The 72,089-nt window shown below is 41.0% G+C and overlaps 1 protein-coding gene across 1 annotated transcript; it reads right to left on the reverse strand.

Moving 5' to 3' along the window:
- Positions 1-45,503: 45,503 nt before the first annotated feature.
- Positions 45,504-53,816, reverse strand: LOC115176857 (protein rapunzel). The gene is made up of 2 exons (XM_029737201.1): positions 53,742-53,816; positions 45,504-46,423 (listed from the first exon to the last, which is right to left on the reverse strand). The coding sequence occupies exon 2, from the start codon at positions 46,337-46,339 to the stop codon at positions 45,656-45,658; it is 684 nt and encodes a 227-aa protein (XP_029593061.1). The 5' UTR covers positions 46,340-46,423; positions 53,742-53,816; the 3' UTR covers positions 45,504-45,655.
- Between the last annotated feature and the right edge of the window lie 18,273 nt (positions 53,817-72,089).

Raw genomic sequence — 72,089 nt, forward strand, 5'->3', positions numbered from 1 at the left:
TTTATCTCCCGAGCCCTTTGAGGAGTTGCAGCGATACCAAAGGACAGATTTTCCACCCGAAATTGGGGGGAAAAAAAACAAAACACTTTACCTCTTCAACACCTCCAAGATGGACTCCCCAAGGCTGTTGGTGCCCATCAGAGCATCATACAGCACATGCAGATCCTTCTCCCCTCCGGTCTTGGATAGGTATTCCAGAAACAGCCTCGTCTTTACCTCCCGAAACTGTGGCTTGGCATCCAGAATGTCCATGTACTTCCAAAACTGGATCCTGATGTTCTCCTCCACCGAGAAGTACTGGGAATCCATCTGGCCCTTCTTAATCTCACAGTCAATGTCCTCAAGCTGGGTCCTCATTATCCAGGAACTGCTCTTTGACATACAGCACCAGTCAAAAGTTTAGACACACCGACTCATTCTTTATTTCTTTATTTTTACTATTTTTTACATTCAAGAAGACATCAAACTATGAAATAACAGATATGGAATCATGTAGTAACTAAAATAGTGTTAAATAAATCAAAATATAATTTATATTTGAGATTCTTCAAAGTAACCCCTCTTTGCCTTGATGACTGCTTTGCATTTTATTGGCATTCTCTCAACTAGCTTCACCTGGAATGCTTTTCTAAAAGTATTGAAAGAGTTCCCACATGCTGAGCATGCTTTTCCTTCACTCTGCAGTCCAACTCATCCCAAACCATCTAAATTGGGTTGAGGTTGGGTTATTGTGGAGGCCAGGTCATCTGATGCAGCACTCATCACTCTCCTTCTTGGTGAAATAGCCCTTACACAGCCTGGAGGTGTGTTGGGTCATTGTTCTGTAGAAAAACAAATGATAGTCCCACTAAGCGCAAACCAGATGAGATGGCTTGTCGCTGCAGAATGCTGAGGTAACCATGCTGGTAAAGTGTGCCATGAATCACTGACAGTGTCATCAGCAAAGCACCTTCACACCATCACACCTTCTCCTTCATGCTTTACGATGGGAACCACACATGCAGAGATAATCTGTTCACCTACTCTGCGTCTCACAAAGACATGGCGGTTGGAACTAAAAATCTACATTTTGGACTCATCAGACCAAAGGACAGATTTCCACCGGTCTAATGTCCATCTCTTGTGTTTCTTGGCCCAAGCAAGTCTCTTCTTATTATTGGTGTCCTTTAGTAGTGGTTTCTTTGCAGCAATTCGACCATAAAGACCTGGTTCACACAGTCTCCTCTGAATATATTGAGATGTGTCTGTTACTTGAACTCTGAGAAGCATTTATTTGGGCTGCAATTTCTGATGCTGGAACTTATCCTCTGCAGCAGAGGTAACTCTGGGTCTTCCTTTCCTATGGCAGTCCTCATGAGAGCCAGTTTCATCATAGCGCTTGAGGGTTTTTGCAACTGCACTTGAAGAAACTTTAAAAGTTCTTGAAATGGACTGTTGTTTCTCTTTGTTTATTTGAGCTGTAGAAAATAGAACAAATAAAGAAAAACCCTTGAATGAGTAGGTGTGTCCAAACGTTTGACTAGTACTGTAAATCTATGTAATTTCAAGATTTTCAAACGTCATTAGAATCTAAGACATTTTTCTGTAATTTTTCATTTGGCACCCTGTCCTACCATGCTTTTGACTGTTTTATGTTTGGTTTTATGTACAGTGAGGGAAAAAAAGTATTTGATCCCCTGCTGATTTTGTATGTTTGCCCACTGACAAAGAAATGATCAGTCTATAATTTTAATGGTGGGTTTATTTGAACAGTAAGAGACAGAATAACAACAAAAAAATTCAGAAAAACGCATGTCAAAAATGTTATAAATTGATTTGCATTTTAATGAGGGAAATAAGTATTTGACCCCTCTCAATCAGAAAGATTTCTGGCTCCCAGGTGTCTTTTATACAGGTAAGGAGCTGAGATTAGGAGCACACTCTTAAAGGGAGTGCTCCTAATCTCAGCTTGTTACCTGTATAAAAGACACCTGTCCACAGAAGCAATCAATCAATCAGATTCCAAACTCTCCACCATGGCCAAGACCAAAGAGCTCTCCAAGGATGTCAGGGACAGGATTGTAGACCTACACAAGGCTGGAATGGGCTACAAGACCATCGCCAAGCAGCTTGGTGAGAAGGTGACAACAGTTGGTGCGATTATTCGCAAATGGAAGAAACACAAAAGAACTGTCAATCTCCCTCGGCCTGGGGCTCCATGCAAGATCTCACCTCGTGGAGTTGCAATGATCATGAGAACGGTGAGGAAAGCCCAGAACTACACGGGAGGATCTTGTCAATGATCTCAAGGCAGCTGGGACCATAGTCACAAAGAAAACAATTGGTGACACAATACGCCGTGAAGGACTGAAATCCTGCAGTGCCCACAAGGTCCCCCTGCTCAAGAAAGCACATATACATGCCCGTCTGAAGTTTGCCAATGAACATCTGAATGATTCAGAGGACAACTGGGTGAAAGTGTTGTGGTCAGATGAGACCAAAATTGAGCTCTTTGGCATCAACTCAACTCGCCGTGTTTGGAGGAGGAGGAATGCTGCCTATGACCCCAAGAACACCATCCCCACCGTCAAACATGGAGGTGGAAACATTATGCTTTGGGGGTGTTTTTCTGCTAAGGGGACAGGACAACTTCACCGCATCAAAGGGACGATAAACGGGGCCATGTACCATCAAATCTTGGGTGAGAACCTCCTTCCCTCAGCCAGGGCATTAAAAATGGGTCGTGGATGGGTATTCCAGCATGACAATGACCCAAAACACATGGCCAAGGCAACAAAGGAGGGGCTCAAGAAGAAGCACATTAAGGTCCTTGAGTGGCCTAGCCAGCCTCCAGAACTTAATCCCATAGAAAATCTGTGGAGGGAGTTGAAGGTTCGAGTCAGCCTCAAAACCTTAATGACTTGGAGAAGATCTGCAAAGAGGAGTGGGACAAAATCCCTCCTGAGATGTGTGCAAACCTGGTGGCCAACTACAAGAAACGTCTGACCTCTGTGATTGCCAACAAGGGTTTTGCCACCAAGTACTAAGTCATGTTTTGCAGAGGGGTCAAATACTTATTTCCCTCATTAAAATACAAATTAATTTATAATATTTTTGACATGCTTTTTTCTGGATTTTTTTGTTGTTATTCTGTCTCTCACTGTTCAAATAAACCTACCATTCAAATAATAGACTGATCATTTCTTTGTCAGTGGGCAAACTTACAAAATCAGCAGGGGATCAAATACTTTTTTCCCCCTCACTGTTTGTTTACAATATTGTCCTGTAATATTCTAGATTCTAAACACACATTTTCAATTCAAGTAGGTGTTTAGATGTAAACTGAATAGCAAATAGAGAAAATGTATTCAAAATATTGCTTTAAAAAGTTCTGTGTGTATTTAGAGTATTCAAAACTCATTGTACAGGATCAACAGATCATTCACACAAAATGGTTGATTTAAATTATTGTTCTCAAAATATTAACCAGAATCAGAAGCTGATGGAAAATCTCAGTCACATTTAAATGCTGTCGTAAGAGCCCTTTGTTCCTGTGCAATAATATATTCTATAGGGAAAATTGATCACTCCACTCCACAATTTTGTCCAAATTATAGCGCCTCAATTTCACAAACTCATGCTACCCTGCTTTTATCACACGCATAACAGCTTCACAGAGAAATAAAATCAGATTGCACAATCTTGTTATTCACAATCCTAGCCATTCAGTGCCTATTGAAGCTCTACACACCCATTGCCAGTCTTTACATTTTGATGCCTTATAATTTAGGGGATTCAATTCGATTTTTTGCCCTACAGGTCTACACAACATACTCCACATTTTCAAAGTGGAAGTTATAGAAAACAACTGTAGATGAACCTTTGGCAGCCATTACAGCTGTAAATCATTTTCAAGAAGATTCTACCACCTTTGCACAACTCTTAGGGCAACATACAATGAGTGTACAAAACATTAAGGACACATATTGTTTCAATGACAGACTGACCTGGTAAATCCAGGTAGAAGCTATGATCCCTTATTGATGTCACTTGTTAAATCCATTTCAATAAGTGTAGATGAAGGGGAGGAGACAGGTTAAAAAATGATTTTTAAGCCTTGATACGAATGAGATATTGTTTGTGTATGTGTACCATTCAGAGGGTGAATCGGCAAGACAAAATATTGAAGTGCCTTTGAACAGGGTATGATAGTAGGTGCCAGGCTCATTGGTTTGTGTCAAGAACTGCAACACTGCTGGGCTTCATGCTCAAAAGTTTCCTGTGTTATCAAGAATGGTCCAACACCCAAAGGACATCCAGCCAACTTATCAACTGTGGGAAGCATGTCCACCCAAAATGTTGTCTCCAATGATACTCTGGGCACTGGGTATGTAGACAATGTAGGGCTGTCCCGAGCCATACCATTAACCAGCATCCAAGTGGACACTTCAACACGGCTTGAAGACAAAGCAAATGGAAGAGTGGGACACATCCAAAAACATGCTCCTGAATGCGGAAAAAGTCTGGAAATTCGGATATGTTTTTATAGATACCATCCACAACCTGCCCCACTTATCCTAGGAGGACAGAAAGTACCAGTGGTAACAACATCCAAGTATCTTGGTCGTCTAGATTCTAAATTCAGTGGTGACACACATGTGGAGCAGTCAGTGAGGAAGGCCTCAAAACACATGCACTTTTTGACTGTTCTTGACAGAAATGGCCTACCCACTGAAGATCTGGTCAAAGCATACACTACACTGGTCAGGCCCTGTATGGAATACGGTGTAGTGCCGGTAATTGGATGCAGTAAAAAGCAGCAGGCCCAACTAGACAGGGTGAATAGGACGGCCTTGAGGATCATCTCCAGAGGTGGAGAAGTCCAACCACAGGTCCCGTCACTGCAGAGCAGGCTGCAGTCCACCTGGTGAAGCACACTCTTGACCATCCCCTGAACAACCTGCTCCCTCCAAAAAGAGGTAATTGCACCAACAGGCTCCTGAGAAACAGCCACAAACTGTCCTGTATAACTGCCTTTATGAACCGCCTGCGAAACAACCCTCTACCCACTGCGGTCAGACTGTAAAATAACTAGTTCTTAAATGGTTTTCCCAAAATTGTATTTTTTACAATCACATTTTAACATTTCAATAACCATCATGAAAAATGTCCTGTAATGTTTAGTGTCCTGTATTCTATTCATTTCACATATTATGCATTTTAAATTAGTATTTTGCAATTATTAGTAATGTAATTTCCGCTTTTCTTCAGTTTTATCTGTGAGAGAGAATAAATACTTCAATTTACCCAACCCCTTCGTGATTCATTGAAGATATTATCAGTTGAATAGCTTATGACATCCACTAACCTAACAATTGTTTAATTAAGATAGTAAAAACATGGAACATCAAGCTATTTGATTCTCTATTTAGGACACCTGGGGCATCAGAAACAAATGTGAAAAAAATATTTGATTAAACTTGAAGTTGACCTGACTGCTACCGTCTCAAACATAACACACAAACGTCTGCTTCACACAAAGTAGCTAAGTTAGTTAGCTAGTTTGGTTAACAGTTTTATTAATCCCTGGTAGTTAGCAAAATTATTCAGTTCTGCAACATTCAGAACGCATACAGCACTGAGCTGAAAACAAAATAAAATACATTCAGGGGTTATTTTCTCAGCTGACCAGGGATATCTCCAGTGTAAAGATCTGAAAAAGGAGGATGAAAGAATTGAAAGAATAAGGTTGTGTTGTAGTGTATTGTTGTATACCTTGCGTCTTCAATAAATATATAGGGTCCTCTCACATGAAGTACGGCAGGCCTCTCAGCACAGCCTCCCTATGAACTGAACTGACGACAAAAGCACAATTTACAACATTGTTATCAAAGTGGTTGTAATTACACAATGTTAAGACATCACCCATATTAGGACATTTATTGAAAAAAGTAATCACATTATCGATATACACAAAACGTATACTGGACTGTATAGAATACTTTAATTTCAATGAATATATTACAAATTACTTCTTTGTCAAGACTGTCCATCAAGTGTTTTAGCTCCTCAGTCCCTCCACTTCACTTGGTCCTGTAGAATTCATGGAGCTGGGGCAGATGACCATCCAGGCCTTCATAGACTGACTTCTTGAGGTCAACAGACACCAGTCTTGTGAACTCCAGAGCAACTTGTTTGAGAGAGCATAAAACAGACAACGTTCTTAATTAGTCCTTATGTAGCTCTGTGTACTCTGTCCTCACCTCTTGAAAATGTATTTAAGAAGGTTTGAAGGGAGGCCTAATGGAGTATGCATGAATTATTCTGAATGCATCATTAATAATACAAATCTAATGGCAGTAAATATTAGATTTCACTTGTTAACACTACTGGCAAACTGGATTTAATCTCAGGGACAAGGGGTTTATCTTCCACAATGTACTTTCTTCTTAATGAGAATGTACTCACAAAGTTGCATTGACAGTTACACAGCCAAGCAGTTACATACTGTAGGTGTAATGTGTGAGATTACAAATTAGCCACATAGCAAACTTATGCATGTTGATAGATGGATACCCAGCTAACAAGGAACGTAACTGAGACAATTGTAACATTCCCCTTAAGTCTTCTAGAGGTACTGAATGTCATAGCCCGTTTAGGACATTATAGGCACATTCATAACGTTTCTAATAAGTATTATAGAGGTTAGAAATATCCTGTCGCTATACAGACATCATGGGAACATTAAAAACGTTCCTTGGTCCATTAAAGTTTCTGAATATCATGTTATTTTGGAGATCTCTTAAGAACATTTCATTACGTTAGATTTAGAGCTATGGTTTGTCTTCATATAACGTTACAATCGGAATACATTTTGGAATGTTGTCTGTAAGTCAAGTGGTGGTACACTTGTAACTTTGAATTTCTAAGTGTGTAGGAACATATGTTACGTTCTAAATAAGTACTTTAGACATTCTGAAAGTCAGGACACTGTGGTGACATTGTAGTAGTATTTGTAACGTTCACAATAGGTTTCTGAAATGTACTGAATGTCTGGTCACTTTGGCAATATTTTACATAACGATTCCAATGAGTCTAGTAGATGTTGTGAATGTCAGATGGGATATCGTAGTAACCCAGCTAAGAAAATTACATTTGTGGACGTGACCACAAATTTATTTTAGTCCCCACATAAGTCATGATAACGTTATTGTGAAATGTGCTGTCACGTCCTGACCAGTAAAGGGGTTATTTGTTATTGTAGTTTGGTCAGGACGTGGCAGGGGGTGTTTGTTTTATGTGGTTCGGGCTATGTATTTAGGTAGAGGGTTGTTTTGTTTATGTGTCCCGGGGTTTGTTGGTCTATGTTCTATGTTAGTTATTTCTATGTTCTAGTCTAGTCCTTTTAGTTCTATGTTTAGGGTTTTGATGGACCTTCAATTGGAGGCAGCTGTTCCTCGTTGCCTCTGATTGAAGGTCCTATGTATAGGGGTGTTTTTGTATTGGGATTTGTGGGAAGTTGTCTCCTGTTTAGTGTATGTTCGCCTGACAGGTTTGTTAGTGTCATTCGTTACGTTTGTATATGTGTTTTGTTTGTTTTTTCCTTCTTTTATTTAATAAAGAAGATGTGCATACACGCTCCCGCTGCACCTTGGTCCAATTCTTACGACAGCTATGACATGTGCCTTGTACAGCTGACAAAAGTTACGTCCCAAGTCTTTTCATGACGTTGAAATGTAATGGATCTTAAATAGCTAAAATAAATTATTTAGTGTGAACGTTGTCCTTGAATCTTCTCTGAACGTGCACACTTACGTACCTTATTGCTACTGCAGGTACCCACTCACAAAAGTTACGTTCCCAGTGGATACCAGAAACTGCTTGTTGTGGGGCTCTCAATTTACTTTCTGACGTTTAGCAACGTTATGCGGGTAACGTAAAAATTATGTTTTCATGAAATGTCTCCTAGATGTACCTGTGGTGTCAGTTGACAAATGTTACGTCCCAAGTCTCTTCAGGACATTGAAATGTGGGGGACCCTGAATAGCTGAATATTGTTATTTAATAAAGTTACAAGAGATAGCCTTAAATCTTCCCTGAACATGGATACTGTTACGTACCTTACTGCTACTGCAGGTACCCACTGACGAATGTTATATTCCCAGTGGATATCAGAAACCGCATTTTGTGGGTCTCTCAATGTACTTTCTGATGTTTAGTAACGTTTGGAGGTTGACCTAAAAATGTTTTCATATAACGTCTACTTTCAGAATGTTTGCTAAAGAGCCGTGGATAGTTATCCAACGTTGCAATGACAATTATAAATAGACATTATGGATTATTGTCATTTAGTCAAGTGGCTAGGAAACACTGTTACCACCGATAAATCCACTGTAATTGAGAATTTCAATAAGCATTTCTCTACGGCTGGCCATGCTTTCCACCTGGCTACCCCTACCCCGGTCAACTGCCCGGCACCCTCCACAGCAACCCACCAAAGCCCCCAACATTTCTCCTTCACCCAAATCCAGATAGCTGATGTTCTGAAAGAGCTGCAATATCTGGACCCACACAAATCAGCCGGGCTAGACAATCTGGACCCTCTCTATCTAAAATGATCTGCCGAAATTGTTGCAAACCCTATTACTAGCCTGTTCAACCTCTCTCTCGTATCGTCTGAGATTCCCAAAGATTGGAAAGCTGCCGCGGTCATCCCCCTTTTCAAAGGGGGTGACACTCTAGACCCAAACTGCTACAGACCTATATCTATCCTACCCTGTCTTTCTAAGGTCTTCGAAAGCCAAGTTAACAAACAGATTACCGACCATTTAGAATCCCACCGTACCTTTTCCACTATGCAATCTGGTTTCAGAGCTGGTCATGGGCGCACCTCAGCCACGCTCAAGGTCCTAAACGTCATCATAACCGCCATCGATAAGAGACATTACTGTGCAGCCGTATTCATCGACCTGGCCAAGGCTTTCGACTCTGTCAATCACCACATTCTTATTGACAGACTCAACAGCCTTGGTTTCTCAAATGATTGCCTCGCCTGGTTCACCAACTACTTCTCTGATAGAGTTCAGTGTATCAAATCCGAGGGCCTGTTGTCCGGACCTCTGGCAGTCTCTATGGGTGTGCCACAGGGTTCAATTCTTGGGCCGACTCTCTTCTCTGTATACATCAATGATTTTGCTCTTGCTGCTGGTGATTCTCTGATCCACCTCTACGCAGACGACACCATTATGTATACTTCTGGCCCCTCTTTGGACACTGTGTTAACTAACCTCCAGACGAGCTTCAATGCCATACAACTCTCCTTCCGTGGCCTCCAACTGCTCTTAAACGCAAGTAAAACGAAATGCATGCTATTCAATCGATCACTGCCCGCACCTGCTCGCCCATCCAGCATCACTACTCTGGACGGCTCTGACTTAGAATACGTGGACAACTACAAATACCTGGGTGTCTGGTTAGACTGTAAACTCTCCTTCCAGACTCACTTTAAGCATCTCCAATCCAAAATTAAATCTAGAATCGGCTTCCTATTTCGCAACAAAGCATCCTTCACTCATGCTGCCAAACATACCCCCGTAAAACTGATCATCCTACCGATCCTCGACTTCGGTGATGTCATCTATAAAATAGCCTCCAACACTCTACTCAACAAACTGGATGCAGTCTATCACAGTGCCATCCGTTTTGTCACCAAAGCCCCATACACTACCCACCATTGCGACCTGTATGCTCTCGTTGGTTGGCCCTCACTTCATACTCATCGCCAAACCCACTGGCTACAGGTTATCTACAATTCTCTGCTAGGTAAAGCCCCGCCTTATCTCAGCTCACTGGTCACCATAGCAGCACCCACTCGTAGCATGCGCTCCAGCAGGTATATCTCACTGGTCACCCCAAAGCCAATTCCTCCTTTGGTCGTCTTTCCTTCCAGTTCTCTGCTGCCAATGACTGGAACGAACTGCAAAAATCTCTGAAGCTGGAGACTCATTTCTCCCTCACTAGCGTTAAGCACCAGCTGTCAGATCAGCTCACAGATCACTGTACCTGTACATAGCCCATCTGTAAACAGCCCATCTATCTACCTACCTCATCCCCATGCTGTACTTATTTATTTACCACCCCAGTATCTCTACTTGCACATTCATCTTCTGCACATCTACCATTCCAGTGTTTAATTGCTATATTGTAATTACTTCGCCACCATGGCCGATTTATTGCCTTAACTTACCTATTTTGCACTCACTGTATATAGACTTTTTGTTTTCTTTTGTTCTACTGTATTATTGACTGTATGTTTTGTTTATTCCATGTGTAACTGTGTTGTTGTATGTGTCGAATTGCTATGCTTTATGTTGGCCAGGACGCAGTTGCAAATGAGAACTTGTTCTCAACTAGCCTACCTGGTTAAATAAAGGTGAAATAAATAATAAAAAAGTGGTGGTGTTCTTGTAACGTTGTATTTCTGACTACATATGAGTTTCAGTTACATTCTCAGTAAGTACTTTGAAGGTTCTGAATTTCAGGACACTTTGGTGACCTTTTAGTATTATTTGTAACGTTTACAGAAGGTTCCTAAAATGTACTGATTGTCAGGTCACTTTGGCAATATTCTACATAACATTCCCAATGAGTCCAGTGAATGTCAGATCACTTTTGAGATATCCAAAGAACTTTTAGGAATGTTCCTTTGAGAGCCCTGGTGTGTCTACAAACAGCACTGCAGTTCTGTTACACAAAAGAGTTCGGATTTTTTTTTATTGTGCAGTATGTGCCTTAGTGATCTGTCACATTTTCTTTCTGAGCATAAGGGGACATTATACACGTTTTTTAAAGTCTAGGCAAGTTCTAAAATTACTTAACAATATGAGGATTTTGGTGACATTTTGGGAACCTTCATAACATTCTCAGTTAGTCCTTTCAATATTCTAAATGTCAGGTCAATGTTGGGATATAACAATTCAGTGCTTTTGGTATAGAGCCATGCATAGTTACATGTAAAGTTGCAATGAGAATTATACATAGACATTATAGAACATTGTCAGTATGTCAAGTGGTGGTATATCCTCTCTGGGGTAGGGGGCAGTATTTTGAAGTTTGGATGACAAACGTGCCCAAAGTAAACTGCCTGTTACTCAGCCCCAGATGCTAGGATAGGCATATGCATGGTAGTATTGGATAGAAAACACCCTGAAGTTTCTAATACTGTTAAAATAATGTCTGTGAGTATAACAGAACTGATATGGCAGGCGAAAATCCGAGGAAAATCCATCCAGGAAGTGGTATTTTTTTTATGTGAGTTGTTTTCCATTGCAGTTCCTATGGCTTCCACCAGATGTCAACAGTCTTTAGACATGCTTTCAGGCTTGTATTTTGAAAAACAACGAGTAAAAATACCTTTTGGTCAGAGGAGAGGGGAAGAATACAGAGCTAGTTTGAGAGCGTGACCGAGTGCACACCCTTCATTGTTATTCCTTTCTATTGAATATGCTATTGTCCGGTTGAAATATTATCAATTATTTAGACAATAGACAACCTGAGGATTAATTATAAACATCGTTTGACATGTTTCGATGAACTTTATCGGTACTATTAGAATGTTTTCGTGTGCATGTTTTGACCGCCTTGGAGCCACTGGATTATTGAACAAAACGCGCCAACAAAACAGAGTTTTTGGGATTAAAAGAGGGACTTTATCGAACAAAACAAACATTTATTGTTTAACCGGGACTCTTGTGAGTGCAACAATATGAAGATCACCAAAGGTAAGTGATTCATTTTATCCATATTTCTGACTTTCGTGACTCCTCTGCTTGGCTTGAAAATGTTTGTACGCTTTTGTAAGCGGGGCACTGTCCTCAGATAATCTAATAGTATGCTTTCGCCGTAAAGCCTTTTTGAAATCTGACACACAAGTTAATCTTTAAGCCGATGTACACTGCTCAAAAAATAAAGGGAACACTAAAATAACACATCCTAGATCTGAATGAATGAAACAATCTTATTAAATACTTTTTTCTTTACATAGTTGAATGTGCTGACAACAAAATCACACAAAAATAATCAATGGAAATCCAATTTATCAACCCATGGAGGTCTGGATTTGGAGTCACACTCAAAATTAAAGTGGAAAACCACAAAACAGGCTGATCCAACTTTGATGTAATGTCCATAAAACAAGTCAAAATGAGGCTCAGTAGTGTGTGTGGCCTCCACGTGCCTGTATGACCTCCCTACAACACCTGGGCATGCTCCTGATGAGGTGACGGATGGTCTCCTGAGGGATCTCCTCCCAGACCTGGACTAAAGCATCTGCCAACTCCTGGACAGTCTGTAGTGCAACGTGGCATTGGTGGATGGAGCGAGACATGATGTCCCAGATGTGCTCAATTGGATTCAGGTCTGGGGAACGGGCGGGCCAGTCCATAGCATCAATGCCTTCCTCTTGCAGGAACTGCTGACACACTCCAGCCACATGAAGTCTAGCATTGTCTTGCATTAGGAGGAACCCAGGGCCAACCGCACCAGCATATGGTCTCACAAGGGGTCTGAGGATCTCATCTCGGTACCTAATGGCAGTCAGGCTACCTCTGGTGAGCACATGGAGGGCTGTGCGGCCCCCCAAAGAAATGCCACCCCACACCATGACTGACCCACCGCCAAACCGGTCATGCTGGAGGATGTTGCAGGCAGCAGAACGTTCTCCATGGCGTCTCCAGACTCTGTCACGTCTGTCACATGTGCTCAGTGTGAACCTGCTTTCATCTGTGAAGAGCACAGGGCGCCAGTGGCGAATTTGCCAATCTTGGTGTTCTCTGGCAAATGCCAAACGTCCTGCACGGTGTTGGGCTGTAAGCACAACCCCCACCTGTGGACGTCGGGCCCTCATACCACCCTCATGGAGTCTGTTTCTGACCATTTGCACAACAGCATGTGAAATGTATTGTCAATCAGTGTTGCTTCCTATGATGACAGTTTGATTTCACAGAAGTGTCATTGACTTGGAGTTACATTGTGTTGTTTAAGTGTTCCCTTTATTTTTTGAGCAGTGTATAACACTTGTATCTTTTATGAATGTTTTTATGAGTATTTCTATATTTTCAATAGGGCGCTCTGCAATTTCACCGGATTTTTGGCCAGATATCCTCTCTAGGGTATCTGACTACATATGGATATCAGTTACGTTTTCAGTAAGTACTTTGGAGGTTCTGAATGTCAGGACACTTTGGTGACATTGTAGTAGTATTTGTAATGTTCACAAAAAGTTCCTCAAATGTACAGAATGTCAGACTTGTGATGTGTCTACAAACAACGTTGGAATTGTCTTACTAATGTTACGAACCGGCTCAGAGTTCGCAACAAAAGGGAGACAACGTGGAGACAAGGAGTATCAAAAATATATATTTATTAAATAAAGTAACTAAGTAGTTAACAATGGCATGTGTAATCAGTAGTGTAAGTGAGTGTTTTGCATACCTGAATGTAATAATGCAGAGTGTTGAAAGGTGCCAAAGCAAATAACCAAAAAAAAACCACAAAACTACACAACCAATATCAACAAGGTGTCTGCGTGGAGAGAGTCTCCCCAATGACTGTGGAAGAGGTCCATTTATCCTGGGACACACCCGAGCCCAGGTGTTTCCCATTTATCTGACGACCCTTCCAACTCCGCCCACCGGCCTCCTAATAAAGAAACAAGAACAAAGAGAGAGAATACGGCAGACAGAGTGGGAGGGTCGTCACACCCCCCCCCCATAAAACCGGGGACCAACAAGGACCCCGGAACAACGCACCAGCCTCTGCCTCCCAAATTGAAAAGGGGTTACGTGTTCACAGTTCCCTTTGCTACAACCAGCCTCCTCCTCCTCCCTAGACCTCAGCAACCTTTACACAGGAAGCAACTTTTAAGAGGAAAGAAGAAAACGAGACCAGGAGGGAACAGACAGGAACGACAGAACACGACAACACCAAACAACGGTCAGTCACATAAATATTCAGGAACAGGGCGCCCGAGAGAGCGCATCAGCAATCACGTTATCAGTTCCCCGGATATGCCTCCCATTGAGATGGAAGGATTGTAAAAATAAACACCATCTCATTATCCTCTGATTAGGACACATCATGGACCTGAAAAAGGTGAGAGGGTTATGGTCGGTGTAGACCACAATAGGTACTACTCCTGACCCAACATACACTTCAAAGTGTTGTAGCGCCCAAATGAGTGCTAGCGCTTCTTCCTCAATGACCGAGTAGTTCAACTGATAACGGTTAAACTTTTTGGAAAAGAAACTAACAGGGCTCTCAACCCCAAATTTACACAGACCTCTGCGTCTCAAATTTACAAGAGGTTACATGTTCACCTTCCACTTGCCCCAACCAACCTCCTTCTCCCCAGTCCTCAGCAACCTTTATGTACAGGAAGCAACATTTAAGAGGAAAGGAGAACACAAGACCAGGAGGGAACAGACAGGAAAGTTAGAACATGACAACCCAAACAATGATCACTCACATAACACTCAGGAACAGGGCACACAAGAGACTACATCATCTACAAACGCAAACAACATTTCCCAACGATTCATAGTCACGCCAACGATTCATAGTCACTAAACTCATAACGAATACGAGTACAGACTAGAGGGTGTAATAAAGGCAAAAATGTCATATGCCCTACTTGTCAGTGGCACCTGCCAATGGCACAATAACAGGTCAAATTTGCTCACAAACTTAGCTGCGCCGACTTGATCAACGCCATCCTCCATCTGAGGAAGAGGAAATTAATCCGGCTTAGTAACTCCGTTTACATTACGGTGGTCCGTTCCATCCGTTTTACTGACCAAGATACAGGGAGAAGCCCAACTAGAGAAAGAAGGCTCTGCTATCTTACTCTCCAGCATGTACCTGACCTCAGCATCCAGACAACGCAGTTTCTCTACAGAGACTCTATAGAACCGCTGACGAATGGGGTCAGCATTTCCAGTGTCAATATCATGCTCTATCAAGTTTGTACGTGTAGGTGTCACAGAAAACAAACCTGGAATTTTCCGAATCAGACCAACCAGCTCTTTCCGCCCATCAACAGGTAGCTGAGTAAAAGGGCTATCCAAAATATCCAGTGTCTCAGAATTCTTCAATCTACCCTGCAGTATGCAATCATCGGGACCAGGAACATTTTTTTCCTCATGCACAGACCTAGCATTAAAAGAACCAAGGGAAGCAACGTTATCAGCCAAACGAACAGGTTTACCGTCCTCTATAGACACCCACTTTCTCATCAGAACATCCTCTTGGGGAAAATAACCATGTGCGACATCTCCCAACTGTTCCACAGGCACAATTTGGTCACGCAACTCTTCTAATGTGGGGTCAGTCCGTGGAGCATTGTTTAGATCGGAGCGGAGTACAGACAACGGAATAACAGGGAAAACAGTGAGAGACTTCTTTGTGGTATTCTCATTTACCGGAGCAGGGACCAGGTCACCATGGCTCATAGACCGCGTCACTGTACCCGCAGAGAACACCGCTGGGAAACTCTGCTCACTCTCATCAGGAATCCCTACAAGTGACGGTTTAGTGGAAACCACTAGAGATGGAAACACGACAGGCCACACACACACTCGCCAGCCAAGTTATTCCCAAGGATAACGTCGATACCCTCAATAGGCAACGAAGGACGCACCCCCACAACAACCTCACCTTTCACCAGTCCACAATCCAACATTAGTCTATGCAATGGAACTGACAGATTGTTCAAACCTATTCCCCTAATTAGAACACTATTCCCAGAATCAGTCTCAGCAGAGAAGGGTAACACAGATTCCAACACAAACGATTCCGAGGCACCTGTGTCTCGTAGGATCTTCACTGGCACTAGGTTCTTACTTCCTAACATAGACACAAAACCCTCCGTAACAAAAGGTAAATAGCCTGGGTCAATATGAACTTTCACATGGCCCTGGGCCTGAGACAATGTTTCAGGAGTAAACTGATGTGAAACAGACGCCGCTAACGCCGTAGGCCTAGATTTAACGTTATCACACGTACTGAATTTACCCCTAGACCTGAGAACCGGACATTCATTTTTCCAATGACCTGAGCCGTGACAGTAGTGACACTCTTGACCAAAGTCAGTTTTACCACGGGAGTCAGGCTCAACCCTAGTTGAATAAAACTCTGCCCGTGAACCAGAGTATCTCTGTGAGCGAGGCCCAAATCTATCCGAACGCCCCCACTCACTCCAAGTACGGGGTTCTACGAAAACACTTTTGTGAGTCAAAACATATTCGTCTGCCAAAACCGCAGCTTCAGCGACAGTTTTAACTTTCCGTTCGTTAATGTACGTGGCTATATAATCAGGGATTGTGTCCTTAAATTGCTCTAGCATAATCAGATCACACAGCCCTTGAAAAGTCATAACCGCAGAGGCGGAACACCAGCGATAAAACTGTGAAGATAATTTTCGCGCAAACTCAACATGAGTCTGCTTATCATCCCTTTCTAAAGTTCTAAATCGTTGGCGGTAAGCCTCAGGAACCAATTCGTAAATCTGTAACACCGCCGTTTTAACCTTATCATAACTGACACTGTCGGCTACACTAAGAGCTGAATATGCTTCCTGCGCTTTACCAGTCAGCACACACTGCAACATCAAAGTGCGATCAGAATCAGGCCAACTCCTAGCGTTAGCAACACGCTCAAACAACAAAAAGAATGTCTCAGGGTCCCTTTCATTAAACTGAGGCAACAACCGTAAATTCCCAACAATGTCAAATGTGTCCGGGGCACGACCAAAAGAGGAACGATTCCTAAGTAAATCTGCGTCACCTTCCCAGAGCAAACTCTCTCCTGAGAGCTTTCCTTCCCTAACCAACTCTAGTCGCTCTTGTTGCAGCTTGATTTTAGCACGCTCGATATCCTGTTTAAATTCCAATTCCTTTTCATATTTCAACCGATCAGCACGCTCCATATCCTGTTTAAATTCCAATTCCTTCTCATATTTTACACGATCGTGCTCTATCTGTAACAGAAGCATTTCTTTCTGCTGTTCAAAAAGAAGACTACTAGGACTAACCGATGGAGCGATAATTGGGACATATCGGGGAGACGGCGAGTCCTCAGCAGAGGCTGCCCCAGTGGTAACGTCAAGAATACCACTCTCCATCAGATTGGCCTTCAATATTAACCAAATTTTTTTTAGACGTTTATCACTAATTTCAACCTTGTAGTATTCAGCAACCTTCAACAACTGTTCTTTAGTACATAATTCTGACAGTTCCTCTGATGGAAAGCGAATGAACTCGTCTACATTAGACGTCATAGTGAGAGAGAGAGAAAAAAAAAAATTCTCACTCAACCCCCCTGAGCACACCAGACCACAATAAGAGAAATAACAATCACACTGGCACCACAGAAAAGAGATGAGAAATGGAGCTTCCCCAAAACCTACAATAACTCAACCCTAGTCTTCATGCAGATTTGCGGTGGGTAATTATGCACTGTAGCCCGCTGGCGAGGAAGTAACCCCCCAGCACGCTGGTAGATTCCACCAAGCCACGGATGTGCTCCCGAGACAACTGCTCAGTCCACAGACACCACACAAAAATAACAAACTTTAACAATGCCCAACATATTCCAAAATGAAACACATCGCTAAGCCTATCAGGGGAAAAAGGCTATAGCTCCAGGTAGTAAGTTTCACTACCCTATCCAAATCTCCCACCGAGGTACACAGCTGATTGTACTCACCTCAGACCAATGTTACCACAGCGAGTAGAACAAGCGTTTTCAGGCTAGGCAGGACCTGGAAACTAACCAATGTCTCTCTCCAACGCAGCACAAACAAAACAACCAAAAGCAACCAATACTGAGCACCAAACTCAAACTAACAAACAAAACACCTCAAGTTACCATACCTCCACGTTTTCTCCCAAACACAAGTTCAAAATCCTGGACGAGCCCCCACTTGTTACGAACCGGCTCAGAGTTCGCAACAAAAGGGAGACAACATGGAGACAAGGAGTATCAAAAATATATATTTATTAAATAAAGTAACTAAGTAGTTAACAATGGCATGTGTAATCAGTAATCAGTAGTGTAAGTGAGTGTTTTGCATACCTGAATGTAATAATGCAGAGTGTTGAAAGGTGCCAAAGCAAATAACCAAAAAACCCACAAAACTACACAACCAATATCAACAAGGTGTCTGCGTGGAGAGAGTCTCCCCAATGACTGTGGAAGAGGTCCATTTATCCTGGGACACACCCGAGCCCAGGTGTTTCCCATTTATCTGACGACCCTTCCAACTCCGCCCACCGGCCTCCTAATAAAGAAACAAGAACAAAGAGAGAGAATACGGCAGACAGAGTGGGAGGGTCGTCACACTAAAGAAACATTTCAAAATGTTACTTAAAACTCCCTTGGTATCTAACATATTTCTATACTTAAAGTTACCATTAGAGTAATAAATAGACATTCTGGAATACATACACTTGAAGTAAATACAGTGTATATCACAATACATATATTAAAACAATGCCAAAATCAAATAAACATATAAAGTAAAATGTTGCTAGGCCTGTCCTTTCTCTATTCTCTAAAGAAGACATGAAGGAAAAGTCAGGAATTTAAGCCTCAACATTAACTTGAATGTGACACAATGCAGCTTTGCTTTCATGTCAGGGACCAGATTGCTAATGGCCATGGATGACAGCCTGCATGGAGCCTGGATAGTGCTGCTTGTGGTTGTGGATCCATGTGAAGTTGTTCCATATGTAACGGAGTAACCCTGTGTGTGAATAAACTTGCTTGATGCGAGCGAGGATAAATACCTGACTGCTCCCCAGTAGTCTTGTGGCAGCAGTGACTCGGGGGTAGAGCTGGTCTTGGAACCTATCCCCAAATATGACTGCCAAGGGTAGGAGGGCCTTTAGTGTAGGATAAAGTAAGAGCAGCAATGGAGGGAGAAAAGATATGTCAAATAGTGGGTATGAGGAAGCAAGGAGCCTGACAGTTGAGAGGAAAGTCTCATGGAAGTGGGGACACAGTGCATCAAGTCCCATATCCAGGAAGTTTGTGAGGTTCAACACAGCCTACCCAACCTGTTCAGTTGGAGTCTCTAGTATACCTGCTATGCTCCAGATGACGATTGCTGAAGCAAATTTTGAGATGTACCCCAAAGCCTGTGGGAGGGGGTTGGCGGCATGACCAGGTTCTCAAGACTATTGCAGATGCAATAAGTACAGGAATCGGCATGGCAAGCAAGTATATTGTGACTGAATGCCTTTTGTGCCTTTAAAGCAGAGTACCAGAACTGTTTAATCAATTGATAACCAAGCCTGTTTCCATCATCTGTTTTCATCATCCTGTATGCTGTGCTGCTGAAGAACGATGTGCCCTCGATGTCATTTTCCTTGCACACAGGGCCTAGCTTTCTTGACACAATGGCTCTCGGCTTCATGATATAACACGGGCTAAAATCATCATTCTGATCTAAGTGCTCTCATCAGCCTCAGGATCCTCTGTTTGGACCACCACGCAGGACAGTGGATCTAATCCCAGAAGCCGACCCCAAAAAACGGCGCCGCAGAAGTGGCAGACGGAGCAGCTTCCTGGTCAGGCTCCGTAGACATGCACATCGCCCACCGCTCCCGAGTATACTACTCATCAATGTCCAGTCTCTTGACAAAAAGGTAGACATAATTCGAGCAATGTTTGCCTTCCAGAGAGACATCAGAGATTTGTAACATGCTCTGTTTCACAGAAACATGGCTCTCTTGGGATATGTTGTCGGAATCGGTTCAGCCACCGGGCTTCTCCATGCATTGGAGATGTTGTACCCACTTTTATTATTAAAACCTACCTTAACCAGAAACCGTGGATGCATGGTAGCATTCGCGCAAAACTGAAAGCGCGAACCACCGCATTTAATCATGGAAAGAGGTCGGGGAATATGGCTGAATATAAACAGTGTAGTTATGCCCTCCACAAGGCAATCAAACAAGTGAAATGCCGGTACAGGGATAAAGTGGAGTCGCAATTCAATGGCTCAGACACGTGACATTTGTGGCAGGGTCTACAGGAAATCACGGACTACAAAGAGAAAACCAGCCATGTCACGGACACCGACATCACGCTTCCAGACAAACTAACACCTTCTTTGCCCGCTTTGAGGATAATACAGTGCCACCGTCGCGGCCCGCTAACAAGGACTGCACCCCCCTCTCCTTCTCTGTGGCCGACATGAGTAAAACATTTAAACGTGTTAACCCTCGCAAGGCTGCTGGCCCAGATGGCATCCTTAGCCGCGTCCTCAGAGCATGTGCAGACCAGCTGGCTAGTGTGTTTACGGACATATTCAATTGCTCACTATCCCAGTCTGCTGTCCCCACATGCTTCAAGATGCCCACCATTGTTCCTGTACCCAAGAAGGCAAAGATAACTGAAGTAAATGACTACCGCCCCGTAGCACTCACTTCTGTCATCATGAAGTGCTTTGAGAGACAGGTCAAGGATCATATCACCTCCAACTTACCGGCCACCCTAGACCCACTCCAGTTTTCATACCGCCACCACAGGTTCACAGACGATGCAATTGCCATCACACTGCACACTGCCCTATCCCATCTGGACAAGAGGAATACCTATGTAAGAATGCTGTTCATTGACAACAGCTCAGCATTCAACACCATAGTACCCTCCAAGCTCATCATCAAGCTGGAGGCCCTAGGTCTCAACCCAGCCCTGTGCAATTGGGTCCTAGACTTTCTGACTGGCACCTCCAGGTGGTGAAGGTAGGAAACAACCTCTCCACTTTGCTGACCCTCAACACTGAGGCCCCACAAGGGTGCGTGCTCAGCCCCCTCCTGTACTCCCTGTTCACCCACGAATGTGTGGCCATGCACGCCTCAATCATCATGTTTGCAGACGACACAACAGTAGTGGGCTTGATTACTAACAACGACGAGACGGCCTACAGGGAGGAGGTGAGGGCACTCGGAGTGTGGTGTCAGGAAAACAACCTCTCACTCAACGTCAACAAAACAAAGGAGATGATTGTGGACTTCAGGAAACAGCAGAGGGAGCACACCCCTATCCACATCGAAGGGACAGCAGTGGAGAAGTTGGAACGTTTTAAGTTCCTCTGCGTACACATCACAGACAAACTGAAATGGTCCACCCAGACAGACAATGTGGTGAAGAAGGCACAACGCATCACCGGGGGCAAACTACCTGCCCCCCCATGACACCTACATCACCCAATGTCACAGGAAGGCCATAAAGGTCATCAAGGACAGCAACCACTGTCACGTCCTGACCAGTAAAAGGATAATTTGTCATTGTAGGATGGTCAGGGCGTGGCAAGGGGTGTTGTTTTTGTGTGTTTTGGGGTTGGTTTATTTAGAGGGGATTTGTTCTAGTTTTCATTTTCTATGTTCGTTTTCTATGTGTGGCCGAGTGTGGTTTCCAATCAGAGGCAGGTGTATTTCGTTGTCTCTGATTGGAAGCCATACTTAGGCAGCCCTTTTTTCCTTTGGGTTTGTGGGTGGTTGTTTTCTGTATAGCCTGTGTGCCTTATGGAACTGTTTCGTCGTCTGTTTATTTTGTTTTGAGTGTTCTTTAGAAATAAAGAAGAAAGATGAGCACTATACCCGCTGCGCCTTGGTCTGTCCCTTACAACGCGTATGACAACCACCCAAGCCACTGCCTGTTCACACCTCTACCATCCAGAAGGTGAGGTCAGTACAGGTGCATAAACGCTGGGACCGAGAGACTGAAAAACAGCTTCTATCTCAAGGCCATCAGACTGCTAAACAGCAATCACTAACTCAGAGAGGCTGCTGCCTACATTGAGACCCAATCACTGGCCACTTTAATAAATGGATCACTTGTCACTTTAAACAATGCCACTTTAATCTCTACTACCCAAGACGTTATCCATAATATCAGAATCATAATATTGAATCATAACTTAGATGAGGAAAGAGGTGACGACAGCTTCTCAGGATATCGTGACACTGCAATGCGTTTGAATAATGTTGGTGTTATAGAACGGATAAATTGCACTTTTCATGATTTGGATTGTGCAAATTTAGACAGCCCTTTAGTAAAATGTATGTATCAAGCCATAGCTTGCATTATATATTTTTACGTGCTTATGCTAGTAAAAGACCAAGAACACTTGTCAATGTTGTTCATCAGAACCTAAGAACACAATTACTGAACCCTGTAACACAGGCTGTGATTACGTCGTGTAACAAAGCTGTGCAAGACACATCTTCCTCACAATAGCTTTTTCTTATTTTACACCATCAGTCACCTTGCTTTACTCCAAACACAAGTATGCTGGCCCCAATATCTTGGGATCTCTGTCGTGGAGTGATATTCAAAGCTCAGGGTAGATATCGTCTCTGAATAACCTCCGTTTGCCTTGAATGGCCTGTTCAACAGCATCGGCCAACGAACCTCCAGCCAGTTATTTCCCTATTGATGATTTAGATTTTGTACCTTACTGCTCTCTAACAAAGTTGATTTGCTCAGCATTGGGTCATGCTTGTGATAAAGTAAAATCGTTTTCACTAGGAAAATACGTAAAGGTTGAATCTGGATTTATTACAAGATAAATCAAATCAAATTTTATTGGTCACATACACATGGTTAGCAGATGTTAATGCGAGGGTAGTGAAATGCTTGTGCTTCTAGTTCTGACAGTGCAGTAATATCTAACAAGTCATCTAAAAATTCCCCAACAACTACCTAATACACACAAATCTAAAGGGGTGAATGAGAATATGTACATATAAAAATATGGCTGAGCGATGGCCGCGCGGCATAGGCAAGGTGCAATAGATGGTATAAAATACAGTATATACATATGATAAGAGTAATGTACGATATGTAAACATTATTAGTGTGGCATTATTTATTATTCATTTTCAATGGACATTAAGGTAGTCCAATTTCATATTCTACTGTATGTGTAGAGCCATCATCGTATCATTGTTTAATCATTTTCAGACCGTTAAAACCGCTGGTGTAACACGGATGTCAAGTACTTCAAGAAAGAGAGAATACAATAGAATCTGGACTATATTGTCAAGGGAGAAAACCACCCTTAAGAAAAAAAGGGTGGAGAAGGAAGACAGTGACAATGAAAGTGGATCTAGTCTCATCAGCCAGTCTGACACGAAGAGTGAAGATACCAGTCCTACTGAATCTGAGAGTAAAATTGAGTCAGATAGTGAAGTTGAGGCAGTGGAAGGTACTCCAAGACTGCCAACACTTGTAGACGAAGAGTCAGATGGTGAACTTGAGACAGTAGGTGGTACTCCTCCAAGACTGCCATCACACATTGACATAGATTCAGAGACTGAAGCCAATGCTGGTTGTGCAATTCAGAAAACAACTGACTCTGACAATGATGATGTTGAAAAAGATTGAGAGAGGACCTGGCAACCTGGATAAGTGATTTCCAAGTGAAACACAATGCTGTTCATGCACTTCTGAAGATGTTGCAGTCTAATGGTCACGCAGATTTGCCTTCCACTGCTATAACTCTCCTAGAAAAGACCAATGTTTGTGTTGAAGTCAAGTCTGATGTGGAGTTTGTCAGATTTAAAGTGAAGGTGGAGTTAGTGAAACATCTAAGCATCTATCCTCAATCTGTGGTTGGAGATTTGCATGTCTTAGAAATATCCCTTCATCTGGATGTCTCCCTTTGCTCAAAAGTACAAATATGTCATTATGGCCACTTATGTGCTCCATCAATCTATCACCACCCACAGTGATTCCTCTGTCACTTGCAATGGCATCATCGAAACCAAGCTCCCTGGAATTCCTCAATGACACTTTGCTGGAGCTTAAAGAGTTGATGCAGACCGGCTTGAAGTGGGGAGACAAAACACTGCAAGTGAAAGTTTGTTCTGTAACATGTGATGCACCTGCAAAAGCCATGGTAAAATGCATAAAGATGTATTCTGGCTACTATGGCTGTGACAGATGCACACAAAAAGGCAGGTATGATGGGAGGATGACGTACCCGCAGGTAAAAAAACCTGTTGCAGAACTGACAAATCCTTTAGGGAATTAGTACAGCCAGAACATCACCATGACGGGAAAACCTCTCCTTTTTGCATCCTCCCCATTGATATGGTGAAGTCATTCGCAATTGACTACATGCACCTTTGTTGCCTCGGAGTAACCCGGAAGCTCTTGATGATGTGGACTAGGGGAAGACTGGGGCCAGGTTGTCGTTGGTGCAAGTCAAGGTCAGTCAATGACTAAACCGACTAAAGGATTCAATTCCAGACTGCTTTGCTCAATAACCATGGGGATTGGATGACCTTGACCGTTGGAAGGCCACAGAATTCAGACAGTTTCTACTCTATACTGGGAAAGTAGTACTGAGAAGAATCTTGTCTAAAGAACAGTACACACACTTCATGGCCTTCAGTGTTGCCATGTGCATTTTGGTTTCTCCTCAACTTTCTTCAGTCCTCAGTGCCTATGCTCATGTATTCCTGAACTTCTTTGTGGAGCAGGGAAATGCCAGCGCAACAATGATTAAGAGAGGAGACCGGCCTGACAAAATATTATGGGAGAAGTACAGAATTTCCATCTTTTCATCCACTGGTAAAATAATATTTCACTGTATCCATCCACTCCCGTATATTGCCATGTATGCTTGGTTGTGTGGATCTGGAGCAGGTTGCATCGGATGAACATACGTAAGGCTAGTTCCAATGTAGAATATGTTCTAAGCCAGGCGTAAACCTGTGTCACCACCTGGTTGTAAGTAGTAGCTTTTGCTACGCCAGGGTGTAAAAATGAAGTGTAATTTGTGGTAGACGTATAGTATAAATCTATAACTAGTTTCCAAGGTAAGTGTTTCTAAATCATTACATTGGGCGTAGGTAGGACCAACTTATCTCTTACACCTTATTAGTGTCTAGTTCTGTTCTCACCAACTGTATGGGATGGACAGGAAAACATTTTAAGCGTGTATTGTAAATGTGGTAACAGTTTGACATCTGGGATATTCTTTGAAGTTGCAGATGCCGAGGACTTGAGGCCATGTGCCACCTCAAGCCAGAGTGACAGTAAGTGTCTGGTTGTAATTTGTTAGGGTAAACAATTGAATTGTATGAAGTATTATAGCTTTACAGACATTTCAAAGCCACTCAATAGAATACAATTATCATCACATTTTTGCATATTAGGTTATTTAAAGTCTTATTACTACTTTGTGCATGTTAGAACTTTCCAAATACTTGTGGTGCTGTGTATGGGTGAAACTTGTACTGACAACAGTAGTGAAATCAACATATTCTACTGGGGTAAAACACAAGTGTGATGCCATGTTTGTAAATATCCAAATGTATTTGTCATCAAACTAAAAGCATTATTTAAAACAAAAAATTATGCTTAGAATTTATTTTTGTTGGGATTCATTAACCTTCCCACTGAGCTCCTGACTGACATCCCTTCACTTTTGGTGCAGTGCCAGTTTCAAAAGCATGCAAAGTATGTCTTAATTTTTTTCTTCTGTTTTCTCAGTTAGTCCAAGTGGCAGCCATGAAGAAGCTGGCCAAGACAGAGCATCAGAATCTGTTTTTTTAGTCATTAAGATATTGATCTCAAAATCATAAATAACCTATATTTTACTAAATGTTGTTTCTCTTGTATTATCCATGTCAATTCCAAATGGTATGGCTGTCAGCAGCTACAGTTGAAGTCGGATGTTTACATACACCTCAGCCAAATACATTTAAACTCAGTTTTTCACAATTCCTGAGTTTTAATCCTAGTAGAAATTCCCTGTCTTAAGTCAATTAAAGATCACCACTTATTTTAAGAATGTGAAATGTCAGAATAATATTAGAGAGAATGATTTATTTCAGCTTTTATTTCTTTCATCACATTCCCAGTGGGTCAGAAGTTTACATACACTCAATTAGTATTTGGTAGCATTGCCTTTAAATTGTTTAACTTGGGTCAAACGTTTCGGATAGCCTTCCACAAGCTTCCTACAATAAGTTGGGTGAATTTTGGCCAATTCCTCCTGACAGAGCTGGTGTAACTGAGTCAGGTTGGTAGGCCTCTTTGCTCACACACGCTTTTTCAGTTCTGCCCACAAATCTTCTATAGGATTGAGGTCAGGGCTTTGACGGCCACTCCAATACCTTGACTTTGTTGTCCTTAAGCCATTTTACCACAACTTTGGAAGTATGCTTGGGGTCATTGTCCATTTGGAAGACCCATTTGCAACCAAGCTTTAACTTCCTGACTGATGTCTTGAGATGTTGCTTCAATATATCCACATAATTTTCCTGCCTCATGATGCCATCTATTTTGTGAAGTGAACCAGTCCCTCCTGCAGCAAAACACCCCCACAACACGAAGCTGCCACCCCCGTTCTTCACGGTTGGGATAGTGTCCTTCGGCTTGCAAGCCTCCCCCTTTTTCCTTCAAACATAACGATGATCATTATGGCCAAACAGTTCTATTTTTGTTTCATCAGACCAGAGGGCATTTCTCCAAAAAGTACAATCTTTGTCCCCATGTGCAGTTGCAAACGGTAGTCTGGCTTTTTTATGGCAGTTTTGGAGCAGTGGTTTTCCTTGCTGAGCGGCCTTTCAGGTTATGTCGATATAGGACTCGTTTTACTGTGGATATAGATACTTTTGTACCTGTTTCCTCCAGCATCTTCACAAGGTCCTTTGCTGTTGTACTGGGATTGATTTGCACTTTTCGCACCAAAGTACGTTTATCTCTAGGAGACAGAACATGTCTCCTTCCTGAGCGGTATGATGGCTGCATGTTATACTTGCGTACTATTGTTTATACAGATGAACGTGGTACCTTCAGGCATTTGGAAATTGCACCCAAGGATGAATCAGACTTGTGGAGGTATAAAAAAAAAATCTGAGGTCATGGCTGATTTCTTTAGATTTTCCCATGATGTCAAGCAAAGAGGCACTGAGTTTGAAGGTAGGCCTTGATATACATCCACAGGTACACCTCCAATTGACTCAAATTATGTCAATTAGCCTATCAGAAGCTTCTAAAGCCATGACATCATTTTCTGGAATTTTTCAAGCTGTTTAAAGGCACAGTCAACTTAGTGTATGTAAACGTCTGACCCACTGGAATTGCGATACAGTGAATTACAAGTGAAATAATCTGTCTGTAAACAATTGTTGGAAAAAATACTTGTGTCATGCACAAAGTAGATGTCCTAACCGACTTGACAAAACTATAGTTTGTTAACAAGAAATTTGTGGAGTGGTTGAAAAACAAGTTTTAATGACTCCAACCTAAGTGTATGTAAACTTCCGACTTCAACTGTATATGGTTATCAACACTACTAATATATATGAAGGGTGGATATTTTGATTGAGGTATTTCACATGGCTTTCATACATGTTCTGCCTGGTACTCATGGCTTGTATCATCACGCTGCTTGCTACTAAAGAGTTTATTATTTTGCAGATCTTCAAGCAGTGGAGATAAGGTTAATAATGGAACTGGAGATGATCCGTACAGAGTTCAAGAATCCTCTGAACCAAGTTATGAAGGCCATCGAGGCCCAGCAGCCAAAGGAGTCAGAGTCCTTGGGGCAACTTGAAATGCTGAAAAACACTGCAGAAACAAATGAGGAACTGAAGGATGTCTGTGAAACACTCCCACTATCGAAAGAAAATGGTAGGGATGCCCATTTAAAATGTATCTGTTTGTAAAAAAATATACATCTATATTACGTATTTGAACAGCAATTGACAAAAAAAGTTAGCTGTTTATCAAGAGCCACTTGAATGTGACCAAATTTGAGAGATTGCAACCTACAATATTATTGAATCCGAATATCTTAATGTTATTAATGTCAATGAAATGCAGTCATATATGCCATATGCCTATTTAGTGTTTGGATTCATTTCCCAATGCCTGTTTACACAAGTTTTAGCCCATGATTACCTGATACACTAACTAAATGTGAAATCCTACCACCTGTTAAGATCGTAGAGAGAGGACAAAGAAAAGGTGAAGGAGAGAGGTCTCATGGCCAAAACTGCCTATGAGGGAAGAGAGGGACAATATCCAACCTCTGTCTCAGCCAGCATAGGTGGAAAAGTAGTGATATGACATGGAATGTACCATTTCAAAACATTTTCACAACATAGGAGCGTCCCTGAAAGCACACCCCGAGGTTACCTACCAAGAGGTATATGACAAAATAGCAGACACTCTCAAACATGCACCAGCTCGGCACAAGAGTAATAGAAAGATAAATAACACTTTTTATTTTATTTTTAAAAAAATATTCACTTTAATCCAGTCGGTCAGTATAGCTAAATTATTGTGCTAGTACAAAGGGAATGTAGTAGGGTTTCAACGTTAAACTGGCATTTTGATCATTTTTATTATTGTGACTTCCAGGAGCGGGTTGAGGAAGTGACAGTGGATGAGGATCGAGCAGCAGCACCTGAACAACAATAACATAATTATTAACTTTTAGCTTTAAGCAGTTTTACAGTTCCTGATTGGAATGCAGTGTTCATCTTTTTACTGAACTGTTATTTTGTGAGTTTATTGCTGTGATTTTGTTTCCAAATCTATTGTGATACAGTGTAAGTTAAAAAAAAGATAATAAGAAGTTATCTGGATTTTTGCATATTTGGTCAGTGGACACCTACCGACAGGATACTGTGTATATGTTCAGAGTAGATTAAATTACGTGTCTTATAATGTCATTAGATATTCAGGGACCCCTCATTTCAACATCCTGAAGTGACTTGGGACGTAACTTGTGTCAACTGACACCACAGATACATCTACGAGACGTTATATAAAAACATTATTTTTAGGTCAACCTCATAACGTTGTGAAACGTCAGAAAGTACATTGAGAGCCCCACAAAATGCAGTTTCGGGTAACTACTGGGAAGGTAACTTTCGTCAGTGGGTACCTACAGTACCAATAAGGCACGTAACAGCGTGCACGTCCAGGGAAGATTCAAGGACATCTCTTATAACGTTACTGAATAACGTTATTTAGCTGTTTAAAATCCCCCACATTTCTTTGTCCTGAAAAGACTTGGGATGTAAGTTTTGTCAGCGGACACCACAGCTACGTAGAAGGCACGTTTCACAATAGCATTATCATGACTTATGTGGGGACTAAAATAACTTTGTGGTCACGTCCTGGAACGTAATTTTGTTAGCTGTGTAGGCCTAGTTTGAAAATGTGACATGTGCTCTAAAACTGATGTTAGTTAGCTAGCAAGAGATACATGGTAGCCACAACGTTTATCGGACTTAAATTTTATTAAACGATTTGAAAAATAAATGTGGGAAAAAATCCCACTATAGAAACCAATGTTAACTTTCTTGACTGAATGTGAAACCAGCCAAAGTTTCAAGTAGATTGAACTAGCTAACGTTAGCTAGATAACTACTGAACTGTAGCTAGCTAGGTATGACAGCAGTCAATTACATGGTTTTGTGGCACAAATCCAATGCAAGTCAATGGTATGTATATTAGAATTTTCACACAAATCAATGCTTTGGACATGATTTGGACAATTTTGCATTTGAGAAAGGGGCCAGGTAAAACATCCATGGTAGGCAACCAATATGCCATTTGGGTGAACTCTCTCTTTAAATTAGTAACAACCTGGGAACCTTAGCTAGCCTGCTGAACAGTAGGCAACAGGCCATATAATTGGTACAGTTCATATAGTGTTTGTCTTCCAAGCTATGTGGCTCCTATTACTTAAAATTCGCTGCACTCGTTTTAGAAATGAGATAACATGCCTTACCATAAGTTTAAAATAATCAGAGGTGGAGGTGCAAAGATGCAGTGTCTGATTCTAGTGCATTAAGACCAGGATTAAGAAACACTGCCTGGGGTATCTGGTTTTCATATCCATAGGTATTGGAGGCTGGTAAGTCCCACTTTAACTTTCATTCACTGTTCAGACTTTCCGTCAACATGTTACAAAAATGCTGCGGATCTCTGGCTAAAACACTGGGTGAAATGATGTTTGAAGTTGATTAAACTAAATTTCATAAGTTTAGAAACTTTGATATTGATAAATTGTAGATATCTTAATAAAAAAAATTGGCAACACAACTGTTACGTTGCTTCAGTTGATTTGCCTTCATGGTTGTGATTTTCTAAGTTCAGTAAAGACATAGATCTTAACTGATTCAGGACCTGTGCCCTAGGACCATTCTTCAGGACTACCTGGCCTGATGATTCCTGGCTGTCTCCAGTCCACCTGGTTGTTCTGCTGCTCCAGTTTCAACAGTTATGGAACCCTGATTTGTTCATCGGACGGGCTACCTTGTCCCCGACCTGTTGTTTTTAGAACAACCCCTCAGAGCCTGGTTCCACTCTAGGTTTCTTCCTAGGTTCCTGCCTTTCTAGGGAGTTTTTCCGAGCCACAGGGCTTCTACATCTACATCGCTTGCTGTTTGGGGTTTTAGGCTGCGTTTCTGTATAGCACTTTGTGACATCTGCTGATGTAAAAAGGGCTTTATAAATACATTTGATTGATAGGCTAATTTAAAAAAATGTATTTAACATTTATTTAACTAGGCAAGTCAGTTAAGAACACATTTTTATTTACAATGACATCCTACCAAAAGACAAAAAGCCTCCTGTCTTATAAAAATATAGGACAAAACACACATCATGACAAGAGAGACACCACAACACCACATAAAGAGAGATCTAAGACAACAATATAGCATGGCAGCAACACATGAAAACACAGCAAGGAAGCAACACAACAAGACAACAACATGGTAGCAACACAACATGGCACCAGCACAACATGGTGGCAGCACAAAACATGGAACAAACATTATTGGGCACAGACAACAGCACAAAGGGCTGGTAGAGATAGCAATACATCATGTGAAGCAGCCACAACTGTCAGTAAGACCATCCATGATAGTCTTTGAATGACAAGATAGAGATAAAACGGTCCAGTTTAGTGGTTTTTGCAGCTCGTTCCAGTCGCTAGCTGCAGCAAATTGAAAAGAGGGGCGACCCAGGGATATGTGTGCTTTGGGGACCTTTAACAGAATGTGACTGGCAGAATGGGTGTTGTATGTGGAGGATGAGGGCTGCAGTAGGTATCTCAGATAGGGGGAAGTGAGGCCTAAGAGGGTTTTATAAATAAGCATCAATCAGTGGGTCTTGCGACGGGTATACAGAGATGGCCAGTTTACAGAGTAGTATAGAGTGCAGTGATGTGTCTTTTAACTTCTCTAGGGTAGGGGGCAGCATTCGGAATTCTGGATGAAAAGCGTGCCCAAATTAAACTGCCTGCTACTCGGGCCCAGAAGGTAGGAAATGCATATTATTAGTAGATTTGGATAGAAAACACATAATGTCCTAGTAGTGTCATCTGATGAAGATTGTCAAAAGTTAGTGCATAATTTTAACTGGTTTTCTGCTTTTGGTGACGCTTGTCCTTGCATTGAAAATGGCAGTGTGTAATTTTTTGTCTATGTACTGTCCTAACATAATCTAACTTTATGCTTGTGAAAACACAAGAAAAACCACACAGAGATTTTCCAAGCAGGAGAGGGGTCATAAAAACCCTAAATTCAGCTAAAATTATGCACTAACCTTTGACGATCTTCATCAGATGACACTCCTAGGACTCAATGTTAGACAATACATGTATGTTTTGTTCGATAAAGTTCATATTTATATCCAAAAACAGCATTTTACATTGGCCCATGATGTTCAGAAAATATTTTGCCTCCAATACTGCAGGTGAATCAGCACAACAATTTACAAACATTCTCATCATAAACGTTGATAAAATATTAAACTGTTATTCAAAGAATTATAGATGAACATCTCCTTTATGCAACCGCTGTGACAGATTTCAAAAAAGCTTCACGGGGAAAGCACACTTTGCAATAATCTGAGTATGGCGCTCAGAAAAAGACATCAAGCAATACAGATACCCGCCATTTTGGAGTCATCTAAAATCATAAATAGCATTATAAATATTCACTTACCTTTGATGATCTTCATCAGAAGGCACTTCCAGGAATCCCAGGTCCACAATAAATGTTGTTTTGTTCGATAAAGTCCATAATTTATGTCCAAATACCTCCTTGTTGTTTGCGCGTTCAGTAAGCTACTCCAAATGTAGGAAGCGCGGCCAAAATGTCTCGACGAAAAGTCAAAAAAAAGTTATATTTACGTTCGTTCAAACATGTCAAACGTTGTATAGCATCAATCTTTAGGGCCTTTTTAACTTAAAACTTCAATAATATTCCAACCGGACGATTCCAATGTCTTGAAAAACGTTATGGAACACAGCTACCTCACGTGAACGCGCGCCACAAAACCCATGTCGTTTTCTGAGTCACTAACTTCCATGTCCTCTTGTTCGCTCTGTGTTCACCGCAAAAGCCTGAAACTAGGTTCTGTTTAGCAAAATGAACACTAAGTCACTGTGTGTTAGATAGGCAATGACTTGAAAAGACTACATGCATCAGATTTCCCACTTCCCGGTTGGATTTTTCTCAGGTTTTTGCCTGCCATATGAGCTCTGTTATACTCACAGACATCATTCAAACAGTTTTAGAAAGTTCAGAGTGTTTTCTATCCAAATCTACTAATAATATGCATATCCTACCTTCTGAGCCCGAGTAGCAGGCAGTTTAATTTGGGCATGCCTTTCATCCAAAATCAAAAATACTGCCCCCTATACCTTGACAGGTTAACACGAAATCCGGGGAGTGGCCAGCTGAGTATGAGACTGTATCATCTGCATATAAATGGATGAGAGAGCTTCCGACTGCTTGAGCTATGTTGTTGATGTAAATTGAGAAGAGCGTGGGACCTAGGATCGAGCCTTGGGGTACTGCCTTGGTGACAGGCAGTGGCTGAGGTAGCAGATGTTCTGACTTTATACACTGCACTCTTTGAGAGAGGTAGTTAGCAAACCAGGCCAAAGACCCCTCAAAGACACCAATACTCCTTAGCCGGCCCACAAGAATGGAATGGTCTACAGTATAAAAAGCTTTGGCCAAGTCAATAAAAATAGCAGCACAACATTGCTTAGAATCAAGGGCAATGGTGACATAATTTAGGACCTTTCAGGTTGCAGTGACACATCCATATCCTGAGTGGAAACCAGATTGCGTACCCGAGAGAATACTCTAGACGTCAAGAAAGCCAGTCAGTTGATTGTTGACAAGTTTTTCCAACACTTTGATAAACAGGGCAAAATAGAAATTGGCCTCTAACAGTTAGGATCCGCTAATGTTGAATGAATTTCAATGTCATTTTTTACAGTATTGGTAACTACTCATTATCCCTCAAATTCAGAGCTCTGGTTGCAAGGTCAACCATCTGTGTCATGAGGATAAATATTTGACCAAAACAGATTCATCTCTTGACTTTGGTTTATTGTTTGGGTGAGCAAGCACACAAGGTAGACAAGTAAGGATTGTGGCTTGGCAAGACAAAAGCAAAATGTTGAAGAGAAACTTCCCGTGAGCACCCAAGATAACACAAATATTTATTTTCTAAATTGTTAAATATATGTTTTATTTCCACTTTTTTCTAAGGCATTGTGGTGTATCTTTCTAATTTAGTTTTAAGCTTGAATGCATTATTTCAGTTATGTCATTAATCTTCGCTGCTGTCAGATGCAACTCCAAATTTGGTGATTTATTTGTATTTTTACAAGAATCAATACTATTGGTTTCCCTTTATGTCTGTATTAACATTTCACAATGTTTTGACCAATGAAATGTATTACAAATAGTTTGATGTCAAAACTCTTATGTCCGAAATGTCGACTGTGCTTGAATCTGAAAGTGTCCCAAGTGAAGTGTGTGACAATTCATGGAAAATACTGAAATCGAAGAACAGAACAAAACGAGTAAAAGTTGTAGTAGAACACAAGGACCGGTCCAATAATGCATTTCTTATTGGACTGCGTTTTTGGTAGGAGATTCATTTGGGAAATCCATTTGTAATATCAAGGACTGTGAAGAAAGCAGTGGGAAAGATGGATTCAATCAAGGTGACTAGAAGCGGCCTTGTTTTTGTTAATTGTGCTGATGAAGAACAGAAGAAATGTGCACTGGATCTGGAAAAGATGTCCACGTCAGAAATAACATGTCTCTTAGGAGCAGTGAGCCTTTTTCATGAGCCTGGCCTTATTTGTAGCATATTGGATGGCTGTCATTCATATTCCATTCATCCAGTTCAATGTAAAATCAATAGGTTTGGGCTGCTACATGACACTCAAATTGTCCTTATACCCATCATGAGGTTGCTACAACCTAGCCTATGAATGAAAGTTTACAACGTAGGTGCACACAGGTCCAGAGAAAAATTTGAGGTGAAAGAAAGTGACACATAGTCAGACAATGACACATTCAATACCGCCTTGCACACTCTTGGCTGCATCTATCTGATCTAAGGTGTAATCATTAGTCCAACAGTTGCAAATGAGAGTTTCTATTAGATAAATTTAGATGCAGTCAGGTCCATAAATATTTGGACATTGACCAAGTTATTATTATTTTAGCTGTCTACCACAGCATATTGGAGTTGAAAATAAATAATGAATATGTGCAGACTTTCAGCTTTAATTTTAGGGTATTTACATCCAAATCCGGTGAACGGTGTAGGAATTACAGTACTTTTTATATGTGACCCCCCCTTTTTGGGCTCCCGAGTGGTGCAGCGGTCTTAGGCACTGCATCTCAGTGCTAGAAGCGTCGTTGGGGTTAGGTTTTGGCCGGGGTAGGCCGTCATTGTAAATAAGAATTTGTTCTTAACCGACTTGCCTAGTTGAATAAAGATGAATAAAAAAATTAAGGGACCAAAAGTAATTCGACAATTGGCTGCTCAGCTGTTCCATGGCCAGGTGTGTGTTATTCCCTCATTAGTTAATTTGCAAGTAGGCAGATAAATGGTCTAGAGTTGATTTCAAGTGTTGCATTTGCATTTGGAATCTGTTGCTGTTAACCCACAATATGAAGTCCAAATACCTGTCACTGCCAGTGAAGCAAGCCATCATTAGGCTGAAAGTCTATACAAACCGATCAGAGAAATACCAAAAACATTAGGTGTGGCCAAATCAACTATTTGGTACATTCTTAAAAAGAAAGAATGCATTGGTGAGCTCAGGAACACCAAAAGGCATAGAAGACCATGGAAACAACTGTGGCGGATGACCGAATAATTATTTTCCTGGTGAAGAAAAACCCCTTCACAACAGTTGACCACATCAAGAACACCCTCCAGGAGGTAGGCGTATCTGTGTCAAAGTCAACAATCAAGAGAAAACTTCACCAGAGTAAATACAGACGTATTACCACAAGATGTAAACCATTGGTAAGCCTCAAACAGGAAGACCAGATTAGAGTTAGCCAAAAAAACATCTAAAAAAGCCTGTACAGTTCTCGAACAACATCCTATGGACAGATGAGACAAATATTAACTTGTTGCAGAATGATGGATAGAGAAGAGTATGGAGAAGGGAAGGAACTGCTCATGATCCGAAGCATACCACCTCATCTGTGAAACATGGTGGAGGTAGTGTTATGGTGTGGGAATTTATGGCTGCCAATGGAACTGGTTCCCTTGTATTTATTGATGATGTGACTGCTGACAAGATATTATCTGCTGAAATTCAGCCAAATGCTTCAAAACTCATTGGACAGCGCTTCACAGTGCAGATGGACAATGACCTGAAGCACACTGCAAAAGCAACCCAATACTTTTTTAAGGCAAAGAAGTGGAATGTTCTGCAATGGCCAAGTCAATCACCTGACCTGAATCCAATTGAGCATGTGTTTCCCTTACTGAAAGCAAAAAGGAAGGCAAAACTCCAAGAACAAGCAGGGACTGAAGACAGCTGGAGTAAAGGCCTGGCAGAGCGTCAGCAGGGGAAAAATCAAATCAAATCAAATGTATTCATATAGCCCTTCTTACATCAGCTGATATCTCAAAGTGCTGTACAGAAAGCCAGCCTAAAACCCCAAATAGCAAGCAATGCAGGTGTAGAAGCACGCTGGCTAGGAAAAACTCCCTAGAAAGGCCAAAACCTAGGAAGAAACCTAAAGCGGAACCAGGCTATGAGGGGTGGCCAGTCCTCTTCTGGCTGTGCCGGGTGGAGATTATAACAGCACATGGCCAAGATGTTCAAATGTTCATAAATGACCAGCATGGTCAAATAATAATAATCATAGTAGTTGTTGAGGGTGCAACAAGTCAGCAACTCAAGAGTAAGTGTCAGTTGGCTTTTTCATAGCCGATCTTTGAGAGTATCTATACCGCTCCTGCTGTCTCTAGAGAGTTGAAAACAGCAGGTCTGGGACAGGTAGCACGTCCGGTGAACAGGTCAGGGTTCCAGCAGGTCTGGGACAGCAGGTCTGGGACAGGTAGCACGTCTGGTGAACAGGTCAGGGTTCCAGCAGGTCTGGGACAGCAGGTCTGGGACAGGTAGCACGTCCGGTGAACAGGTCAGGGTTCCATAGCCGCAGGCAGAACAGTTGAAACTGGAGCAGCAGCACGGCCAGGTGGACTGGGGACAGCAAGGAATCATCATGCCAGGTAGTCCTGAGGCATGGTCCTAGGGCTCAGGTCCTCCGAGAGAGAGAAAGAAAGAAAGAGAGAAAGAGAATTAGAGAGAGCATATTTAAATTCACACAGGACACCGGATAAGACAAGAGAAATACTCCAGATGTAACAGACTGACCCTAGCCCCCCGACACATAAACTACTGCAGCATAAATACTGGAGGCTGAGACAGGAGGGGTCAGGAGACACTGTGGCCCCATCCGATGAAACCCCCAGACAGGGCCAAACAGGTAGGATATAACCCCACCCACTTTGCCAAAGCACAGCCCACACACCACAAAAAACACCGTGTCGTGATGTCTATGGGTTCCAGACTTCAGGCAGTCATTGACTGCAAAGGATTTGCAGCCAAGTATTAAATCTCACAATTTAATGTATGATTATGTTAGTTTGTCCAATTACTTTTGAGCCCCTAATGTTGGGGGGCTATGTATAAAAATGGTTGTAATTCCTACACGGTTCATACAATAATTTTGAGAAAACTCTTAAATTAAAGATAAAAGTCTACACTTGAAGTACATCTTGATTGTTTCCTTTCAAATCCATTGTGGTGGCGTACGGAGGCAAAATGAAGCAAATTGAGTCACTGTCCAAATATCTATGGACCTGACTGTATGTTTATTACCATTTTGTTCCTTCTCACATCTATCCGCTCTCCTCCTCTCACCTTTTCCCTTCATTTGTGGACTTCAACACATCAGCTGTATGTGACCAGGCAAAAAAATGTACACAGAGCTGAAATCATTGTCTCCAAATTAGCTAAAGTAACGTCACAGTAAACATAGCAAATAGAAATAACTCGTTAGTAAACCTGATACAATCATGCAGTAACGTTACAGTGTAGTCAATAAGCAGTTTAGCAGTTACACCGGCCCGTTGGCATTACATTTGTAAAACCAAAAGCTTACCTTGACTTGGAAGAGGTCCAGTGTTGTGTTGTCTAGCTAACATAGCATCCCTGTGTTTGAGAAGGGTGTTTGAGTAGGCTAAACTAGCTAGCTGCATTTGATAGTAAGTGAAACTGAAAGTTTTTAAAAATTACACGAAATTGCTCTCTCTCTCTAGCTTCTCCTTCATTTTTGAAGAAATTAATTTGTTCAAAACTGTTCAACTATTGACTTTCTTTTTGAGTCAACTACTCAACACATTTTCTGCACTGCAGTGCTAGCTAGCTGTAGCTTATGCTTTCCGTACTAGATTTATTCTCTGATCCTGTGATTGGGTGGACAACATGTCAGTTCATACTTTAAGAGCTCTGATAGGTCCGGAAGCTGTCATATTTACTGTGTAAAGTACTTTTTTTTTTAAATGTATGAAATGTATGCATTCACTACTGTAAGTCGCTCTGGATAAGAGCGTCTGCTAAATGACTGTAATGTAATGTAATGTATGGAAGGGGTTGAGAACCATGAGCTTCCTAGGTTTTGTATTGAAGTAATGGTTCCCAGAAGAGGACGGATGTTAGCTGTCCTCCAGCAACACCATGGTGCTACCCTACAGAGTGCTGTTGATGCTACTGTAGATCTTCATTGCGAAACAGTGTGTTTTCATCTATTATTTGTTGACATGTGAATACTTTAGTATAGTTTTATCTAAAAAGGATAACTTTTTAAATGTTTTACAATTTTTATTTTTATGAAATTGACTGAGGAGGATGGTCCTCCCCTTCCTCCTCTGAGGAGCCTACACTGCCGTATGGTGAAAGCCTATTGATATTATTGTTGTTTGAGGAGACTCTACCTGAATATGTGAAGTTTGGATATGTGGGGTACTGTATGCGGTGAGCGCATTTGTGTCCAAACCATTTCAGTGTGGGAATTGTAAAAAATATGGTCACATGTCAAATGTTTGCAGATGGGAGAGGTATAGTTTTGAAGAATCTGTCAATGGAAAATGTTGCAACTGTGGTGGGGATCATACTCCGGACTTCCTTGAGTGTCCTGTTAGGGTGAAGGAGGTCAAGGTGTCAAGGATCAGGGCTGTGCATCAGATCTCCTATGTGGAGGCGGTGAAGAGAATCGAAGGGGCAAGAGGCAACAGTGTTGAAGATATGGTGGTGGATGCAATGCAACCAGTTGCAAGTGAGTGATCTGGATACACTCATTGTGAAGAAAGTGGATTTTGTGGCATTCGTAGGCACAGTGATTGATTCTACAGCACAAGTGTCTAAGAAGTCAAAGAAGCTGGACATTATTATACAGTATCTGCAGCCAAGGAATGTTTGGGGCTCCAAGACTACACGGCAGAAGCACTGCAAGGACTATTGTCGCTAAGAAATGTCCCTCCATGACAGGAGTCTTTTGAGCCTGTGTAGGGACCTGATTATAATTGTTTTTTTTGTTTGTTTTGACAGAAAAGCAAGTTGATTTTGTTTAGTTAATTTTGTTTTGATTGAGGGTAAAAATAAGTAAAATATCATACAAACTTTGCTTCCTTTTTTGGGATTCTTATTATTCAACCGCACAGTAGGTGGTGGAATGCACATCAAATTGTTGTGAAAGCCATTACACCATAGAAGAAGGAAGAAGAAGAAGAAGGACTCCTTTGGCTCTCAAAGAGAACGGCTGAGATTCAGAATGGTGTCCCTTGAGAGGGCAAGAACAAGATGTAGGTCAGGAGAAGTGCAGTATTATCATAAGGAGACGTACAGTGGCTAGAAAAAGTATGTGAATCCTTTGGAATTACCTGGATTTCTGCATAAATTGTTAATCAAATTTGATCTGATCTTCATCTAAGTCACAACAATAGACAAACATAGTGTGCTTAAACTAATAACATACAAAGTATTGTATTTTTCTTTTCTATATTGAATACATCATTTAAATATCCACAGTGTAGGTTGTAAAAGTATGTGAACCCCTAGGCTAATGATTTCTCCAAAAGCTAATTGGAGTCAGGAGTCAGCTAACCTGAAGTCCAATCAATGAGACGAGATTGGAGATGTTGGTTAGAGCTGCCTTGCCCTATAAAACACACTCACAAAATTTGAGTTTGCTATTCACAAGAAGCATTGCTTGATGTGAACCATGCCTCGACCAAAAGAGATCTCAGAAGACCTAAGATTAACAATTGTTGACTTCCATAAAACTGGAATGGGTTACAAAAGTATCTCTAAAAGCCTTGATGTTCATCAGTCCACGGTAAGACAGAATTTCTGTAAGTTAGAAAGTTCAGCACTGTTGCTACCCTCCCTAGGAGTGGCTGTCCTGCAAAGATGACTGCAAGAGCACAGCGCAGAATGCTCAATGAGGTTAAGAAGAATCCTAGAGTGTCAGCTAAAGACTTACAGAAATCTCTGAAACATGCTAACATCTCGGTTGACGAGTCTACGATATGTAAAACACTAAACAAGAATGGTGTTAATGGGAGAACACCACAGAAGAAGCCACTGCTGTCCAAAAAAACATTGCTGCACGTCGGAAGTTTGCAAAAGTGCACCTGGATGTTCCACAGCGCTACTGGCAAAATATTCTGTGACAGATGAAACTACAGTTGAGTTGTATGGAAGGAACACACAACACTATGTGTAGAGCAAAAAAGGCACAGCACACCAACATCAAAACCTCATCCCAACTGTAAAGTATGGTGGAGGGAGCATCTTGGTTTGGGGCTGCTTTGCTGCCTCAAGGTCTGGACAGCTTGCTATCATCGATGGAAAAATGAATTCCCAAGTTTATGAAGACATTTTGCCAGAGAATGTTAGGCTATCCGTCTGTCAATTGAAGCTCAACAGAAGTTGGATGATGCAACAGGACAACGACCCAAAACGCAGAATTAAATCATCAACAGAATGGCTTCAACAGAAGAAAATACTTCTTCTGGAGTGGCCCAGTCAGAGTCCTGACCTCAAACCGATTGAGATGCTGTGGCATGACTTCAAGAGAGCAGTTCACACCAGACATCCCAACAATATTGCTGAACTGAAAAAGTTTTGTAAAGAGGAATGGTCCAAAATTCCTCCTGACTGTTGTGCAGGTCTGATCCACAACTTCAGAACATGTTTGTTTGAGGTGCCAAACAAACAGTTATTAAATCCAAGGTTTCACATACTTTTCCCACCCTGCACTGTGAATGTTTACATGGTGTGTTCAATAAAGACATGAAACCGTATAATTGTTTGTGTTATTCGTTTAAGCAGACTGTGTTTGTCTATTGTTGTGACCTAGATGAAGATCAGATCAATATTTATGACCAATTTATGCAGAAATCCTGGAATTTCCAAAGGGTTCACATTTTATTCTTGCCACAGTATACTTGGAATACGGAGGAAAAAGAGAGGCAGAGGAGGTCAAAGGGAGGAAGAGGGTGAGCTTGAGTTGGTTAAAGATGGTAGGGAAAAGGGAGATTAGTTAAAGAAGAATTGTAGAAAGTGCAAATGGAAGTGAATGAGGGTGAAGTATCGGAGGTGATAGGTGTGGTAAAGTTCTCGGAGCCCAAGGCTTGCACCGAGGATCAGAATAAAGATCTTAAAAGGATCTTAAAGGATAACGTGTATTTTACAGTAGCAAACAACTGACAACTCTGAGCCTGTTGTGTTTACATTTTGGGAAAAATTGGACCCTTTCCATTTGGCTGATCCATTTGTGGTTTCAGGGTGGGTGAAAACAAAGTTTGGTGATGTGAAATCGGTGAAGGTAACCAGAAGTGGTCTTGTGATAATTGGGGAGAATGGGGAGAAGAGCAGCGAATTGTTTTGCTCTCAAGGAAAGGGCGCCATTAAGAGGAGTGATTACTGGGGCAGGGGTAAAAGTGAGATGACCAACTGAAGGGGAAGATTCCCGGTGTTTGTGATGCTAGTCGTTTGGTGTGACACAGACAGGGTGTCGATGGTGTGCGTACTGGGAGCGGAGTCAGGTGCAGGAGAGCAGAGAGTTGTGAACAGGCGCACACTTTATTTAGGCAGGAGAAACCAACAGATGGACGCCACTGCGTCGAAACCTCCAGCCAATTGGCAAAATGCAAAAACACGCAAACAGTCACAATAATAAAGTACAAACAAATAAACATACCTCGTGAATATAAAACACGGAAATAAACGCACACCAGAGAATAGCGCGTCAAAAATGACACGTAACACGAAACAATCACACACAAAGACATGAGGGGAAACAGAGGAATAAATACATGTAGTGTGATTGGGGAATGAAAACCAGGTGTGCAGGGAACAAGACAAAATGAATAGATAAATGAAAAATGGAGCGGCGATGGCTACAAAGCCGGTGACGTCGACCGCCGAACGCCGCCCGAACAAGGAGAGAAGCCGACTTCGGCGGAAGTCGTGACACAGGGTGGCGTGAATGGTGAAACAGAAGAGTTGTTGTCTGTCCTTTCGAGTTTTGATGTTGATGTTTTCTCGATAAAGGGATGTTAGGATATATAAGTTATCCCGTGCAAGCTTTTGTGGCAGCAGTATGTAGGAGGGAGGTTCCTAGGTTTGAGAAGTGTCCAGAAGGGCATGAAACAAAGGAATGTGTAGCATTGGGGAAAGTAGTGGTATGTATTAATTGTAGGGGTGGCCATGGGGCTGGGGATCAGAAATGTCTAGTGCGAGAGAGGCAGGTTGAGGTTTCCAGGCTTAGAGTAGTGCATATGTTGTCGTATGCTGAGAAAGGTGAAGAAAGTAGAGGAAGATTGGTCAAGGGGGAGATTCCTGAGAGGAGTGGTGTGAGTAGTAGAGATGTACCAGTACAGAGGGATAGGTCAGCAAGAGATATACACTACCGGTCAAAAGTAAAAAATAATAAATGTAAAAAAAAAGTTTATCCACCTACTCATTCAAGGGTTTTTCTTTCTTTTTGGAGATTTTTGAGATTTTTATTTCCAATCGCTGTGACTTTGTGAGACACGTTGTGGGGGAAGAGTTGATCTCTGCATATGTATTTCCCATCGTAAAGCATAGAGGAGGAGGTGTTACAGTGTGGGGGTGCTTTGCTGGTTACAGTCTGTGATTTATTTAGAATTCAAGGTACACTTAACCAGCATGGCTACCACAGCATTCTGCAGCAATACGCCATCCCATCTGGTTTGGGCTTTTTGTTTTTCAAAAGGACAATGACCCAACACATCTCCAGGCTGTGTAAGGGCTATTTTACCAAGAAGGAGAGTGATGGAGTGCTGCATCAGATGACTTGGCCTCCACAATCCCCCAACCTGTCACGTCCTGACCTTAGAGAGATGTTTTATTTTCCTCTAGTTTGGTTAGGTCAGGGTGTGATATGGGGTGGGCAATCTAGGTTGTTGTATTTCTATGTGTTACATTCTATGTTTTCTATTTCTTTGTGTTGAGCTGAGTGTGGTTCCTAATCAGAGTCTATCGTTGTCTCTGATTAGGAATCATACTTAGGCAGCCCTTTTTCCCTCCTTCTGTGTGGGATCTTGTTTTTGTACAGCTTAGTGAGCCTGCAGAATGTGACGGTCGGTTTCCTTTGTTTGTTGTTTTTGATTTAGTGTTCTGAGTTAAAATACATTTTGAACATGAGCACTCACCACACTGCACCTTGGTCTGCTCCTTTCGACGATCGTCACACAACTTCAACCAAATTGAGATGATTTGGGAAAAATTGTAATTAAACTGCACTACTTTTAATGTTATTTAAAGGGGAACTCCACTCAGACTATATTTTGGTATTTTTTCATTTGTCCATTGTTGATACAGTCCTCAAAGGTTTTTACCGGTCAGCAGTCAAGTTATCAAGATATTGGACTTTCAAGAAACAAAGTGTCACAATCCACATCATCATGATATAAAACGCATCATCCTGATGATGTCGACGGTGACACTGCTTCTTGAAAGTCCAATATCTTGACTGCTGACATGCAAAACATTTCGGGACTATATAAACAGTGGACTAATGAAATAATAAAATTATGGTTTTTAAGCAGAGTTCCCCTACTCCTGCCCAGAAACTAGAATATGCATATAATTAGTAGATTTGGATAGAAAACACTCTAAAGTTTCTAAAACGGTTTGAATGGTGTCTGTGACTATAACAGAACTCATATGGCAGGCCAAAACCTGAGAAGATTCTATACAGGAAGTGCCCTGTCTGACAATTTGTTCTCCTTCTAGGGCATCTCTATCCAAAATACAGCATCTCTGCTGTAACGTGACACTTTCTAAGGCTTTCATTGGCTCTAGGAAGGCGCCAGAAAGTGGAATGAGAGCTCTCCAGTCTCTGGGCGAAAAACAGCAGGAGTTTTTGTGAGTGGTCCTGCTGAGAACAATGACACTGGAGCGCGCGTGCACGAGATGACTCCATGTTTTTCTTTCAGTGTTTGAATGAATACAACGTTGCCCGGTTGGAATATTATCGCTATTTTATGAGAAAAATAGCTTAAAAATTGATTTTAAACAGCGTTTGACATGCTTCGAAGTACGGTAATGGAATATTTTGAAATTTTTTGTCACGAAATGCGCCCGCGCGTCACCCTTCGGATAGTGACCTCAACGCATGAACAAAACTGAGCTATTTCAATATAACTATGGATTATTTCGAACCAAAACAACATTTGTTGTTGAAGTTGAAGTCCTGGGAGTGCATTCTGACGAAGAACAGCAAAGGTAATCCAATTTTTCTTATAGTAAATCTGAGTTTGGTGAGGGCCAAACTTGGTGGGTGTCAAATTAGCTAGCCATGATGGCCGGGCTATGTACTCAGAATATTGCAAAATGTGCTTTCACCGAAAAGCTATTTTAAAATCGGACATGGCGATTGCATAAAGGAGTTCTGTATCTATAATTCTTAAAATAATTGTTATGTTTTTTGTCAACGTTTATCGTGAGTAATTTAGTAAATTCACCGGAAGTTTGCGGTGGGTATGTTAGTTCTGAACATCACATGCTAATGTAAAAAGCAGTTTTTTTATATAAATATGAACTTGATTGAACAAAACATGCATGTATTGTATAACATAATGTCTTAGGAGTGTCATCTGATGAAGATCATCAAAGGTTAGTGCTGCATTTAGCTGTGGTTTTGGTTTTTGTGACATATATGCTTGCTTTGAAAATGGCTGTGTGATTATTTTTGGGAGGGTACTCTCCTGACATAATCTAATGTTTTGCTTTCGCTGTAGAGCCTTTTTGAAATCGGACAATGTGGTTAGATAAAGGAGAGTCTTGTCTTTAAAATGGTGTAAAATAGTCATATGTTTGAGAAATTGAAGTTATAGCATTTTTGAGGTATTTGTATTTCGCGCCACGCTGTACCATTGGATACTGGTGAGGCGTTCCGCTAGCGGAACGTCTGTCCCTAACTTAATGTTTAAACAATTAGCTAAACATAAAGTTCCTGATTTAAATTACTATATTGTTTTATAATATTGGCTTGTTAATTTACATCTGAAACGCCTTAATTTAATTGAAAATGTCTGTTTTTTGATAATGCAATCCTATGAAATTGCTGTGTAATACTGTAAATGTACATAGATTTACCCCAATGTGGCTATATAGGGTGTATTTCTTCCCTCTTCAAATTGTCAAATTGATTTACACCTATATTAATCAGAAATTAGAGAATTGTAATTTTTTTATTTCATAGAATTACTGTTACTGTAAATATACAGTAATTTACCCATAAAATTGGCTATTTAGAATGTATTTCCACAATGTTTAAGTTAATTTACATTAAAACAGCTACTTTAATCAGAAATTACTGCATTTTGAGTGTGTTTTTCCATACAATTACTGTTAAACTGTAAATATATTTAAGAAAATCTATGTACAGTGGGCTTAATGACTTTTGACTCTGATTTCCATAAAAGTAAATTTACTTATGTAAAATTAGAATGATTTCCCTTAAAAAAAGAATCCATAATTTGTTATAATAATTGACAAACCATTATTACTGTAATTTTACAATTGTTTTATTATTCAGAAAAAAATGAAATTACTTTTCGATTTTACAGTGAATTTTCTGTAAAATTACATTTTATTTTTTAGAGTGTAGGTCATAGAGGGAATGCAGAGAGAGTCCTACGTATGGAGGACAAGTAGAAGAGGAGCAGCCTCTACCTCTCCTTCTCCTCTTCTTCACTTGCACTTCTGGAGGGCCTCCTGCATCCTCTCCTCAACATGCTCCATTTTCTTGGTCCACTCATCAACGATGTCCTCCTCGTCGTCCCCGATGATGGCCGTGTAACCTATGAGGGCAATCAGGCCGATGCAGAATATGTAATTGAGGTGCGTGCAAAGCTTCACCATGGTGTCGTGGTCGCCCTGTGAGTGCTTCAGGTACACCCCAAGGATGGACTCGCTGAACACCTTAGATTCGCCCACCACGCCTTCGTAGAGCGTGTTCAGGTTTTGGTCATCCAGGTCGTTGGAGTAGCTCTCCTTGAAGTCATCCTTCTTGCGCTCACGGTGCTCGGGCCCCGCCTCCACCATCTCCATGAACTTGCGGAACTGGTTGCGCAGGTTGTTCTCCACAGGGAGGTACTGGCTGTCCAGCGTATTCTTCTTGATCTGTAGCAGGGTGCTGTTGTTCTGCTGGGACAGCTTATCCAGGGCAGTGTTGATGGAGGAAAACTCCTTCTTCAGATTCTGGATGTCCTCATTGTCCACCTTTTGAAGAACCAGTCGGATTAGAGAGCCAGCCAGGCCGAAAATGGGGTTGACCACAGCTGCAGCAGTGGAGATGGTGGCCACACAGCTTAGCACCTTCACTATGCCCTGTTTCAGCTTGGCCTGGTCCTCCATGATTTTAATCTCTGACATGATGGCAAGCAAGGCTCACGTCAAAATCAGGCAGTGCTTTGAAGGGTTGGGGAGGATGGTAGCTTCTTATACAGAGACAGGAGCCTGAGAGAAAAAGAGAGTAGAGCAATCTATTGACAAGTTCTTTCAAATATAACAATTTCATTGTGTGCAAGTGTTAAACTCTCTAATAGTGTTCAATGTAAAACTTAAAGTATTGATATTGTCCCACACTGCATAGAGTTAATGTTGCACCTTTGAAAGTGTTAACTTTTTAACACCTTCACAGTTTCTGCAACTCTAGTTGGAAATGAACCCTGGCCAACACTGTTGAAAAACAACTCCATAATACATTTTTAAATCTTATAGTTGACTGTCTTTCAAATCTGTATGGTGTACAGTTTGTGTTACACAGAGAAAGTTGACTTTGTATAACTGTTTTTACCCCAATAAAGTGGACTACATTTGAACACCATTGGTCTATTTACGTCCATCTAAGAGCATAAAAAATGTATTGCAATTACAAAAAAAACATTTATTTAGAAAAAGTCAAGAAGTAAAAGTACAAAATAAACCATGCATTGACTTAATACTGAAAATAAACATGACAGTGTAGGAATTGGGAAATAGAAAACACGAGGGCTGTGTGACGCAGCGGTCAAAAGCACTTCATCGCAGTGCTGAGGTGCAATTACTCCTTGGGGTTTGATCCCAATTTTATAATTGGCCCAGTGTCATCCAGGATAGGGGAGGGTTTGGCTGAAGGGGCTTTCCTTAGCTCATCGTGTTCTAGCGACACCTTGTGGCAGGGCCGGGCGCCTGCAAGCTGGCTTCGGTTGTTAGTCGTATGGTGTTTCTTCCGACACATTAGGATGGCTGACATCCGGGTTAGGCAAGCAGTTTGATAAGAAGTAGGCAGCCAGGAGGGTCATGTTTCGCAGGAGGTATGACTCGACCTTCACCTCTCCCGAGCCCATTGAGGAGTTGCAGAGATGAGCAAAGGTACTAATTTGGGGAGAAAATGGGGTAAAACTATGTGTCCAGTAAATAGGCACGGTGGGCTTATGGTTTCTTTCCCTCTAAAAAAAGAAATAATAAAAAAAAATTCAAACAAAGCGATTATTGTTAATTCATTTAGAATTATATAAAAGCCCCTTCAAAGTTCTCACAGATTAGATTTGCCCCTTAGAAAAATGCCCCTTAGATATTAATTTAGAATCCTCCAATCTTCTAAATCAAATTATTGGCATTGTCATGTCATTGAAAAAAATAGTTGTTGATATACTGTAGGCCTACTGTAGGCGACATGAGTCTTGCTAGTGTTGAGTAATGTGCTGTGTAGTGGTGGTGTAGGTCTTATTTAAACAGAAACATCTAAACATCAACTGTTCAGAGGAGACTGCATGAATCAGGCCTTCATGGTCGAATTGCAGCAAAATAACCATTACTAAAGGACACCAATAAGAAGAAGAGACTTGCTTGGGCCAAGAAACACGAGCAATAGACATTAAACCGGTGGAAATCTGTCCTTTGGTTCCAATCGCCATGTCATTGTGAGATGCAGAGTAGGTGAATGGATGATCTCTACATGTGTGGTTCCCACCATGAAGCATGGAGGAGAAGGTGTGATAGTGTGGGGGTGCTCTGCTGGTGACAATGGCAGTGATTTATTTAGAATTCAAGGCACACTTACACAGCATGGCTACCACAGCATCCTGTGGCAATATGCCATCCCACCTGGTTTGCGCTTAGTGGGACTATCATTAGTTTTAAACAGGACAATGACCCAACACACCTCCAAGCTGTCCAACACACCTCCAAGCTGTGTAAGGGCTATTTGACCAAGAAGGAGAATGATGGAGTGCTGCATCAGATGACCTGACCTCCACAATCACCCGACCTTAACTCAATTGAGATGGTTTGGGATGAGTTGGACCGCAGAGTGAATGAAAGCAGCCAACAAGTGCTCCAGCATATGTGGGAACTACTTCAAGACCGTTGGAAGAAGCATTCCTCATGAAGCTGGTTGAGAGAATGCCAAGAGTCTGCAAATCTGTCATCAAGGCATAGGGTGGCTACTACTACTAGGAGTGTCCAAACTTTTGACTGGTACTGTATAGTAATTTATCAAACCTACAAGCAATACAGGACTCTATTATTATGGTGGGAGATTATTATACGGTTTAAAATACCTCAATGGACCGTAAAGGAAATCACACTACAAACAATCAACGTCATGCACTTAAGGAAATCACGAATGTCATGGATATATTGGAACTAGTGGATATATGGAGGGTTAAATATCCTGACCTAGTTAGATCTACATTGCGGAGGCTCAATCAAGCTAGTCATCTTGATTACTTTCTTATGTCATTCTCGCTGGCACCAACAGTTTAAAAAAGTGTTGAAAGGGGACAGAATGAGATCAGACCATCAAATAATTGGAATATACATTAATCTTACAGAATTTCTACATGTGCGAGGATATTGGACATTTTATCAAAGCGAATTGGATGATAACGTGTTTTTAACTAGGACAGAAGAATTTATAACTGACTTTTTCCAACATAACATAGGTACAGCAGGTCTGCTTATTGTATGGGACACTTTTAAATGTGCCTTTAGAGGCCATGCAATTCAATACAACACTAAAACAATAGCAATTTAGATCAAAGTCTATATGTGACCCGATTCAGGAAACTAGGCGTATGTCGGTAGTCACGACTTCACAGGAGAGCTGTTGAACGTTAAAACAAATATTTAGCCAAAACACGTCTTTTGGCCAGAAATGCCTTCTCGAACATGTAAACTTTCATGTGTCTGAATAACAAACTTGTATGCCATCTGTAAATACGAATACAAGTGTTAAATTACGAGCCTTGTTGGTTAAGCCACAGAAAAAGACAGCAACCCCACTAACCATGATTGGCTGAGATAATGAGTGGGCTGGACAAGCCGAGAGATGAGTTTGGATTGGTCTGTCAAATGCGGCTTTTTAGAAAATGTATTGTGTAGTGGAGCTGCATAAGTGTTGCTCTCCCCTTTCTGGAGGATCAAATTTTGAAATCAGTGGAATTAGAGTATGATCGCTAAAGAGATGGATAAACACCTGTCTCCGGATTACATCTTCAAACTATGGACAAAGGTGGTATGGCTTTACTGACAGGGAGATGCGTCCATCATGCATAATGATGTATACAGGTAAGATTGTCTAGCGTTAGCTAGCTACATTTTCAGATATTACACATTTCTAATGTTGACAGAAAGTGGTTTCATTTCAAGCTAAAGTGTACTGTTAGCTAGCTTGAATCTTGTATAGAAAGAATCTTGTATAGGCCAAACTACAGAGGAGGAACTTCTTAATGCAATTAAAGCCTTTAAATCCGGAAAAACTCCAGAGCTGGGCAAATCAGTAGAAGTATACCAAACCTTTTGATATACTCAGAGGACTGTTATTAGCATTTTTTTAACCACTCCTATAAAAATGGTAGATTATCAGATACTCAACAAGTAGGTCTGATTTTCATTCTTACTGAAACAGGATCCAAGTGGTAAATATATAGTTCTACTCCATAAAAAGATTGTAGGCCACTTACACTTCAGTGTCGTGATGCAAAATGCATAGCCATAGAATTAAAAAGGTATTGATGAATGATATTAAACCTAATCACAGCTTTTTTACATGGTCGTTACATTGGAGATAATGTAAGAGTACTGGAAACAATAGAACACTATGAAAAATCTGGGATACCAGGCCTGGTATTCATAGCTGACTTTAATATTTAAGTATAACTTTTGTATGACTGAAGCCTTTAGTGAGAGATCTAAGGCTTTAATATTTAATCATTTCTGCCCTCCGACTTCATGTTCATTATATAAATAGCCCCACTTAATTTTGTCTGGCTTGCCGTTCCAAATAAAATTGAATATTTTTAGCTCATATTTAAAAATAAACAGGTGACTAGGTGTGGGCAAGACCATAAGCAAATAGGTAAACTGAGATATGACTATAGAGTTTATCAGGGTGATTTTTTCCCCACAAATAGACAGGTATTTTCTTTTCCAAGGTAGCAAGATCGTATCTATTTTTGCTAACTTTCTTTTTAATTGTATTGTAGTGAGATAATTTTTCTTTCGTGTTATGTATATGTATGTCCCCATCACCGTCAGACCATTTTATTGGTAAACCAGCTTTTTTGTGATCCAATATGTAATAGTACACTTGTCATTATTTGGTTGTAATCCAGAGAGGTTAGAACAATTATCTATATCCTCTATGAGGCTGTGGAGAGATCCAAATTGTGGATGTAAAAGAAAGCATGAATCATCGCATACAATTACACCTTTCTTTTTAAGCCCTGGATTTCTAACCTATTTTTGTTGGATCTGATTTAAATAGCTAACATTTCTATGGCCATAACAAATAGATATGCGGATAGTAGACAACCTTGTTTTAATCCTCTTGACAGTTTAAAACTTTAAAACCATTATTAGGGCTACTACACATACCCATTGTTTAAGAGATTCTCCAAAATATAAATATTCCAGAGATTTATATATAAATTTCAGTCATACTTATCAAAAGTGTTTGGGCGGCAGGTAGCTTAGTGGTTAGAGTGTTGGACTTGTAACTGAAAGGTTGCAAGATCAAATCCCTGAGCTGACAAGGTAAAAATCTGTCGTTCTGCCCCTGAACAAGTCAGTTAACCCACTGTTCCTAGGCCATCATTGAAAATAAGAATTTGTTCATAACCTGTCTGGGCTAGGGGGCAGTATTGAGAATTTTGGAAAAATATGTTCCCATTTTTAACTGCCTCCTACACCAACTCAGAAGCTAGAATATGCATATTATTGTTCAGGTTTGGATAGAAAACACTCTGAATTTTCTAAAACTGTTTGAATGGTGTCTGTGAGTATAACAGAACTCCTATGGCAGGCAAAAACCTGACAAGGTTTCAAGCAGGAAGTACCCTGTCTGACAAGGAGTCGTGCGTCTTGCATCTTTTTATTGAAAAGTAAGGATCTTAGCTGTAACGTGACAATTCCCAGGGCTCCAATAGGCTCTCAGAGCCCGCGAAATAACTGAAGGTTTACGAGGGAGCCTCAGGTTGAAACATATTATCGCCTTTTGTAAGTGGATGCTCCGAGGACCTTTGAATGATGCGCGTGCATGAGTCGCTTCTGAGGAGAAATTTTATTCGGCTGTTTAGGCTCAATGCATACTCCCGGTCGGAATATTATCACTTCTCTACGACATAAATGGCATAAAAATTGGTTTTAAACAGCGGTTGACATGCTTCGAAGTACGGTAATGGAATATTTAGACATTTTTGACACGCCAATGCGCCATGCGCAAAACCGGGAAGAAGCATTCTAGAACTCACGAACAAAACGTCGCTGTTTGGATATAACGATGGATTATTTGGGACCAAACCAACATTTGTTATTGAAGTAGAAGTCCTGGCAGTGTATTCTGATGAAGAACAAGCAAGGTAAGAACATTTTTCTTATAGGAAATGTGATTTTGGTGGATGCTGACCTGGGTGGGTATCTAAATAGCTAGCCCTGTAATGCCGGGCTATGTACTTAGATTATTGCAAAATGTGCTTCATCCGAAAAGCTATTTTAAAATCGGACATATCGAGTGCATAGAGGAGTAATGTATCTATAATTCTTAAAATAATTGTTATGCTTTTTGTGAACGTTTATCGTGAGTAATTTAGCAAACTGTTAGTAAATTCAACGGAAGTTTGCCGGGGGTTATGCGTTTTCTGAACGTCACATGCTAATGCAAAAAGCTGTTTTTTGATATAAATATGAACTTGATTGAACAGACATGCATGTATTGTATAACACAATGTCCTAGGTGTGTCATCTGATGAAGATCATCAAAGGTTAGTGCTGCATTTAGCTGTGGTTTGGGTTTATGTGACATGATATGCTAGCTTGAAAAATGGCTGTCTGATTTTTTCTGGCTGGGCACTCTGCTGACATAATCTAATGTTTTGCTTTCGTTGTAAAGCCTTTTTGAAATCGGACAGTGGGGTTAGATTAACGAGATTCTTGTCTTTAAATAGCTGTAAAATAGTCATATGTTTGAGAAATTGAAGTAATACTATTTCTAACGATTCAAAAATCGCGCCACTGGAATATCAGTAGCTGTTACGTAGGTGGGACGAAATCGTCCCACATACCCCAGACAGGTTAACTGACTTGCCTAGTTAAATAAAGGTAAAATATAACCTTTATTTAACTAGGCAAGTCAGTTAAATACCAATATTGGTTTAAGAAAAGTGTGATAAATAAAGCATACCAGTTTTATTTAATGACAGAAAATTGACAACTGTGCCATATAAATTGCAAAATAGTTTGGAACAGATTTTCGATGAACCGATTACATGGCACATGGTTTATGAACTGATAAGCAAAACGACACCTGATTCAAAACTTAGAATTTTTCAATTTAAATTATTCTAAAATATTCTTTCAACCAATATAATGTTATATATATGGGGGATACAACCATCCCAGCTCTGCAGATTTAGCTGCAAAGAGACATAATCATTAGATCATTTGTTTTGGTATTGTCCATATGTAGCTTGTTTTTGGTCGCAGGTCCAGGAATGAGGAATTCCAAAATGTAACTGGAGCTAACTCTTCAAATAGCACTACTGTCTGACTTGAAAAGTCATAGTCAATAGAGCAATAATATAATAATACTTTTAGCAGAAATAAGTATCTTTTAAATTACAATATGTAGAAACTATGAGAATTGTTCAGAACTTTTGTGAAACATTACAGCACAGTTGAAAAATGTATGGCAAAAAAATGGATGGTAGGGATGGAGTTGAAGGGAGGGACTAATAACAACCTAACTAATGTAAAATATACTGTGTCTGTAAAGTGTATATAGGTTCAGAACTGTTGTGAAACAGCACAGTTAACATAAATAAGCAAATAGAAATCAAACTGGATTGCCTTCAGAAATAGATGGGAGTGATTGAGGGTAGCAGAAGGGTGGGATTAAAAACAAACAAATGATAACTATTGTAAAACTCATTGTCTGTAAAATGTATATAGTATGTATAAGATGGAAGTATAAGCCTAAGTGTTGTCCATTAGTTTACTCCAATTAGGGGAGGGGTGGTAGGGTTAGGGGGGAAAAATAAAGGAAAATATATTTTAAAGTATGTATGTATGTATGTATGTATGTGTGTATATATATATATATATATATATATATATATATATATATATATATATATATATATAAATATATGGGGGATTGGAAATGATGCTGATAATTACATACAATTACATACACCTAGCATTATTATTATTGTGAGCAAAAATAGATGTTGTGCTAGACAGATTCAATGTCCATTGAGTTAATCTAAAATTATGATAAGTATTAGAATCTTACCTTGTGGTTCTGCAGTAGTTGTAGTGAATGTATTTGTAGTTGTGGTTATGTTGTCTCTGAACTAACAGCCTTTATATCCATCTGTAGACTCTGTTCAATTCTCCTTGCCATGTAAGGGCAGAGTGTGGAAGTGGCTCATGCATACACAGTGCTGATTGGGTTGTGGGGAAAAGGTTACTCCTCCATCTACTTTTGATTGGCTCACAATTCAGTACACATACTGTATCTCCCTGGCATATTACATCATTTATACAACAGCATACAATACATTTTTGGACTCACATTGTTGTGCTGTGCTCACTTGAACAGGAAGGTGGCGCAGTGGTCCTTTGTGGGCAAATGTTGTCATCAGTCTGGCATTCTCTGGATTTATGGTGCTTTCAAAACAACTGGTAACTCAGAAAAAAACAAAGGTTGAATCATGATGACGTCATTGATCTTCAAGTCGTAGCTCTAGGAAGAGGCCGGACTTACAATTCCGAGTTGGATGACCGTTCAAAATGTATTTTCCCAGTCGGAGCTCGTTTACTCACTGAAGTCAAGTTTTCGCAGTTACGAGTTAACAGTTGTTTTGAGTGCGGCACCAATCATGCTTCATTGACAGCTGTGCCAATGTTAGATGTTTATCATTTTAAACTTGGAAAAGAGACCCTTAATCCCAGATTTAGGACCACACAGCCACTCCACTGAATAGCAGGCTAGTGACTGCTTTGCAATGCTTGCAGTTAGTCACTGTCACTTATTCCTTCCAAACCACACATTGTTGAATTTGCGATTTCCATCTTGTTGTGTAATGTTGATGTTGAATTTCCTATAAGCCCCGATACGTTTCATCTATAATTTCTCTTCATTATTTCTCTTCATATGACAAGGATTGAAAAGGATTTGCCAGTAGATTGTCAACTTGATTCATGATGATCACTGCTAGCTAAGATTTTGAAAGTATGATGCTGACATGATCAGTCCAATCAAAGCTATTGTACATATTTATTTATTTATTTAATTTTATTTCACCTTTATTTAACCAGGTAGGCAAGTTGAGAACAAATGTAAAATGACTAAATGACTAAATGAGTAAATGTAAAATGTAAACAAGTTCTCATTTACAAGTTCTCATTTACAATTGCGACCTGGCCAAGATAAAACAAAGCAGTTCGACACATACAACAACACAGAGTTACACATGGAGTAAAACAAACATACAGTCAATAATACAGTAGAAAAATAAGTCTATATACAATGTGAGCAAATGAGGTGAGATAAGGGAGGTAAAGGCAAAAAAGGCCATGGTGGCAAAGTAAATACAATATAGCAAGTAAAACACTGGAATGGTAGATTTGTAGTGGAAGAAAGTGCAAAGTAGAAATAGAAATAATGGGGTGCAAAGGAGCTAAATAAATAAATACAGTAGGGGAAGAGGTAGTTGTTTGGGCTAAATTATAGATGGGCTATGTACAGGTGCAGTGATCTGTGAGCTGCTCTGACAGCTGGTGCTTAAAGCTAGTGAGGGAGATAAGTGTTTCCAGTTTCAGAGATTTTTGTAGTTCGTTCCAGTCATTGGCAGAACTGTAAGGAGAGACGGCCAAAGGAGGAATTGGCTTTGGGGGTGACCAGAGAGATATACCTGCTGGAGCGCGTGCTACAGGTGGGTGCTGCTATGGTGACCAGTGAGCTGAGATAAGGGGGGACTTTACCTAGCAGGGTCTTGTAGATGACCTGGAGCCAGTGGGTTTGGTGACGAGTATGAAGCGAGGGCCAGCCAACGAGAGCATACAGGTCGCAGTGGTGGGTAGTATATGGGGCTTTGGTGACAAAACGGATGGCACTGTGATAGACTGCATCCAGTTTATTGAGTAGAGTATTGGAGGCTATTTTGTAAATGACATCGCCGAAGTTGAGGATCGGTAGGATGGTCAGTTTTACGAGGGTATGTTTGGCAGCATGAGTAGGGTATTGGGTAGGGCGTTGTTGCGAAATAGGAAGCCAATTCTAGATTTAACTTTAGATTGGAGATGTTTGATGTGAGTCTGGAAGGAGAGCGTACAGTCTAACCAGACACCTAGGTATTTGTAGTTGTCCACATATTCTAAGTAAGAACCGTCCAGAGTAGTGATGCTGGACGGGCGGGCAGGTGCGGGCAGCGATCGGTTGAAGAGCATGCATTTAGTTTTACTTGTATTTAAGAGCAGTTGGAGGCTACGGAAGGAGAGTTGTATGGCATTGAAGCTCGTCTGGAGGGTTGTTAACACAGTGTCCAAAGAAGGGCCAGAAGAATACAGAATGGTGTCGTCTGCGTAGAGGTGGATCAGAGACTCACCAGCAGCAAGAGCGATGTCATTGATGTATACAGAGAAAAGAGTTGGCCCAAGAATTGAACCCTGTGTCACCCCCATAAAGACTACCAGAGGCCCGGACAACAGGCCCTCCGATTTGACACATTGAACTCTATCAGAGAAGTAGTTGGTGAACCAGGCGAGGCAATCATTTGAGAAATCAAGGCTATTGAGTCTGCCGATGAGGATGTGGTGATTGACAGAGTCGAAAGCCTTGGCCAGGTCAATGAATACGGCAGCACAGTATTGTTTCTTATCGATGGCTGTTACGATATCGTTTAGGACCTTGAGCGTGGCTGAGGTGCACCCATGACCAGCTCTGAAACCAGATTGCATAGCGGAGAAGGTGGGGTGGGATTCGAAATGGTCGGTAATTTGTTTGTTGACTTGGCTTTCGAAGACCTTAGAAAGGCAGGGTACGATAGATATAGGTCTGTAGCAGTTTGGGTCAAGAGTGTCCCCCCCTTTGAAGAGGGGGATGACAGCAGCTCTTTCCAATCTTTTGGAATCTCAGACGACACGAAAGAGAGGTTGAACAGGCTAGTAATAGGGGTTGCAACAATTTCGGCAGATAATTTTAGAAAGAAAGGGTCCAGATTGTCTAACCCGGCTGATTTGTAGGGGTCCAAATTTTGCAGCTCTTTCAGAACATCAGCTGGCTGGATTTGGGAGAAGGAGAAAGGGGGAAGGCTTGGGCGAGAAGCTGTGGGGGGTGCAGTGCTGTTGACCCCGGTAGGGGTAGCCAGGTGGAAAGCATGGCCAGCCATAAATTCTCAATTATAGTGGATTATCAGAGGTGACAGAGTTTCCTATCCTCAGTGCAGTGAGCAGCTGGGAGGAGGTGTTCTTATTCTCCATGGACTTTACAGTGTCCCAGAGCTTTTTTGAGTTTGTGTTGCAGGAAGCACATTTCTGCTTGAAAAAGCTAGCCTTGGCTTTTCTAACTTCCCTGAAAAGTTGCATATCACGGGGCCTGTTCGATGCTAATGCAGAACGCCACAGGATGTTTTTGTGTTGGTTAAGGGCAGTCAGGTCTGGAGAGAACCAAGGGCTATATCTGTTCCTGGTTCTAAAGTTATTGAATGGGGCATGCTTATTTAAGATGGTGAGGAAGGCATTTATAAAAAATAACCAGGCATCCTCTACTGACGGGATGAGGTCAATATCCTTCCAGGATACCCGGGCCAGGTCGATTAGAAAGGATTGCTCGCTGAAATGTTTCAGGGAGCGTTTTACAGTGACGAGTGGAGGTCGTTTGACCGCTGACCCATTACGGATGCAGGCAATGAGGCAGTGATCGCTGAGATCTTGGTTGAAAACAGCAGAGGTGTATTTAGAGGGCAAGTTGGATAGGATGATATCTATGAGGTTGCCCGTGTTTACGGCTTTGGGGTTGTACCTGGTAGGTTCATTGATAATTTGTGTGAGATTGAGAGCATCAAGCTTAGATTGTATATATATATAACGTGATTTGATTACATTTTATCTGTGACCAATGACCTTGAGCCTTCTTGGATGGGCACTTCTAATGTAACTTTATGGCAGCACCCAAGGGTCTAGAATTTTCAAGCACTACCCTTAGACTTGGCGGGGATGTAGTGTCCCCATGATTGAGAGACCACTAAGCCAATCACGGCGCAATGCTCTGGAATTTTCTGCTGGCTTGCTCCACCACCACTGAAAGCACTGAGCTAGGCTTAAACACCTGGATTTTGGAGCTGCCTTACTCAAGAAATGCGGCTTTATTACCTCAATGATATATATATTTTTTTACATTGTTTGCAAACTGATATGTGAACCCACCTGCCCTGAATGATGGGTTGACACTGATGAGCACAACATTACATTATTCAAATTGGTAGGTTATAAAATGGTCATATTGGATGTGATGGGTATGAGTTATGTGGATGTAAGAAATAAGATGACTTAGACAGGTTGGATTTTGGTCGGTTCTGGTTGCACATGAACTTTTTTTAGACGTCTCCTACAAGACGTCATATTGAAGTCTAATTGTTGACGTCTAAAAAACAAGTCTAAAAACCTTTCAAAATCTATGACCGCATTACGACATTGAGAAAATGTGTCATTATGGCTTCAGGACAAGTCTCTGAATCTCCTGGAGTGGCCCAGCCAGAGCCCAGACTTAAACCTGATCAAACATCTCTGGAAATACTTGAAAAAGTGGTGCAGCAATGCCCCCCATCCAACCTGACAGAGCTTGCGAGGATCTACAAAGAAGAATTGGAGAAACTCCCTAAATAGAGTTGTCCCAAGCTTGTCCCGTCATAACCAAGAAGATTTGTGACTGTAATCACTGCTAAAGATGCGTTAACATAGTACTGAGTAATGGGTCTGAATACTTATGTAAATGAGATATTTCAGTGTTTGTAATACATTTTCCAAAATTTCTAAAAGCCTGTTTTTGCTTTGTCATTATGGGGTATTATGTGTAGATTGATGAGGAAAAACTAAAGTGTGACTGTCCTTGTGTTCCTTGGCTATTTACATTGTTTTGTTCACACGCTAGTTTTTTTTTCCGATGTTAGTTTGAGCTTGCTCAACTGCTAGCGAAGAGACACGTCGGAGAATCTCATCTGTCACAGACATGTGAGTCCCATCAAATAATTTGAGGAAAAGTGTTTTTATGATAAGACATGACTAAAAGTTGATAAATATCAACTGTTAGTAATTTTTTATCATAAAAACACTTCCTCAAATACTTTCATTGTGCTGCTAAATTTATTTGTGCTCCTTAATTTTAATTTAGGAGCACATGTGCCCCTTGTAATAAAAAAAAAAAAGAATCAGCATAGTTTGATGCTTTTAAAATTTAAATCTGAGGCCGAGCGTGGCATTAGTGGAGCCATCTAGCATAATGATAGCTTCCCTATCTAGAGTATCTCCTCACCTGAAAAACATGGGGCAGTGGAAACATGTTAGTTAGACCTGTTGTGGGAGAGTGGATCTTCCTCAATGATAGAGGACTAATAACAATCACAATGACAAACTTACCTTCAAATTTTTGGAATAGTCTCCAGAATCCACTCTTAAAAGCATTGCACACGCATCTCTACAGAGAAGGTATATAAAAAAGTAACAAGATCAATAATATTCTCACCAACTGATTACCTTCTCTTTCTCACAAACACATACTGTATGATTTGTGCCCTTTGTCTTTGCTACCAGAACCCACGCTCTCTCTCTCACACAGACACTCATGTCCAGACCCAGATCACATCATGGAAGTGCTCTGTCTTTTTTGCCAGTGGGGCTGAGCCTGCAAGCAGATAGCCACTGACAGAGTAAGGGAAGAGAAGTGGCTTTTGGAAAGCAGTCACACACACGCACGCACACACACACACACACACACACACACACACACACACACACACACACACACACACACACAAACAGAGAAAGCGAGAAAACCAATGAGTAGACCAGCAGCTACTGTAAGCTAACGCACATCTGTACATCACACTGTAAAGTACAATTGACCTTAGTTTAGCGCCCTAAAAACGTAATCCTTCCAGGTAAACTGTAATATGAATACCATTTTAAAGCACAATTTCTCCCCTTTCCAGCAAAATCAATGACGAGACCTTCATGCTGCCCGTCTCTGCATGATTGAAGAAGGCAATAAACTCAGTCGGGTCTCTTTATAAATGATGGATGGGGAAGCGAAACGTACTGCGTGATAGGGAAAGGGGGAGATAAGCCATGTGGAGGAACTGCTTTTTTCACCTGATCTGTCCAACTTATCACCTCTAAAATGTAAATAAAACACTATAAAGAGTTTATATAATGTGTCATTACATTCCTACATATTTGAAGGTTTGTGTCAAATTTGAATCGGGTCTTTATGGCGGCACTAAAGTTAACAGCGGCTGTCACAGCTTTTGAGAGTCATGATGGCTTGCAGTGATGACGCAAAAAATGTATGCATTTGTACAATGTTGCACAATTGGCTAGGTATGCAGTCGCTACAGTCCCATTAGTTTTCATTGCAGCCTCGTTTGAATGCCGCGGTTGCGCAGATTTGTATGGAACGGGGTTAGTCAACAGTACTAGCTAGCGTACATTAGCTAGCTATTGGATGCATATAACGTTAGCTTTCAACTTGGTTAAATTAACCTAGATGGACTGATATTAGCAAAAAGCTAAATAGAAAATGTCAAACCTAGCTGTGGTAGCTAACGTAGTTACCTGAGTGAATGTGTCCGACAACAGTCAAATGCCAGACTTAGCTAGCTAACATTAGCTAGCTTTTTAGGCACTGACATAGTTAGCTTCCTAACATTAGCTAGCCAGACGCCATCAAAAATATTACATTTAACAGTAGCTATATTCTGTGACAACATGTAAAGTATGGGTGTGCAGACATAGCAATACTCTTATTCGTATCTGCAATTTATAGTCGATTGTCAGATCTGATGATACTCGTTATCGGACAAAAGTGGACGTTTTTTAATATGCCTAAGAAGATGTTGGCAAAACACCTCCTTGCACATTCTCACTGCAAAAAAGCTGGAGCATAGGAGCAACGCCTGGAAGGGTGTGTGTGTCCTGAACTTGCAGCAGGTAGCCAAGTTTTCTGTCACTCAGTAAGAATGCTCATCAGTGTTTTATATTTTTCCCTACCCTTGCCCTGCTTGTTAGATATTATGCACATTGATAGCTTGATAGTAAACATCCTCGCCCTGTGATTTATCGTACTAGCAGGCAGCAGAAATATAAATGATCAGACAGACCTAAAACATGTGAGGTAAATAAGATGCATGACGACTAACGAAAATACACACGCTCCGATTGAATTACAAGAAATGATGCTAATTAACCAATAGACCAATAAGCATGACTGGTCAAATGTATTTTCAGTGGCTAAACAATGAACAGTTAACCCCTAACATCCCTACTATCTAGCTACCTGAAAAAAGACATTGCCTGAGATAAAACGTGTTTATGATAGGACATAACCTATTCAAGGAAATTGGACCATTGGGTATAGGTGTCATGCCCAGACATGGGTCCCCCATCCGGACTAACCCATCACATAAACCCCCACTGTGTTAACATAGGCCCCAATACAATAGCCCCTTGACCAACACAATAGCCTCTGTCATCCCCCCCAACACCTTTCACAACATGTCTGCATAGACACTAGGACCCCTACCCACATCCACAACATTGTAATCAGAACAGTGGGGTGTTAAGTTTACATACATGTCAAATACCACGGCCACTCAGAACAATGGGTGTGATATTGACATCCTGGAGTGAAGTCACACCTGGGTGCAATATTAAAATCGTAGCCACTTCGAACAATGGGTGTGTTATTCAAATCCTAGGCGAAAGTCCTAACCCCCTCATAAATCAATGAGGAGTGAAAAATAGCTAAACAGAAGCCACCCTACAATAACAACTTTCATAGTTAGGAACACTAACAATACGGAAGAAAATAAAATGGATTCTACAAGAACCAATATCACACAACCCTATGAAACAAACATTGGATAGCTTCTCAGGATGCACCGATAAATTGGTCCACATGGAAAACTAAAGGTGTAGAAACTTGGTAATAGGAAATGCATTTATTTCCATGACAGAATTAAAAAGCAATTTTAGACTGACCAATGTTGATACTTTCATTACATGCAAATTAGAAGTTTAATATCACCAAATTTTGATTTGAAATCTTTTGGATGTCGGAGCAATATTGAGGGAATCCTATTTGAGTCAGAAAATGATATCCATATAGTAGGTAAGAAAAGTATTCAGACCCCTTGCCTTTTTCCACATTTTGTTACGTTACAGTACATACAGCCTTATTCTAAAACTGATTTTTTTTATGTCCCCCCTCATCAATCTACACACAATACCTCATAATGCCAAAGCAAAAACAGGTCTCCAGAAATGTTGCACATGTATAAAAAAAACGCAAATATTATATTTATATAAGTATTCAGACCCTTTACTCAGTACTTTGATGAAGGATCTTTGGCAGCGATTACAGCCTCAAGTCTTCTTGGGTATGAAGCTACAAGCTTGCACACCTGTAATTAAGGAGTTTCTCCCATTCTTTTCTGCAGAGCCCCTCAAGCTCAGTCAGGTTGGATGGGGAGCGTCGCTGCACAGCTATTTTCAGGTCTCTCAAGAGATTTTAGATCGCGCTCAAGTCCAGGCTCTGGCTGGGCCCCTCAAGGACGTTCAGAGACTTGTCACGAATAAGCCACTCCTGTGTTGTCTTGGCTTTGTGCTTAGTGTCGTTGTCCTGTTGGAAGGTGAACCTTCGCTCCAGTCTGAGGTCCTGAGCACTCTGGAGCAGTTTGTCATCAAGGATCTCAGGCAAAGAGTTCAATCTTGGTTTCATCAGACCAGAGAATCATGTTTCTCATGGTCTGAGTGCTTTAGGTGCATTTTGGCCAACTCTAAGCAAGCTGTTGTGTCTTTTACTGAGGAGTGGCTTCCATCTGGCCACTCTACCATAAAGGCCTGATTGGTGAAGTGCTGCAGAGATGGTTGTCCTTCTGGAAGGTTCTCCCATCTCCCCAGAGGAACACGGGAGCTCTGTCAGAGTGACCATTGGGTTCTTGGTCACCTCCCTCCCCCAATTGCTCAGTTTGGCCGGACGGCAAGCTCTAGAAAGTGTCTTGGTGGTTCCAAACTTCTTACATTTAAGACTGATGAAGGTCATTGTGTTCTTGGGGACCTTCAATGCTGCAGAATGTTTTTGGTACCATTCCCCAGATCTGTGCTTCATCGCAATCCTGTCTCGGAGTTCTCCAGACAAGTCCTTTGACCTCATGGCTTGGTTTTTTCTCTGACATCAACTGTGGGAACTTATATGCCTTTCCAGATCATGTACAATCAATTTAATTTAATACCGGTGGACATTTCAAGGATGACCAATAGAAACATGATGCACCTGAGCTAATTTGAGTGTCATAGCAAAGGGGCTGAATACTTGTGTAAATAAAGGTATTTCTTTTTTATGTACAGTGAGGGGAAAAAAGTATTTGATCCCCTGCTGATTTTGTACGTTTGCCCATTGACAAAGTAATGATCAGTCTATAGTTTTAATGGTAGGTTTATTTGAACAGTGAGAGACAGAATAACAACAAATAACAACAAATCCAGAAAAACGCATGTCAAAAATGTTATAAATTGATTTGCATTTTAAAGAGGGAAATAAGTATTTGACCCCCTCTTAATCCGAAAGATTTCTGGCTCCCAGGTGTCTTTTATACAGGTAACGAGCTGAGATTAGAAGCACACTCTTAAAGGGAGTGCTCCTAATCTCAGTTTGTTACCTTTTATAAAAGACACCGATCCACAGAAGCAATCAATCAATCAGATTCCAAACTCTCCACCATGGCCAAGACCAAAGAGCTCTCCAAGGATGTCAGGGACAAGATTGTAGACCTACACAAGGCTGGAATGGGCTACAAGACTATCGCCAAGCAGCTTGGTGAGAAGGTGACAACAGTTGGTGCGATTACTCGCAAATGGAAGAAACACAAAAGAACTGTCAATCTCCCTCAGCCTGGGGCTCCATGCAAGATTTCACCTCGTGGAGTTGCAATGATCATGAGAACGGTGAGGAATCAGCCCAGAACTACACGGGAGGATCTTATCAATGATCTCAAGGCAGCTGGGACTATAGTCACCAAGAAAACAATTGGTAACACACTACGCCGTGAAGGACTGAAATCCTGCAGCGCCCGCAAGGTCCCAGAGCCGAAGAAAGCACATATGCATGCTTGTCTGAAGTTTGCCAATGAACATCTGAATGATTCAGAGGACAACTGGGTGAAAGTGTTGTGGCCAGATGAGACCAAAATGGAGCTCTTTGGCATCAACTCAACTCGCCGTGTTTGGAGGAGGAGGAATGCTGCCTATGACCCCAAGAACACCATCCCCACCGTCAACATGGAGGTGGAAACATTATGCTTTGGGGGTGTTTTTCTGCTAAGGGGACAAAACAACTTCACCGCATCAAAGGGACGATGGACGGGGCCATGTACCGTCAAATCTTGGGTGAGAACCTCCTTCCCTCAGCCAGGGCATTGAAAATACAGTTTAGTAGACGCTCTTATCCAGAGCGACTTACAGTAGTGAATACATACATTTCATACATTTTCTTATTTATTTTTTTGTACTGGCCCCCCGTGGGAAACGAACCCACAACCCTGGCATTGCAAACACCATGCTCTACCAACTGAGCCACAGGGAAGGCATACATAGTGATGATGTCCGATTTCAAAAAGGCTTTACAGCGAAAGCAAAACATTAGATTATGTCAGGAGAGTACCCTCCCAAAAATAATCACACAGCTATTTTCAAAGCAAGCATATATGTCACAAAACCAAAACCACAGCTAAATGCAGCACTAACCTTTGATGATCTTCATCAGATGACACTCCTAGGACATTATGTTATACAATACATGCATGTTTTGTTCAATCAAGTTCATATTTATATCAAAAACCAGCTTTTTACATTAGCATGTGATGTTCAGAACTAGCATACCCACCGAAAACTTCCGGTGAATTTACTAAATTACTCATGATAAACGTTCACAAAATACATAACAATTATTTTAAGAATTATAGATACAGAACTCCTTTATGCAATCGCGGTGTTAGATTTTAAAATAGCTTTTCGGCGAAAGCACATCACGGCTAGCTATTTTGACACCCACCAAGATTGGGGCTCACTAAACTCAGAATTACTATTAGAAAAATTGGATTACCTTTGCTGTTCTTCGTCAGAATGCACTCCCAGGACTTCTACTTCAACAACAAATGTTGTTTTGGTTCCAAATAATCCATAGTTATATTCAAATAGCTCCGTTTTGTTCGTGCGTTCAGGTCACTATCCGAAGGGTGACGAAAAAATGTCAAAATATTCCATTACTGTACTTAGAAGCATGTCAAACGCTGTTTAAAATAAATGTTTATGCTATTTTTCTCGTAAAGTAGCGATAATATTCCAACCGGGCAACGTTGTATTCATTCAAAGGCTGAAAGAAAAAAATGGAGTAGTCTCTTGAACGCGCATCTCAGTGTCACTGTCCCCAGGCTGACCACTTACAAATTCTACTGCTGTTCTTTGCCCAGAGACAGCAGACACCCCATTCCACTGTCTGGTGGCTTTAGAGAGCCAATGGAAGCCTTAGAAAATGTCACGTTACAGCACAGATGCTGTAATGCTGTATTTTCGATAGAGATGCAACAGAAGGACAACAAATTATCAGACAGGGCACTTCCTGTATGGAATCTTCTCAAGTTTTGGCCTGCCATATGAGTTCTGTTATACTCACAGACACCATTCAAACAGTTTTACAAACTTTAGAGTGTTTTCTATCCAAATCCACTAATTATATGCATATTCTCGTTTCTGGGCAAGAGTAGTAACCAGTTTAAATCGGGTACGTTTTTTATGCGGCCATGCAAATACTGCCCCCTAGCCCAGACAGGTTAAGAGTGTGCTCCTAATCTCAGCTTGTTACCTGTATAAAAGACACCTGGGAGACAGAAATCTTTCTGATTGAGAGGGGGTCAAATACTTATTTCCCTCATTAAAATGCAAATCAATTTATAACATTTTTGACATGCGTTTTTCTGGTTATTTTTGTTGTTATTCTGTCTCTCACTGTTCAAATAAACCTACCATTAAAATGATAGTGGGCAAACATACAAAATCAGCAGGGGATCAAATACTTTTTTCCCCCACTGTAAAATCTGTGGAGGGACCTGAAGGTTCGAGTTGCCAAACGTCAGCCTCGAAACCTTAATGACTTGGAGAAGATCTGCAAAGCGGAGTGGGACAAAATCCCTCCTGAGATGTGTGCAAGCCTGGTGGCCAACTACAAGAAACGTCTGACCTCTGTTATTGCCAACAAGGGTTTTGCCACCAAGTACCAAGTCATGTTTTGCAGAGGGGTCAAATACTTATTTCCCTCATTAAAATGCAAATCATTTTCTAACATTTTTGACATGCGTTTTTCTGGATTTTTTTTGTTTGTTTTTCTGTCTCTCACTGTTCAAATAAATCTACCATTAAAATTATAGACTGATCATTTCTTTGTCAGTGGGCAAACGTACAAAATCTGCAGGGGATCAAATACTTTTTTCCCTCACTGTATAAATGTGCAAACATATCTAAAAACCTGTTTTCGCTTTGTCATTATGGGGTATTGTGTGTATATTGAGATTTAATAAAAATGTAATCAATTTTACAATAAGGCTGTAACCTAACAAAATGTGGGAAAAGTCAAGAGGTCTGAATACTTTCTGAATGCACTGTACATAAATTATTGGAACCAAGACTTAAAAGTTGATACAGGCGCAAGATGGAGGGAATGTTGGAACATAAAAAAAAAAAAATCTAAGTAATAAAAATAATCCAGAATAAATGTAGCCTGATGAAAGAAAACTTAACACAGGACACAAACAAATTTTGGGTTATTTATTCTGTCGAAACTTTCATTTAGAATAGGATAATGTAGATGGGAAATCACCACAAGATGAAGTCACCATAAAGTAAATTTCAGTCAATCACAGTATAAACTCCTTGGGACCACGCAGCCATCATACCGTTCAGGAAAGAGACGCTTTCTGTCTCCTAGAGATGAACGTACTTTGGTGCGAAAAGTACAATTCAATCCCAGAACAACAGCAAAGGAAGAAGCCACTGCTCCGAAACCGGCATAAAAAAGCCAGACTACAGTTTGCAACTGCATATGGGGACAAAGATAGTACTTTTTGGAGAAATGTCCTCTGGTCCGATGAAACAAAAATAGAACTGTTTGGCCATAATGACCATCGTTATGTTTGGAGGAAAAAGGGGGAGGCTTGCAAGCCGAAGAACACCATCCCAACTGGGAAGCACAGGGGTGGCAGCATCATGTTGTGGGGGTGCTTTGCTGCAGGAGGGACTGGGGTACTTCACAAAATAGAAGGCATCATGAGGGAGGAAAATTATTTTGATATATTGAAGCAACATCTCAAGACATCAGTCAGGAAGTTAAAGCTTGGTCACAAATGGTTGACTTGACTAACATACAAGATGAACTGGCACAGAGAGCCAGGAAACACAGGGATAAATACACTGGGGAGAATAAGCAACACCTGGAGGGGGTGGAGACAATCACAAGAACAGGTGAAACAGATCAGGGCGTGACAAGTACTCTGATCTCTGGCTCAAATTACACATTCAACCTCCTCAATGAACTCAACTAAATGACTATCCTTAGTGACATTACCACTAAAAGGCTGGATCTGACGCTCTATAGGTACATACACATATGACCGTGTGGACCCATTACCTGGAGAGGCAATAGTTGCCATTGCTTCGTCATGTTTCTTATTTAGCTCAGCAATCTGTGACTGTAAGTCAACTACAGGGTTAGCCTCACCACCAGGGGCAGCTAACCCTCACCTGCTGGCCCTGACATTGTGACAGTTTTGTTTCTATTCTACAGTATATCCTTGTACTGAGTTTGAGAACAATCTCTGAAAGTTGCTGGATGGATGGAGATGATGGCAGATGGTCCTCTGCGATGGTCTGCAATCTACAATGGTTCACAGCATCCTCGGGATCCTGTCTGGTTACAGAAGTTCCACAGCAACTCCAGGTAGGCATCACTTTCAAATATCTGGGTACAATATGTCCATAAACAAAATGACATTGTGCATGAAAAACAAATTCATTTTGTCATAAACAATATGAATACTTACAAACACGCTGTCCAGGTGATACCCTAACCCCACATAGATCCTCATCTCACCCATACAGCACTTGGGTAAATGTCATATCAACATAAATTACAATTAAAAAATGAAACAAATTACAACACCCTGAAGCTTTACACAAACTAGAATGTCATTCTGATAACAACATTATTTGAAGCATGAGTAATTATCAACTCCACACAACATGGCTCTGAGAGCACTGGTATTCAGCTAGCAAGAAGCTAACATCCCCATGTCAATCTGGAAATATCAACTGGCTAACATGACCCTCTGGCATAAATATTACAAAATGAACTCTTATACACTGCAGATGATTCAAAATATATATTCTGGTACAATATTAAAATGAAAAGTATTATTTACCTATCTAAAGTAACATTGGACCCACAATGGATTTCAACAGCTCTTCAGTGTAATTGCTTGCTCACTCTTCCACACTGTGCATGCGCAATCCCATAACTGCTTGCACACATTATTTATGTCTATCTTAAAGGGACAGTGCCATCTAGTTGGATATAAATGAATTGGCTACGTGCTTTTACCACCTGGCTACATATACTTACGTAGAGAATTTATGATATAAGACTAGATTCACAAATTCTACAGCACAACAACAGTCTTCTCTTAAGTGTAAAACTAACAATGACTCAATAATTCATGCCTTCTGGGAATGCTATCAAGTCCAACTGTTATGGGCGGAGCTAGAAAGTTGTCTATCAGAAGTATTACAATGTAAATTTGCTTTTCATCCGTCTGTCTGCATATTTCATTACATTTCATATGAGACGTTAGTGAGAACCTTTTGGTTGGATGATGCTCCTCTCATCAATTATCTTTATCTTGAAAAAATGTATACTTAAAGGTGCTACACATAGGATTGATGGTAACACACAGTATATTACAATGAGTACAGAGGTAAATATAGCAGTCATGTAGGCCAAGGATAAGTGTAGCAGAGGTGAGTTAAAATGCTATGGTGATGAAGTAGCCCTGCCTGTAACTTAAAACCACCCTTGGCCAAAGAATGAATAACTTTTTGTTCTAATGGTTAAGACTTTAGGTTCCAGAGCAGGTGACAGGGGTTCTCTGATAAAGGGCTGAAAATTTCCCATATTAATATATGTAGCCTTAGAAATGAGGTTGAAATCAATAACTTGCTAACATCAGATAACATTCATATATTAGACATTTCTGACACTCACTTAGATAATTAATTTGTTAGTACAGCAGTAGCAATACAAGGATATAACATAAACTACCGTTCAGAAGTTTGGGGTCACTTAGAAATGTCCTTGTTTTTGAATGAAAACAATTCTTTGTCCATTAAAATAACGTCAAATTGATCAGAAATACATTGTAAATGTTGTAAATGACTATTGTAGTTGGAAACGGCAGATTTTTTATAAAATATCTACATAGGCGTACAGAGGCCCATTATCAGCAACCATCACTCCTGTGTTCCAATGACACATTGTGTTAACTAATCCAAGTTTGAAAATAAAGGAAAGCCGCACACTCTAAGAGCTCAGATGCAAAAATGTAATAACCAACGTTTCGACAGCGAAGCTGTCTTCATCAGGGTATCATCACAAACACTGCGAGATGAGTCATTTATATAGTGTCAAGAGACACACAGGTGTTTGTAATCATGGCCAAGTGTGGCCTAATATCATTGGTTAACTGAAATATTAAAAAAAATGGCATACAAAAAGACAAACAAATGGATAGCATACAATCATAGCATTTGTAGTCTAAAATGTATCTAACAAACAATTACAATGGCAAAATCACAATAATCACAAGAATGGCTTCAGATCAAAGTCTATGTTAAGACCAAAGGGAGCAAGGGTCTTTAAATTAAAGATCCAGGCAGCCTCTCGTTTTAACAATAAATTATCAAGGTCACCCCCTCTCCTCGGGAGGGTGACATGTTCGATGCCAATATAACGCAGAGACGAAATCGAATGGTTTGCTTCCAAAAAGTGGGCCGCAACTGGGTAAGTCAAGTTTTTGCACCTAATGGTGATACGATGCTCTGAGATACATACTTTTAATTCACGCTTTGTTTTACCCACATCATTTTTACCACAAGGACAAGTTTACCACAAGGACAAGTCTATGACAATTTTTAGGGCCTTCCTCTGACACCGCCTGGTATAGAGGTCCTGGATGGCAGGAAGCTTCACCCCGGTGATGTACTGCGTCATATGTACTACCCTCTGTAGTGCCTTGCGGTCGGAGGCCGAGCAGTTGCCAAACCAGGCAGTGATGCGACCCGTCAGGATGCTGCGTGTTGATGATCAGCGTGGTGGATGTGTTGTTACTTACCCTTACCACCTGGGGGCGGCCCGTTAGGAAGTCCAGGAACCAGTTGCTGAGGGAGGTGTTTAGTCCCAGGGTCCTTAGCTTAGTGATGAGCTTTGAGGGCACTATGGTGTTGAATGCTGAGCTGTAGTCAATTAATAGCATTCTCACATAGGTGTTCCTTTCGTCCAGGTATGAAAGGTAAGTGTGGAGTGCAAAAGAGACTGCATCACCTGTTGGGGCAGTATGCACATTTGAGTGTGTCTAGGGTTTCTAGGATAATGGTGTTGATATGAGCCATGACCAGCCTTTCAAAGCATTTCATGGCTGCAGACGTGAGTGCTGAGGGTTGGTAGTCATTTTGGCAGGTTACCTTAGAGTTCTTGGGCACAGGGACTATGGTGGTCTGCTTGAAACATGTCGGTATTCCAGACTCAGACAGTGAGACGTTGAAAATGTCAGTGAAGACACTTACTCGCATGCTCTGAGTACACGTCCTGGTAATCCATCTGGCCCTACGGCCTTGTGAATGTTGACTTGTTTAACCCTCTTGTTTGTTTCATGTTAATTAATTCCGTGTTCCCGGTCCAAAATGACCGCCCCATTATAGCTGATTATAAATCCATAATAATACATATATGATCAGAAATGTCAAAACTTAATTGGTCCTCAAAAGTAAAAATTACTACTTTTATGTGAATGGATGAGGCGGAACACACCTCAATTCAAACTGTTCTTAGAAAATAAAAACTTTTTAGAAAATAATTTGAAATTGACAAGTTGAAAACATCCTATAAATAAAAACAGGCTGCGTGCCTTAGTTTGAGGGCAGGGTGAATTAAATGTACTGTTGTGTAACAATCACATTCTGGAATGGAGAGAACGTTCTAACATCACATGCATAAAAAAAACTCTCGCTGGGACGACTGTTAGAGATATTTGGAACTCACACATTAAAGGGTTAAATAGTGGCAGGATTTTATGACACCAACCCGGGATATGGCGTATCTCGTTGGCCCTGGGGTCATCCTGATAACATTTTCAGCCGACAGCCGACCTCTCCTCTCAGGTGGGGATGAAGACCAGGACAAATTCCCATTCTTTGACCGGAATGTAACAACAACCTCAGCAGGGCCCGCTTCCTCATCACTGGATTGTTCCACATCGGTTGTCTCTTGGTCTGGATCATATTCTGTGTTGTCTTCAACTTTTGACACTTCCTCCTTTAACTTCTATGGGCTAGGTGTCACGTCAGCCTCCCACTCTATTCAACAGCCAGTGGAAGAGGGTGGCGCGAAATACAAAACCTTAAAAATGCAATAATTTCAATTTTTCAAACATACGACTATTTTACACCATTTTAAAGACAAGACTCTCGTTAAACTAACCACATTGTCCAATTTCAAAAAGACTTTACAGCGAAAGCAAAACATTAGATTATGTTAGGAGAGTACATAGCCACAAATAATCACACAGCCATTTACCAAGCAAGCACATATGTCACATAAACCCAAAACACAGCTAAATGAAGCACTAACCTTTGATCTTCATCAGATGACACTCCTAGGACATTATGTTATACAATACATGCATGTTTTGTTCAATCAAGTTCATATTTATATCCAAAAAAAGCTTTTTACATTGGCGTGTGATGTTCAGAACATGCATTCCCACCCAAAACTTCCGGTGAATTTACTAAATTACTCACCATAAACGTTGACAAAATACATAACAATTATTTTAAGAATTATAGATACAGAACTCCTTTATGCAATCGCTATGTCAGATTTTAAAATAGCTTTTCAGCAAAAGCACATTTTGCAATATTCTGAGTACATAGCTCAGCCATCAAGGCTAGCTATTCAGACACCCTCCAACTTCGGGGCTCACTAAACTCAGAATTACTATTAGAAAAATTGTATTACCTTTGCTGATCTTCATCAGAATGCACTCCC

The sequence above is a fragment of the Salmo trutta genome, chromosome 37 (assembly GCF_901001165.1).
Source record: "Salmo trutta chromosome 37, fSalTru1.1, whole genome shotgun sequence".
NCBI classification, from domain to species: domain Eukaryota; kingdom Metazoa; phylum Chordata; class Actinopteri; order Salmoniformes; family Salmonidae; genus Salmo; species Salmo trutta.

What these genes read in the sequence shown, in the direction of transcription:
- LOC115176857 (XM_029737201.1), bottom strand. Translation starts at nt 46,339, where the DNA reads ATGTCAGAGATTAAAATCATGGAGGACCAGGCCAAGCTGAAACAGGGC.